This window comes from Liolophura sinensis, chromosome 6 (assembly GCF_032854445.1).
Source record: "Liolophura sinensis isolate JHLJ2023 chromosome 6, CUHK_Ljap_v2, whole genome shotgun sequence".
Lineage (NCBI taxonomy): Eukaryota > Metazoa > Mollusca > Polyplacophora > Chitonida > Chitonidae > Liolophura > Liolophura sinensis.
Genome location: NC_088300.1, coordinates 67642268 through 67714356, shown reverse-complemented (window position 1 = coordinate 67714356; position 72089 = coordinate 67642268). Strand labels below are relative to the sequence as shown.

Below are 72089 nucleotides of genomic sequence, written 5' to 3'. Positions count from 1 at the left end.
GTAGGGTTATAGTGAGGAGTATGCATCATTGTCCCAGGCCTGTAGAGGATGTATGTGCATCAATGTCGCAGGGCTATAGGAAAGTGTATGCATTAATGTCCCAGGTTTGTAGGGCCTGTATATGCATCAATGTCGCAGGGCTATAGGAAAGTGTATGCATTAATGTCCCAGGTTTGTAGGGCCTGTATATACATCAATGTCGCAGGGCTATAGGAAAGTGTATGCATTAATGTCCCAGGTTTGTAGGGCCTGTATATGCATCAATGTCGCAGGGCTATAGGAAAGTGTATGCATTAATGTCCCAGGTTTGTAGGGCCTGTATATGCATCACTGTCCCAGGGTTATAGGAGAGTGTATGCGTCATTGTCCAAGGCCTGTAGGGCCTGTATATGCGTCACTGTCCCAGGGTTATAGGAGAGTGTATACATCCTTGTTCCAGGCCTGTCGAGGATGTATGTGCATCACTGTCGCAGGGCTATAGGAAATTGTATGCATCATTGTCCCAGGCCTGTAGAGCATGTATATGCATCACTGTCCCAGGGTTATAGGAGAGTGTATGCATTAATGTCCCAGGTTTGTAGGGCCTGTATATGCATCACTGTCCCAGGGCTATAGGCGAGTGTATACATCCTTGTTCCAGGCCTGTAGGGCCTGTATATGCGTCACTGTCCCAGGGCTATAGGAAATTGTATGCATCATTGTCCCAGGCCTGTAGAGCATGTATATGCATCCCTGTCCCAGGGTTATAGGAGAGTGTATGCGTCATTGTCCAAGGCCTGTAGGGCCTCCATATGCATCACTGTCCCAGGGCTATAGGGGCGGTATATGCGTCACTGTCCCGTTGGATATTTGAAGAGTTCCAGTCCTGGAGAGACTTTTTTCTCCTCTGTGATAAATATTACATATTCCTAATGTGGGAGTCAGTGACGGATTATCGCAGCACTCTTCCATTAACCTTTGATATCAGACCGCGAATCGATGAGAGAAACGTCTGGAAAAAATCTACACCACAATCTGGCCAAATTTCACACTTCCCGTGGCAAGTTGGCTAAACTGCATGTTACTGTATGTATTATAATTATAGTATCAAAGCGTTAATATTTGTCGTCAAAGTTTTAAAAAAAGGGTTGCTACTGTAGGCCACTGACGTTAATTAAGGGGGTGCCATAATTGTGTGTCGAAGTGACGTCAGGCTCTGAAATTAGAAACCTGGCATTTGAACATTAAACACTTCCTGATTTGTACAGGGCTTAGGTGTGTCTGAAAATAGCGGAATACAAATAGCAGCGGCAAGCCTGTTTCCAACTGGGTCGTGCTGAGACCTCACCTGACCCACATAATAGCGAATGCTGTCAGCACTTGAAACAAGCGTCACATGGCATGACAACCAGCAGTATAAAAGTCTTATCATTGTGCGATTGCATTGATCACAGTGATAAATGGCTGATGTATATACACATAGCATGTGTCCCATCCATGTATATACACAGTCCTTATAGGCAGCCACAACCGTCATTTTTCATAAGATTTTGGTCCATTGCTGGCTAGGGGAAGAAGAACGTTGTTCTCAACGCAGTCCCATGTCAGTGAGGTCGTACACTCGAATCCAATTCTCGCTGGTGTGGCTCCTACTCTAGGCAATCGGACTGGACAAGTGTCTAGCGAAAGACCTGGCCTAATCAGAGAAACGGAAAGTCAAAAGGCGTCAAAAGCTTAATTCCTTTCTTTGACTGGACAGAAAAAGTGAGAAATTCTTGAACAACGTAAAAGTTATGGAGATATGTAGCGAAATAAATGACCATGCAAACAAAAAACGTTAGAGTAGCTGTCTGAACGAAGGTGGGGGTGTAAATCACATTTTAGTACATATTAATTAGTGTATATTATACCCAAACATTAGGGATATCATTAAAGACTTACATATGGATACACACATATGTATATAGTAGAGTTCACGGAAATACTGTACTATTTCCTCGTGTAACGCTGTACCTCTTCAATTTCTGATGTGTTTCCGTATGTACTTAAACGTCGATAGAATCCATTTTCAATTCATTAAAATCACGTGGTAAGTGTTTAAGTTACAAAACAAACTTTAACTCAGTGTAGTATATATACACGTATATACACGCGATAAACTATAGTACTGTGAAATGACGTACATAACGGATCATTAGAAAGTTCAAACTATATCAACTCAAGACAAAAATTTTCTGAAAACAGGCACGCCTATAACACTCCTATGATAATCTATTTCAAAAGTGCACACCCACAGGGAAGTGCACGTCAGCGTATAACTATATTATTCTATGATGAAATCAGCAATGAGCACATGTCCTGTAACGTGCACGTGTAGCGGAGACCGAAGGTAGCTACGGCATTTCCTGTTAAACGGGAACCTCAGTGAACATATACAGTGCCACCTAACACAGCCCACACACAAAACCCACCATATTGCTATAGGTCTGTGTAAGTGGGTAATGTAGGTATTTAAAATTTAAATAACGTGATACAGAGTTCATAAATTATTATTCAGAGAAGAAATGTGCAAGCAATTATATTTCCATAAACATGTAGTGTTGTATATACTAGGTAGCTTGTACCCACAAATACACTCATACCACTTACATTCCTGCATGCACGCATATGTTAGTATGAGAGAAGCATTTAAAAGGGGTCTTTAGTGGCTATAATTAATTGGAGTTTTTCAACGCCCACACAACCAAAATACCCAGGGGAGGGGGAGTAAGGTGGCCCCGAGTGACAGGCATACAATATTTCAACGTAGACATTTCACCTTTGTCCATCTCAATTTCTAACTATGTACATACCTCAGGTTTGTTAACGAAGCGTAAGAACATACTACAGTTTTTCTCGAACCCTTTTAACATTTTGACATTTGTTCGCTTTGTCTTGAATTATAACGAACGATCGGTTCGACCAATTTGTCTTCCATACATCAATTCGCTACAATTCGCTTGGACAATTCGCTACAATACACTCATACAGATGTATGTCTGTTTTCGTGTGGATATTAAATATTTATGAATATATTCACCAAATAAATCCATATATTACCTCAATCACCCATACATATATACTTATAACTCTGAAGACCTGGGCATAAGGTACACGTGATACGTGATGTCTACTTCTCATGTCTGCACGTCAGAGTTAATCCAGGTTACTGCATGTACAAATAGGATTAAGGTCATCACTGTGTTAGTCACTTTCCACCTATAGATTGCATGGGGGCGGGGAAGACTGGTAATGCTGACTTTAATGACAAATGTATGACGCACTATAATACTGAAATACCTGCATATGCAAGGTGGTGTGTGGGGTGGTGGGAGAGTTGTCAGCACTTTTCGGCACTCGACATTTCGTGGACTTGATACCCCAAATATAGTGATTATGTCTTGCATTCAACATTCACCCTATATAAATACAGGTAAGAGACAATTACCAAATCATCATGTGCTACAATGTCGTCTGCCGAAATGTCGCGTGTGCAGTTTGAGTTGAAATGTCGTTATCAGAAATGCCGCGTATAGGGGGTATCTGGGTCAAACAGATTTCTTTTCGTTCTTTTTTTCTTTTTGCGTTTCCTTTCTTGGAGTGCCATAAAGTTACATCGAGATCATATTGCTATGTACTACGTGACTACACAAGCTGTTTATGGCGGAAAGGTTGCCAAGTGGAACATCTGAAAATGACCTCTTATCGGAGTGTGCGCCGTACAACAGGGGAAAAAAACCAAGACGGACTACGTGATAATCTCCATATATATCAGCTAATGTCTCTACTTATACGTATACGTTCACGTCACCCTGACTCCATAGAACTAGGTCAGACTGCTCTGGATATCTGTCCAAGGACGGCCACCCCGGGGGTTCCCACACCTGGGCTCTAATTGACGTTATAATCCGAGCCTGACTGTACATGTGCACGTTTACGGACAGACCTGACCATAACCTGACGTCTGTGAACGTCCCTGAGGTGCGTCAGCATAACGGTGCGTATCTGCCACTTCCGCCACCAAACCACGCCAGATGTAAACTGTGAATGAGACGACACGTCATCCTGTCACACAATCAGCGCATTGTCTCAGGATGTGTCTTTCAAGATGAAAAAAAAAAAAAACTAGCATGAAAGGAGATAAAAAATAAAGTGGTATGATAATATTAGCAGATGATATACAGTGTGGTCTCGGGCCACGAAGGCTCCATCAACATGGTCACGACAATTATATAGGAGATTCGGATCACTCGAGCGGCTGACGTCTGAAAAGCTTGAAACACATCTATATAACGTGTTTTTCGCCATACTCCTTAGAGTGCATGTGCGGCTCTTTACTCACTTTAAATCACTGCCACCACTAGACAAGCTTGACCTTTTGAGGCTGTGCGACGCACGCAGACTTATAGCCTCACGACTGGTGTCCTCACGCGGAACTATTTAACCGGCAGTCATCAATAAAATTGTTTCACTTGTTGATTAGAATCATGTTCTGCTTAGGCCTATACTTCATTTAATAAGAATGTATGTGTAGCAATTATTAACAGAAACAATGGTTGAGAAGGAACTTTTGTGCTTTCTGACATCACTTCCTGCCCCATCACGGGGGCACCAGTGACTTCAAGATTTCTGTACAAAATTTAATAGTGGTGGCACTGTTGTAAAGCGAACGCAGAGAGCGGAACATGGGCTATTAAGGTGTATGGCTTTTTCGCACGAGTTTAGCCATAATCATACAATGTGACACATCGCATGAAATATTGTGTATACATAACAATGTGCAAAGTAACATTACAATGATACATGTGTATATACACCGTTCACATGTACCAACATGGACCTGTTGATTGTTCTGAGTTGTTGGCGCGCTAGCACAGCGTAATGACCCAGCAGCCTCTCACCAATGCGGTCGCTGTGAGTTCAAGTCGAGCTCGGATGGTCGTGGGATTCCACCGGGCTGTGTCGCCGTCGTCATAATGCTGGCTGCCGTCGTGTAAGTGAAATATTCTTGAGTACGGCGTAAAACACCAATCAAATAAATAAATATACTTGGAAGCGACGAGGGTAAAACTAGTGTAAAAACTGTTTAGTATAGAATACAGTGATTTGACACTCCTCACTTTATAAATTTATTCGGTATTTATCCCGGTGCTCCTTAACCTTGGACAGGTTTATGGGTGGAATAAACCACGAGCCTCTCTCAGTTACCTGACAAACCTCCTGACTTAAAGCCCCAGCCAAACCAGCTTGGGCTAAATTCGAACACGCGACCTCAGTGGCCTATGGCCTGATATGTATAGTCGCAAGGAGCTGTAGCGCTTTAACCATCTGGGTTGTATATGTCATGGCCTTCAGAAAAGGTCGAAGACGATGGTGTATGGCAGGTCATCCAGCCAGTCGGTAACCCAGATTTGTGAAGCGTTGGAAAAGTGAGAAGTAGATCAAAACAGCAGGGTGGACGAGTCAATATGTTGTGTGGTTGATCAGCTTGTACCACAGCGCAGCTGATCAGCTATATCAGACGAGGGGCAATAAATGAGGCACACATGGCGCGCATATTACATAATACACATGCTGGAAATGTAGACTGGGGCTTCTATATGTATACGTATCACACAACAAGCAAGTACAATATGTAATAGTTATTGCATGTCACATGATCAATATATATCAATATCTTTGGACCACAGACCACCGTTTTATAATCTTCGTAGAAGCTATACATGGCTCCCATGCATAATCGATGGGTTACCGTCACGGCATTACGTACAGTGATCAAGTATATTTGGAGGTTGCATTAATTTAACTAACTGTGAAATGTTTAAAAAGAGAAACAATGAAAAGGAGAAAATTAATACTGAAGTTAAGCAAATACTTGTCACAAAAAAGAAAAGTCGGCATATTATCTTTCCATCAACGGAATATATTCTTTCTTGACGGTGGGTAAGTTAAATATAATATTTTTATTTAATTATATTTGATTTATGTTTTACGCCGTGTGGAAGAATATTTTGTTTATACACGACGACGGCCAGCGTTATGGTGGTATAGGAAACTGAGCTAATCCCGGAGGAAACCCACGATCTGGGTTGCTGGTAGACCTTCCTACGTATGACCGGAGAGGATTACCAGCAGTTATACAACACGAGATCATTCTGCAAAATGGCGGAATAGAGCGGTAACGTAACACAGGATGTTCGTTTAGATCAGAAAAAATATAGATAATGAAATTCCTGACATTGAAACAATTCTTTGCTCCGGAGATGTTTTCGTATACGTCATAAAAAGACGTTTGGTGATATTATCTGAATACACCTTGTGTCAGTGAGCATGTTATCTTAGAATGAAAACCCCTGCTGTCACATTATAAATTATGGTCGGCAGATGTATGACCTGTTATGTGGAGGACAGACAGACGCTTCGTGAATATACGAGATTCGCTGTTGACATATTGCAGACAGACAGAGACGCTTAGGGAATATACGAGATTCGCTGTCGACAGCCGAGACTAAATCGAATAAATGTACGTGATACAATAAAATTTTAAAAAGAAAATGGGTACATTTCAAGATGTAATGTGAAATCTCGATTCCGAACGTGAGTATAGTATTCAAAATGATATAGGGACTAACACGTGACTCATGAGTCAATCTGATGACATGTAAATCTCGCGCTAAAGCGTGATTTCACCATTATAGTTACGTGAATTTCACTTTCACATGAATTTCTTGAAAACAATATCTTGAAGAAACACTTCTGTCTGTAGCAAGAAAAACTTGATGCTGTAGTACTGTACCAGCAGTAGTAAACTGTATATAATGAACACCATCTATAGCTTAAAAAATCCTGGAGATTGTTACATTTGTTGGTATCCGAGTGCTGCTACACGGTTTGAGCGTGCATGGTATAGTTGTCACCATCTTTGTACAAAAAGGTAAGCGCACCTCGAGGCAGCGCGTATATCGCTTCATATTCTCGGGCGCTATTTTGTCTAAGACATGATCCATGTCAGGTTTTGTATTTCTTGCCGCTGAGTAAATATTCTCTCCCCACGTGTTATATCACTGACGTGTGCCGTAACACGTGACCGTGTGTCATAAAATAGAGAGATCAAAGCTTTAATTTTTCTGCGGATAAGAATTGTAGACGTTTATATCACGTACTGCACGAGATTAATCACCGACTGCGGCTTGTTATCTCCCTTGTCATCCTCAAACTCATTAGCTAATGACGTAGCCGGAGCCGACTAATGGCCCATGCTAACCAGATGCTCGTCATACCACTTACACGATGACATAACACTGACCCGCGATCGACCTCTAACCGTGGTCAGCGGTCAATGGAATAATGTAGACATGGCTGGAGAGAGCGTTAAGTCTCCTTGAAAGGGTTATGACCTCAGTGACCGCATGCCGCGCTCGATGAGAATTGCCCAGACCTATTATGTCACACACGTACCTCCTCCCCCTCATTCCACGGCCCTGCATGTTCGGTAATCCCGTCTTGCCAATTGCTGGCGCGTGTGCGGCAAACAAATCCTACCCTAGCCGACACACGTACTGAGGCTTGATAAACTACAGCTCAATCTAACGAGCCAGAAATGTACATCTCACCATAAACTGGGCCTAGAAAATCACCACAAATCAAGGCCTAGAACAACAGACAACGCATGTTTGACGTGTTTGGTAACACATCCTTTAACCTGGACTTCTTACTAGACCATGGCATACGCCATGTTAGAGAAACCAGAAACACGGTGTCGCCTCACTCGTACCACACTCGTACGTCAGTGGAAACCGGTGCATTTTTGAGACATAGAAATAACTCGCACCTGACTGGTGCAAATTGATTACGTGGCGGAGCTTTCAATTTTGTCAGTGTGCGCGATTTTGCTCTCTTTGAACAGCAATATCTCGATTGTGCAACGCCACTGACAGGAAAAGGCTTGCCTTTTATACCATATGCGAGACAAATGATCGATGCCCGTATACATTTGATCCAGTGTTGTCTTTTGCAGTAGAGTCTATTTATAGGTGAATATAAAAAAAATCCACGTGACGTCATATAACATAACCCTGACCACCACATTCGGTCAAACTTTTGACTTCTAGGTTTATTGAAAAGAAACAAAAACATTAGAACCTGATGTAAATGTAGAAAGAATTTCAGATATGGTTGTCAAATAGATGATAAACGGCTACAGCATAGAGAGTGAAACCAGAGCAGTGACGACTGTATGATAGTTGCCAAATGATCACGGGTATTACAGGTTAAATACAACCTCTTGTCAATTTACCGTACTACGGGTTTTATTCCAACTGTTCATATGCCAGAAATTTAAAACGATGTATGCAACTGGATGTGTCAAAATTGATATCTATAGGCATGCATTGCTTAATGGCTGGTCACAGACTGTACATATTTTATACTGTTCTTAGGTAAGAAGTCAAAATATCTCGTGATTTTAATAATCTTAAAAATAACTAGAAGCTTTTGTCTCAGGTTTTCTACTCCACCTCTGACAGTTATGATGTACAAGCCTGACAAGAAGGCATGATCTGGTTTTCTAGGAGCTATATGTGCGTGTATGGTTTAAGAAAATAAGATGGTCATGTTATATGCTGAATGTTTATATTGTTGAGGAAAGTATCCCAGCCATAAGTGATGGACTGGCACAAATTCAGGTGAAAGTTTGGGCGTATGGTATTCGAAGTTTACATTTTTTTGTAATTCCACCTAATTGAGGGCTTGGGTGGTATATGCATCGTGTTGAATAAAATCGCCGCGGTGGATATTGAAATAGTTGCAGTCAAAGCAAAACTAAGACACATATACATTTTGTATGACTAACGACAACTTATTACTATTATATAGCACGTTATACGATCTGGATACTGGTTACTCTTTCCGACTTCGATGAAAACTGTTGACTGTTTCTATTTGCACAGAAGAGTCGCACCGCCGACTTGGCACATACTTGTATAACTTGCCCAGAAGGTCCATTGCATGGCTGACTATGTGTTGGCAAACCAATGTCTGATATGGTGCTTAGATTGTGTACGCTAATTATATAGTGCCCATTACCACCTTATGGTTGCGTGTGCACAATGTTGAGTACGATTATTGAAACGAGCAGCTGAAATGAATGTATACATAAGGGTACAGGAATCGTTACGACGTGAGAAGTAAATGGGAGATGACGTGGCTTTGCAGATGTCATAAAGAATGAACAGCCAAATAAGAGATGAACGAACTGTTACCTGTACATCGGGATTTCGCCAAGCTCCTTACATGCACGCTCCCGGTATCAGGTTTCTGATGAGGGGGCTAGGGGGTTGAGGATAAATCTGTAGAACTAATTAGAGAAGGTGTGTGTGCGATTTCTGATGGTATCTGACCAGGTGTATCAGGTGTGATTGTACCTTGCACGTGAACTCGTATACAGGAGATAGCTGGGCGTTCTCTCGGAAACGAGTAACAGTCACCGATTGGCGTATTTTATCTGTCATTTGACAAGCTGGCAAATGATTGGTGAAACTTCGGTCATTTCGGCGCATCATTAGGAATTAAAGTCAGCTGGTGATTATACCGAATTTAAAGATAAACTTGATTTGCCATCCGAACATCCCATTTGCGTCGGTTTACAAAATTAACCGGCTATCTAAATGATGTAATGACATGAAGAAATTCCATCTGCGAAGAAATCAAAAAGGCACCTTCGATGGGTGTCGATCTATGTATGACTTCTGTGTGGAGGATTGTCTACTTATCGACAGTCGGCTTTCAAGACGCATGTGCAATATAGTCTGCTGATAGGAAACTATATATTCTTGGTTTGAAGCCAAATCGAAAACTATAAAGAAAAAGAACAAAACGAGCTCTTTACACTGACCGAAGGAAAGACAACTCGTCAGTTCGTTTTAACCAAAGGCTGATGTGTTGCTCACGGTTGTTACTGTTCAGAGTACATGTACCAGTGCGTATAGTATGTATACTGATTCCCTCTAATGTCAGCCTTGCATATACTGACCCGATTTCAGGAGTAGATCGCTTAGATCAATGACCCGATTAGGCGAAACTGGGGGAGGATTGCGACGACCAGAAATAAGCCAAACGCAAGTCCTGTTTAACTCGAGTGTTCGAAATGTCCCTTGCTCTATGCTTTGATAAGCACTAATGAACGGCGTGCCTTCATTATTCATACTGGGCAGGTACATTTATTAAATTTCAGGATATATACCAGTTGGTCCTTGTTTATCGTGACGAAGGTTACTCCGTCCAGTTACAGCCATGTTTATCGGTACCGCGTACATACAACATACAGCGACGTATATGCATCGTGCTAGAAGAGGACATGGAGACTTGGCTGTATATCGATCGACCGTGTGTTTATATGTGGCCTGACCATTGGCCAAGGCTCCGACAACAGATCTCATCTGACAACAACAAAATTGCCAAACACTGAGGTTTTAATATGCAATAAACATGGTGGTGTGGGTCGGGCAGATGTGTGTGGGTGGAGAAGTTTATGTAAGCTTGTGTACATCGTAAAATGTTCTGATTTATTCTGGCAATGTAATATACTGAAGAATTTTCTTGAAGTGGTCATCAACATAAAACATCTGTGCCTGCTTTTACGATTATAAAAAAGAGGCCGAAAAACGACGTCTATACCAAATAACTTTTTCTTAACAATAAAAAAGCGAGGTTTACCCATCTGTTTATTGGCAACATTGCTTTTATTGCTTCTGTCCTTGTTTACATTGTCTCCTTGTACGGCAGCTTTGCATTTCAAAGTTGGCAGAGCTTTGTGCTTAATAAACCTGACTTACAAGACATGACAATCTTGATAGGACGTTTAAACTAATTAACATTCTGGAGAGCATTATCTCTAAAATATGGCTGAGAATCCGAATAAACCAGCTGACGTTTGGCAATCTCGCTAAAGCCAGAGTTATCCATGTCTCCATCTGCCTCAGCGGGGCCCTGGGCGAGCGCCTCTTCGCATAAGAAGCCATCAAGACGCATTATAAGAGCTATGATGAAAACCGACAGGCTATATACAATATACCCGTCCGTTTTTATACCCTGCTCATCGGCAGGGCCCATCAAGCCTGCACAATCTTCTCTGGAGGAATTTTCCCACGGTAGCGAAGGTGAGCCGGAATAAACTACCAGGTCGTTCATTCAATGGATGTGTTTAACATGTGTAGCCGAGAGATATAGGTAGCCCCATCATCAAGCTTGCAATGTTGAGAAGGGAGAGGTAGACGGTTGGGTGAGGGAGGGGGATACACCACTTTAACCGGGTATTTACAGATCTGCCAGCATGATGCATCTTTGGCTATGGGTAGTTGGACCTCAACGTGGAGATGGGCGATAAATACTACCGCAAAGGAAAAACTTTACTTGAAGATGAACTGAGAGCTCGGAGCTGTCCCCCACCTAGCTCCCTCACCCAGAAACTTTGGTTTTCGTGAAATATCTTCATCTGCTAACTCTTAACCTCGACCATGTGGGCACCAGACTGAAAATTTCAGTTTTGCCATTTTGCAAATACGAAGGAAGATGATCGTACAGGCGGCGTATTGTCTAGATATGCTTTTCACATTTTTGTACATGATCATATTGATACTCATCTCAAAAGGCGGTCTAACGTTCTGCAGCATATTTTTTCAGAAATCAACATGTTCAAATTAATTGGAAATATTAACTGGGAAAAAATAATAATTGGAAATTGATAACTAAGGCTTAACCGTTATATAAGATTGTCAAAAACATGTGAATTTTTTAAAAACTACAATCTCGTTTTATAATCACGCACTTTTTTCAGACTATAACCTGCGTAGTTTAGCAAATCAACTTTGATGATGCACTTCGATGTAAGCCTGCACACTTCTGGAGATTACATGTCTACTTTAACCGTAGTGTTTAATTATAAGAAAGAAAAAACTTTGTTGAACATTTAGTTATGTCTGCTCCTCGTTTCGCATAATCTGCAAAACGTGCCTTGCGGGGAAATGTGCATGATACAGATTTCCGCGTTGCTCCAGTGCAGTAGCACTTAAACGTGTTTAAAATACAGTTTAATCGAAACGTTCTTAAATGCTCAAATGGATGTGAAATGTAAAGGTTAAAATCTCTAACATGTTTTGATAATCTGACTTATCATGATATAAGGTGTACTGAGAGCACGCCCTACTTGTATGTATAAAGGCAAAAGAATGATGACTTGAAGAGATTTTAAGCCCATATACGTTTATATGAAAAATAAAGTGAAACACCGTTTTCGGTTAAACATGTACAAACGATACAAGTGATATTCACAAAAGATAAGTAATACGCCCAGTCCTTTACTCTATAGCTCTATTCATGCCTTGATGTCAGCCGAAAGATTGCAAGAGGTGTTGATCATCAAGGTTATTTAAAGCCTTTGTGTTTAATGACGTCTTTCAGTGCACAGTTCCCTAACACTCACAAGTATATTCTTCAAACGACGTGGCCATTAGCAGGATCCCAGAATGGACAGAAGGTTCAAAGGGCTTGCATCTTGACGATCCTTCCACTAGGCCTCTGTAAATAAGCTAAAATCATTAGTGCCATATACACGTTTATTTTGCTTGGTTAGATTCGACTGTATAAACCTTGCAGCCATCAAATAAATTTCGCTTTACTTAGGCAATACATACATATAAGAAATTGTAGCATTTCATGCACAAAAAATGTTCTTTTAAGAATTTCAAAATAAACATCAGTTGCAGTTTTATATTTTCTGTCACGATACATGCAGGCATTTTAGATTCAGAGCTTTTATAAGACGACTATACATTCAAGCGAGTGTGATCTATATTGTGGTCTATGTAACTCTGTATATGCATGTCTGCAAATATGTCCTGATGATATACTGCTGTTCACTAGCTAGAAGCGTGCAATGCACATGCAAAAAAGCAACATTAATCAGGCGGCTGGACTTCAGATTATACAAGTATGTTGTGTTATGTAGTTCAAGACCATGCATTCTTTACCTCATTTTTTTCTTATAATTTCCGATTAATTCTTGCATCCGTTTCTATTCTGTTGCAAAACTCTATTAACCTGAAACATGCATTTGAAACATTTAGAAATTCAAAATACGAACATGTTCAAGATTGTATGCATTTCCAGTCCATTCTTTTGTATTATAATGTCTCGATTTATAAGGTTCACAAACTTTCCCACAGAAAGTTTCCTTTGCCCTATGGATGGAGTGCTCAAAAGTCGTTCATGCACCAACGAACAAATAACTGCCTAAACAGGTGAAAAAACTTTCGAAAAAAGAATAAGACTTAGTTAATTAAATAGGTAAAACCATCGATCAATCACCGGTCCAAATTTTCACATCCCATTGCTCGGGAAATCAATTCATCATTGCAGTTTTGATTAAATTTCAAAGCGATTCAGACGAAATTGATTTCTTCAAGTTATCAACTGGAATGAGTTTATCGATCAGTCATCTGCTATAGTCCAATGAGCAGAAATATCGACCCAAATGTAATGTGGTGCTAAGATCTTTATTACATATTTTTAGAATCGCTCTGCAGAATGTTCTTTTACGCTTTCATTATGACTCCTTTTGAATACGCGGTCGCCTTGCCCTGTGTTCTTCAAGGCACAGAAAACACTTTATAATGTGTATATATATATGTCACAAAGTATATGTCACATGACGAAAGACCATTAAACGCTATCCATAAAACTAGTTTGACTTTTTATTATTATTTTTTTTTTAGAATATTTTCAACCTAGTAAAATGCATTTGAAAGTTTGGAATCTATGGTGGCCTTTTCTGACAATTTTGGGCCAGTGACGTCCCATCAGGTGTTTGCCATTTAGCACGCATAAACTGCCACATTTCATTATTCAGAATGCATGTTTATAAATGCAGTCGCCAAATGGACCTTGAAACGAGTTATTTCAAGCAAAGTATACTCTTTCATCTGACATGTATGTACCTCATTTTTCCTTTCATTTCTTTATGGGGACCCTGCTTTAATTTTGCCCTGTGTTACGCTGTCAGTCTTCAAATATGATGAAACGTTGACAACAGCCTTGCCCTGTGTTATCGAAATTAAAGCGTGCGATCGTATTTGCTGTGTGCTGTATACACCTATGCAATCGTCTTTATCCTACTATGGACACGCATGCAATAGTCTTTGTCTTGTGATATATATACACGCATACAATCGTCTTTGCCTTGAGTTATGGACACGCACGCAACCGTCTTGTCTTAGGTTATGAAAACGCATGCAATCGTCTTTGTCTTGTGGCATATATACACGCATGCAATCATCTTGTCTTGGGTTATGGACACGCATGCATTCGCCTTTGCCTTGTGTTATGAACACGCATGCAATCGTCTTGTCTTGAGTTATATACACTCATGTAATTATCTTTGCCGTGTGTTAAGGGCACACACGCAATCGTCTTGTCTTGTGTTACGGACACGCATGCAATCGTCTTGTCTTGAGCGATATACACGCAGATAATTTTCTGTGCCATGTGCTATAGACACGCATGCAATCGTCTTGTCCTGCTTTAACGGGAAGTATCTAATTATCTTTTAGAGCGTAAATTGAACTCCAAGTGAATACGGTTACTGTTTATATACTGTGGGTTTTTTTTACAGTGGAAGCGGGATATAGCCACGTATTCAGCCTTGTGTAATATTTACCTGCTCCTCTTTGACGAACCCATGGCAAACAGTACACATGTACTTGTGAAGCCGTCACGTAGTCAGACCCAGAAAACTTCCAATACAAATGTTTATTGCGCAAATCAGGATCTTTTTATAGACTGCTGTTCGATCGCTAAATGTCATTTGTGTAATCTGAAAGTATATCATTGCCACAGTGTATGTCCGTCGATTAATTTTCCATGGGGCATAAAAACGCAAACCCTATGTATATATAATGTCACACACACACACGACAAGTAAGATATTATGGCCCCGTGGTTGTTGGGTGGGCGGGGGGATTCGATCCCCCCATGCAGAGGACCCAGACACAGGCACGTACACACGAATGCGTATATCGGTTATTGTACTTACTTAGCCAGTTAATGGACAAGACAGCGCCTGGCTAAAACATATTTCAATCGAAAGTAGGATTCTCAAGCTTTCTAAAAAGTATGAGATTTTTTTATTTATTGAGATTTCACTGAATAACAGATATGCTATCAGATCGCGCGGCCTAAGCTGTGACATAGCCTTTACCCATTCACTCCATGAAGTGACATATGATAATACAGAACTACTGCATAAGACATTATTTTGAGACCGTTTACAACGATTTAGTTACACATAGCCGAGGGGCCATTTCACACACTGTTGTGGGTCAGGTCTGTGTCATTTACGGACCACCACAGATGTAAAATTAGTTGATTTACAAGTCGTGTAATATTCAACAACGGTTTCACAAATTATGTCAGACAGTAGCATACCGTCTCAGCCCAAACCCCACTCATCTCCCCAGTAGAGTGAGTGAGTGAGGGCTTGGGGTTTAACATCGTACTTAACAATCTTTCAGTCATATGACGACGAAGGAGTCCTTATAGTACACGTACGACTTATGTGCCTCTTTGTTGGAGGACGGATTTCCACCGATCTTTTATCTAGTGCTGCTTCACTGAGACGACTTACCGAAGGCAAGTAAGTTGCCCTGCGCGAGCCATTACACTGATACGGGTGAACCGGTCTTTGCACTATCCCCTTAATGCTGAACGCCAAGCGTTTATCGTTCATTTTACCGCTTTATAACAAATATCAGTCAGTGAAAAATTCATTAGGGATATCGAAGGCTTATGGGAATGAGAAGACGGCATCTCACCGGAAAATGCTTAAAATTAATAAAATCTTATGATAGAATTTTTTTCTCTAAGTTTATGAGAATTGAAGAATTTAAATTTGTTCCTTTGTCTTTCTTGCATACAAGTGATGTTTTTTTTCTGTTTTCTTTTATAAAATACAGTAAAATTATTGAAACGCCATGTTCAAGTCGAGGTGCTTTCTCTGACGTCCGCAATAACTAGGTCAGCATATAATTCAGCGACAGTCGAATGTCTAGATCAGCCTCGGGCGTGTCTAGATTTATTTCCATTTGTTTCAGAGTTGAGCATGAATCTAGTTGTACAACAATTCTATTGTCATTATGTAAATATTTAACAGGGGGTCAAAATCACCAGCACAGCCCCTCCGGGGACTACGACCTGGACCAACAATTCCCCGGCCATGCATCTGCAGGCTACTTAAACTGTAAATGACATGTAGCAGGCTTACTGTGTAAATAGTTCAAGCAGTGGAAGAAATAACCATCCGGTATGTGAAAATCCTGAGAAAGGTATTTATCACTTGGACCTTTATTGGCGAAGCTTACAACTTTTATCTGCTTTGGCTATAATACGAAAAATAACTTCGACATTAGAGAGCTAAAGTAAACGTGACGTCACCTTGCTGTCGATAATGGAAACGCACTGAAGCTATGTCAAGACGAAGTTTCGCTTAACTTTTACTGGGTTGAAAAAAATCTTTAAAAAAGTATTTAATGCCGGTTTATGATACTTTGAATGGTAGTCTTTCAGTGGACATAAACATTACTCAGCTGCTGTCTTTCACTTTAACGTTGACTTGTGTTTTTTTGCAACAAGCGGTATTTATTTATTTGACTCAAGAACATTTCTCTCATGCGACGGCGGCCAGTATTATGGTGGGAGCACTGTACAATATATGTATATAATCTGGTTGTTTTGGTGTTGAGAGATCTCCCGGGGGGCTATGACAGAAAATGTGGGATCGTGCTTCGCTGGCTCTTCCACCCGAATCTCCTTGGGGCTCTTGGACGCGCAGAGATGGACGGTTTGGGACAGAAGCTTGACCCCAGCAGACAAATTCGGTCAGCGGTCAACAGGAAAACGTGATGTTTTGTGTGGACTTGTACCGATCGCAGACATGCTCGGGGTGTTTGATTAGAGCAAAAGTAACCTTTTCGGCAAAAAAAAAAAAAAAAAAAAAAAAAAAAATGGAGATCTTGGCTTTACTCAAGGGCCTCTGTTAAAAAGAAAACAGTTTCTACAACAATGTTCTAAGCCGCGTAAACACGCGTCTAAGTTCAGCAGTCGTAAGGGCACACTTCCCCGTAACAATGAACACCGTCCTTGAAGAGGTGTTCTTTGCCTAATGTGTTGCGATCAAGAAAAAAAAAAACATGCGTATATGTATACTGTACATTAAATAATATCGTAAACTCCGGCATAATTTACTCTGCACGGATAATAAAAAGAAATTAAAACTCTCAAAACAATGTCGACTGACAAAAATATCGGAATGGTAAAGGTTTCTTCATTTTAAAAATTGTCCCCCAGCTTTTCTCCTAAAAGTGGGGAGCAAAATGGAAACTGCGGTTCTTGATTTAATTAATACCCGTATTTTGAATACAAATATAGAGTCTATGAACGTAGTTCAATTTTATACGTTTGTTGGAAGTTCAAAAAATATTATTATAGTCGTTCATGGCAATTAACACAACGATGATTGGGGAGAGAAGTTCTATGATATTGCTCCATAGACTAAATTTTTTTTATCATTATCACGATGCAATCCGAATGGGCAGAACTCGTTCGTCTATATCAATATGATTTGTTCTATTGCCGTCATCAGAAGTCTATGAACTTATGTCGCCGTTTAATGGTTTATGTATCTGTGTATATCTGTGTAATATTAAATGGCTTGCACTTGTTACATCGACTGTAATTGTTTACCTAATTGGCTCTCCTATTTTTTTTTTCTTTTCGATGAACGCAGCTGCTTTCTGACAGAACGCTTAATAGAGGGATTTACTATAGAGAATATCGCTGACAATAAGGCCAGACATCATTACTGCGTGACAACAAACTTATGTTTGTCTTCGTAAATTGCCACAGACCGGAAGTTGCGCTGATGGCCCTCCAAATGTACAGACTGGGAGGAACTGACGAAACTTCCTGAAATAAGACACGTGCTTGCCGTTACATGTGACCCCAAAGTGCAAACATTTTTGTGGTTTTGGAGGGAGATGCAGGAGGGTAATATATAGATTACCGTCATAAATTATACTCTCGATGGTTCGTCTGTATCCCTGAAGACCATTCACGAGCCTAACTCCGATGAGGTCGTGTGTTCGAATCCAGCTCCCGCTGTCTCGGCTGTGGCTTACTTCAGTGGGTTTGTCAGGTACCGGCCGAGGTACGGTGGTTTCCAGAATTCTGCGTGTTTTCTCTCATTCAAAAAGCTGACCAGCCGCACGCCATTTAACGGCATGATAAGATTATTTTGTATGGCGAAAAATGAAATCAATAAATAACTTTTAATCGGTCTTTAGATTTCTTCTCATTTTGCCATGCATTATGGCGTTATCTATGTATTAATATCAACATGAAAAACTTTCACTTTAGGTGTGTGAATATTAAAAAGGCATCTTTCGATATATCTGGAGATTCCTTGCTGATCCTAAAAGAACCATCGAAGTTGAAAAGCCACATTTGTTACTGTCATGACCATCACCTGCATACTCCATGCATTAACAGGTGATGTCCCACTTCTCGTAGTTTCACGCCTCAAAAACAGATCTCGTGTTATGTGATAGTGTAACAAGGGGGGTAATTCAGAACAGGCCAATTTATTTGTGTATATGAGAGCGCGCATTGCTGGGGGACAATTCTTCAATGAATCGCGGCATGAAACGAAAAAGTAAAGAAGATTTACGGCTTTTAAGTGACTATTATATAAATTTTAAATCGTAAATTGAACACACAACAAATTTGGCATTATTTTCCTTCCGCCTTATGATCATCGATTTTTCGGGTTTGAGACAACCGTTGACAAAAGACGATTTTTGATGTTCTGAAGATGTACTGGACAGATATTTAAACAACCCTAATAGACTACAAATTGTGTTAATGAAGGCAGGATAATGTTAGTGTCCATATTATACATATATCGTTTCTATATCAGCAATTTTTCGTTTAATAATTGTGTACAAACACGGATCAAGTGTATAGTACAAACACAGGCCTGTAAAACATTAATGGCCTTCCCCAGCTAAACCATGTAAAATACACGTCTCACGGCGACGGATATGTCACTCACCAATTAATGACGAATAACAGGATCGAATATAGCTCTCGGTAGGTCGGTTGCAACTTTAAAATTTGGAGAAAAAATTAATAACTGAATAAATAAAAAGATATTATTATCTTAAGCTTTTGGAGCCTATGCCATCCCTGTTGACGCTTTGATTGAATTTTAACCTTGTGAAGATTCCACAAAGCCATTTTGAGCTTCAGTCAAAATTTAAAACCTCGTCACATTTTTCAGTTTTTTGGTATACTGGAAGTTAAATTTTGATGCATTTTTCTTAAGGTAACACTCGAAGATGTGGTCAAAATTTTAATCTATAAAGCATAAATATAAGCCGTAAAATCGTATTTCAAATTTTGACTTATACAGTAAGTTAGAAATTGCTTTGTTGAATCGGTTCGGCCTAAGTCCTAAGTGCAAAGGTGGTTTTCTGGGCTCAGGGAAAGAAGAGTTTCTTCAACTATAAGAAAAATCGAGAACCATCATATACAGAGATCTTCTGATTACAACAGAAAAGACGTACACGTAATGAACAAATCAAGATAGGCCTGAAATGTCAGCTACATGAATGTAGTTAAAGGCAGGGAATTTGTAGGCTTCTCACTGCTCAGAGGTGCGAACAAGCGATCGACAAGGCCCGTGTGGCCGTTTGCACGTGACAGACCCCTTGTGATCCACCAATATCCCAGCAACATGCAGCAAGCAGAATTCAAAATTTCATAGCACAATAACGGTCTAGGTATACACTCCACGATTCCCATTCTACATACATATTTGATATTCAGCCAACCAGTACATTTGAATCTCGAAAAGGGTTACTTTAATGGCTTCTCGTACACACGAAGATTTAACCACCAGGGAACTTCTTTGATACGATGCTTAGCTTGAGGAATCCAATTTGAGGATATATAGGCTTAAGGTCAGGCAGTACGTTTCAATTTCGAGAAAGGCTGTTGAGTTTAATGGGCTCATTACGGTCGCCAAGTTTTTGGCCCTATGACGATGTTGTCTGCAGTATCTTGCTGATTTAGTGTCTTGATGGACATATACGCCGTGGGCCACACTCTCTACAGCAGCGAAATTTCTCTCTGACTGCTGTTGGCAAGGTTTCCGGCATTTTATTATATTTCGCGCAAGTGTATGTATGAATCGGAGTATAACAGGGTCTCCCTACATGCAGCACCTCTACATAATACACCCCCGGGCAGAGCGCCCTGGCAACGTGTCTCTGGCTTCCAAGAAAGCATTGATTTATGGTAAGTGAAATGATTGCTTTCATACAGTGCCAGTTTCTTTCAGTGAAGAACCCAGTTAGGGGACGAATAACTTTACCCTCTTCATAAAATGAGCGCCAATGAATGCCGAGCGGACATGACATCACTGCTAAGACGTTCATAGTGTGGGGCAAATGGCATTAGAGAGAAGTGTCCAGAGCGTGTACATAATGGAAGGTTACACCTTAGGCGCAGGACCCAGGTCTCTGGACGCTGATCGAACAAGTTCATCTCCGATGGAAAAAAAAGGGGAAGGGGAAAGAAAAAACTCTCACGAGAATAGGGATGAGCTCTAATTGGCAAGATGGCTGGAGTTGTCATGTGGCAGGGCGGATGTATAGTTCATACTGCATAATGGTCAGGCGTGTAGGCCATGGCAGCCAAATACAATAATTATGCTTCCTCTATAGCAACAATGGGCAATAAAGGAAGCCCTCGGAATTGGCCGCACTTCATCAAGGACGTCGATGGGACGTGATAAACTGCGAGTTATGGCGAAAACACATTTCCGGGTAGTGAAAAACTTGACTTCATGCAGAGGCAAATGTTTCTTCTACCATGTGATAATTGATATCCCCAGCGACAAAGAAATACACCAATGTCTCCCTACCACTGCATAGAAGCATTCCAAACTTTTCTTCAGTTATTGCGAAATATTTGCTTCTTTTCATTTCCTTACTTATCAAGTAGTATCCTCAGTATTTATTTTTGCACACTCTCATCTCTGTCTCTCTCCGGGTCATTAACACATGCTGCTTAATGAGTGGATGCGTCATGCGCATGACTATCATTGATCAGTTATATAGTCAACCAATCAATGACCTGTCCTCAGACGGCTTTCAAATTCTGAAAGATACATGGCTTCACAGAATCTTCTATAACGAGAGGGGTATAAGTCTCCAGTACATGCCAGTGAACAATGTAGTTTATACTGCAAAGTGGCACAGCTACCGGCCGACATTTTCCAACAATCGTGTGACCTTTAAAAGATCTATTGTTAGGACCCATCACTATACTTATGGCAAAGTACGGTTTCATGACTTCGACTAAGTACGGCGGTTAAAAAGGTATAAATGCGTCGGCATTGACTATACGTGGAATTCTGAGTGTACCAAGGTTCTAATACACCATTGTATTCAGAGATTATTTACATTCATGTTTATCCAGTGCCAACGTACTTGGGAACTTGGAAGACGAAGCGCCACATCGCCGTGAGCTGGCTTTGTTGCCCTCACGATGTACTTGAGCACCAATAGCTCCGCAGGTAACAGCAGACGGCATGGGTATATGGCTTAGCTCGTCATTACGACTGACAAGCATTCACCTTTGTTATTTGGTGTTGACTCGTTCTGATTGCCCTGGAAAAAACCATTTCGTTATATAACACTCTAGGCACGCCCGATGTATAACAAAATGTGCATTACCATTGAATCTATTACAAAGAGATCAACAAACTACCACTATATCGCTCTCTGGTAAAACCAGCGACACTGTCCAATTAGCTTTGGATTGGAATTTATACTTTCCATGCTAAGCGAAACTACCTACCCTAATTCTTCAACCTTTTCAACCATCACTATGAATATTATTTTGTAGAGATGTAGAGAAATAATCTACACAGTTTGATGAAGCATGTATCTTTATTGACACAAACAAATCATTCTTGATGTCATTTTCATAATAATTGTATGCATAAATTCCACTGAAAAAGTGCTGTGGCGCGTTGTTCCGATGCCCACAATATACTCCCTAGAGACATCGCTATTATGCGGAACTACACTGTGCTGGCATTACAGACCCCAGCCCAGACAATGTTTTAAGGCCTGGCAAGATGTCTGGTAGAGTCGTCGAAGCTACAGTAGGGTTCCTGCTTCCATGTGCTAGGAGAAAATTAGTTAAATGAGTTACTTCTCTTCAAAAAAGTGAGAAGCAATGTAAGAATAATTTTATACTGAAAACTCTGTAGTATGTGAACGTATCATAGTCATACATGTATATATGTTAGTTAATGCAATAGGAGAGTTTCGAGTTCGAACTCTTCCATCGATGAAGGTAGAAAAAGTTCAAGTACATCATGTGACCTGTCAGCAATGTAAGGCAACTATTTTTGGTCACATTCACTATAACATGAGCGTCTGAAAAAAGAGTAACATAGAGCAGACAACTGATAGAGAAAATTGAAAATCTGAACGTTTGTGAACTTGAGGAGTTCCTAAGAGAAATAGTCAGGTGATCAGCAAATCAATTTCAACAAAGGTTGCCTAACATTTTTCATCATTCACATGACACAGTAGGACTGTTTGTACCTTTGACGACAAAAGAGTTTCATCTCGAAACTCCCCTGTTGCCGTGCAAATATTAGCTTGACCGTTTTATTTTTATCTCAAGTGGTACGTCACTTTCAACACGTTGTCTCTGGTCGTTGACCTCATTGGTGTTCAATCAAGCCCTCTACATGTAGCCATGGCATTTCAATCGCCAATTACACCATCAGTATTAAACTTGTATGATCTCCAATGCTTGCTATTTTAAAGTGTCGTTTGCATGGTACCGAGTTAACATATAAGAAATGTTGGAGCATTATGAATAAGCTGCTCTGCCTTCAAAATATTGCTTTCTCAGATCAGAAATGTTTCATTGAGCATCAGAACATGCCCTATGCACACTAGACCAGTATGTATATATATATATACATATACATTGAAACGTGTATTTGGTGTATATATATATATATATATATATATATATATATATATATATATATATATATATATATATATATATATACACGTTTCAATGTATACTGTATGGCGCAAGCCGAAATAGCAATGCGATTTGAATGTAACAATTTGAATGTAACTTTCGAAGAATACACTCAAACACACATGACCTCTTCTATAAATATGAACGATCGATTAGGATGGCATTTAAGTTGATAATGAACACGATAATGTACCGAATGGTTCCGGAGATTAGGCAGACCTTTTTGATGAAAAGCAGCCGCTCCTGGGGTCTTTCCAGTCACTTTTCGTCCATCGGTTGGTTAGATTCCTTTCTGCTTTCTTTGAAGCCATAATGCGATGCGCCATAGCCTCTTTTTTCATATGAACTTAAGTCTGCAATAGGAATTAATGCTAGCTGACAAGGCCATTCTGTAGAGTGGAATGCACACCAGTGATCACTGGCAAGTCCGTCCCCAAGGGGAACTGGGGCAAAGACCCAGCATCTTCATCCCATTACCCACATTTCGTTATTTTTTTTTTTTTTTTGGCAGATCAAACGAGGTGCTTCCGATGTAGTTACATTGCTTAATGGCTGGCCCCGGTAGAAACAAGGCCACGGGAAGAATGGGTCCACCAAACTGAAAGTTAACGCTACTGACATGTTGGCATTAGAAAATCTATATATTGAACCAGTATCTTGCACATGTACACCCCATAAGTAGCCTATATGTCTTCAATACTCAATATCAGAATATTTCTCCATATCAATAAGTAGCAATTAATTTCACATCGGAAAAGAAATCACTAAACCTAAAATATTTCTGGATTATATACAGTTATTCGGACTCTCGGAGATCAATGATAACTGGATCGAGCTTGTGAATGTCATTTTATATATTTTAGCATCGGATCAGGTGGTTATAATTAAAGTTCTTGCTTTATACTGAACAGAACGGCCCTTCTGTCCCATTGTTTGGCATGGTTTTGTATGTTTAATGGATTTTGAGTACAGTTAATCTAATAAATTGCAGTTGTAACATCACTACATCTTTTTATCTAATTCAGCACGGTTCATTAAACACGGTGCTAGGGTGGGTGTGAATTGCTGCTATATTTAAGCATCTAACCTGCATGGACAGTAGGAAAAAAAATAACTGAGGTAAACTGATATTAGGTTGTACTATGACATATTCGCCGCTGCTTTAGTTTTACTCTCTGTGAAGTGGTCTTTTATATAGAGTATGTGGTACAGACAAAATGAAATTTAATTTAAATTGGAATCGACTCCACCTCCGCAGTGTTCTGCTGTACGCCATACCCAATATAGGCCTACAGTAAATCATATGGGCAACCCATACATGCTTTCCTTTTTCTTATTATTTATATATAATTATGTATTGATAGTCATATTAGTCACTGATCATTATCACACAAATATAGTCTTTATACAGATATAGATATGGAAATATAATCACCAATTCTGAAATTACGATGTCATTGCCAGTTGCAGCTATTTACATCAGATGATGTATATATATACTTCTCCTTTCCCGGCACATGTCAGTTAGTTTCACACTGCGGTTAGCCAGGCTACACGCCGCAGATATCGAGAACCCGACAAGTGGACACAGATGTATGCGCTATGTGGTCAGTCACTTGCAGAGTGACACATACTCATGCATGCAGGCTTGACACGTGCTAATCGTCGCTGAGGTCATTGAAGTGCACCGTGCAGCTAACGAGAGAAATGCATAAAGACTTGGGTATCAGATTTTATCCGGTAATGTGAACAAGGTGTGTGATGGACAGATTTGAATTGAGAAACGAATCAGCAATATATAGCTCTTCTGAAATGAAGGTGGGAAAGGTCGCGTTAGTTGCTTGTCTTTCCAATGGCGTGCCATTAGATTATATTGGTTACACAAAAGACGAATGAATGAATGCTTGGGGTTTAACATCATACTTAAAAATGTTTCGGTCGACGACGACAGAAAAGATGAAGTCGCATACTTTGACATATGACACCCGTTTGCTTCATGCGTATACCTAGTGAACTTCTTTATTCGTATTCAAATGAGATAGCTTATATAATCAGGTTGAGAAAGATATGTAAAAAGATAGGCCAAAACAGTTTCGGATGGGCATACCATTAAAATAAATAGGCCTATGTAGGAATTAACAACCCCCATGGCGGGTGGAATTCTTTTGGATCGCTTTCACGCGCCAAGAACCCAGAGACATTTCTTAGATCGCAATACAAGATTAACTGAGCAATTCTACAGATAGGCCTAATGATAATGTTATCAGATAATGTTCACTTCATGTAACATCTACAATTTATTTATGTATTTATTTTTATTTATTTGGTGTTTTACGTCGTATTAAAGAATATTCTTTCATACGTTGGCGGCCAGCATTATGGTGGGATCAGCTAGTATGCTTCCTACATCAGCTTATTATAAGGTCTACATGCGTAGTCTTATGCTTGGAATACAGATAATTTTGAAAATGCAGGTCCTATAACAGCTAACATTCTGACGGCTAATTGGCCTTCATTATGAGCTGTGACTTTTGCTGAGGAACGAATATCATGTTATTCATTAAGTTATATTTCTGTATATGGAATTATATTAAGTTTCATTCAGAATGTGTAGGTGATATTGAATTACATTCAGTTTTAATCTAAAGGTGTAAGTCATATAGAATAACAATAAGTTTTAATCTAAAGATGTAAGTCATATAGAATAACAATAAGTTTTAATAAAAAGGTGTAGATGATATAAAATTAAATTAAGTTTTAAGCAAAATGTGGAGATCACATAGCATTACATTAAGTTTTAATCTACAGGTGTAGGTCATAGAGAATTTCATTAATGTTTAATCAAAAGGTGCAGGTCTAATGAGAGGCCTGTATATGGGAAGCAAGTAGCACTGCAGCAAATGCATAAATGGATCGGCGTCCTCTGTTAGAAGAGAAAATGTAGTATTTATATTACGAATATGTAAAAGCAAAAGAAATATGTAGACAAAAAGAAATTACACACGCAATTTCGAGTGAAGCAATCGCCCTGTAAACAGCGTCAAGCAGTTTTCAGAGGTAGTCGAATCTGACCAAAGGGCCATAACCCTGTGACACCATTCCGTTGAGGGTATGCTATACAAAGCTGTTTGTTCAGACCACAGAAACCATATTCACTGCTGGCTGTATTCATCAAAGTGATGTTTGTATGTTTATCAGAAGGTGAATAGTTTCTCACGCTCCTTGGCCCGGTGGGCTAATCCTGGAGTGCCTACAACACATGTGCAGTGCTATTCTTGGAGGAGTACAAGCCTCCCCATCTCTGCGTGCGGGATCCATCCACGGCCGCATTAATGATGTGCATTTCTTACGGTTCACATTGCCCGTAAACGAAGCAATTAGCACCAGAAATATACCTGGAAAATATCTCTATAAAAATATATATCTACAATATATTTTCATGTTTGGTGTCAATGACGATGGCGTTAAAGCGATTTGTTTTAACGTAAGCACGCCACAAAATGTACGAATTTCAATAGCTCCTTTGATGCATACCTGACTACACAAACATGAGTGTGGACCACAAGAATTTTGTTCGCAGATGAACTTATTGACAGGAACATCAACATGTCGACATGTCAATGCCCTAAGCATTGCTAATGAGATCGTTGAACCCGACCGTTTAATGTAATTTTTAAATTCATTGTGTTGTAACTGTAGAGTCTAATGAACTTTCAGTGTGCTTCCATATACATGTGCGTTAATTGCTTTAAATTTGTACGCTCTTTTCCTGCAGTAAATATATATCTTGTAAAGCGTGTACAACATACGTCTTGTGAGATGCAACTAGGCCTATACCAGTGTTATTGGTTTCGTATATAGTAAGATGTAGGTCGGTCCTGAGCTAGCCAAACTACACTATACCGGTATGTCTTAATTTCTCTCGCAGGCCACTAGCCCTTAAATGATGAGCTTACGTGCCGGAATTAATCTACACCAATTAAGTTGTGTACATGTCCACAGGTCCGCCCGGTATACTTACAGTAACGGATATTTTCTGGCTTTCTTTCATGAACAAACCTCTAACTGTCGTACTTTTTTTTGTTTGTCGTCGAGTGAAATATTCATCAGTACATGCATGGCGTAGAGTACAAGTTAAATTAGATACTATACAACGAGAAGGTTCGGCCCAAAATTTGGATAATTTTTTGTTATTATTTTAGAATAGCCTAAATAATTACCTTTCACAAAATATTGGCTGCGTCTGTGTATACAAGTTACCGTTCAAAATAACATAAAATTCCTAAAATTTGCAATGCGGATCGTATTACAATTTTTTCAAACTGTATAGTTTAACAGTATAAATATTTCGTATCTGATACTTATAGAAAGGCAATAAACTGAGCTATTCTTGGTACATACATAAAATGCAACTGATTTGATTTTGCCAAAGATCTCTGATATGCATACAATTAACAAACATTACAACATTTCAAGTAAAATATTAATATTATCTTTACGAAGATAAAGGCGATATTTCACACTTTTGAAGGTGACCTGTATCAGTTTACAATAAGAACAATTTCACTAATAATAACAGTTCGAATCAGTCCTTATATTTTGAATAAGATGCACCGATCCCTTAAGTCATCCGAAGTATAGATATGTCATAGCCAGCATCGGTATATACCATCTTTTAACAGTAATCCAGGTACCCTCTGTAGATCAGACACCTAAGTTGCCACCATCAGACTCCAGCGGGCGCTGCAATCGAATCGCCTTATGGCTCACACAGGCAATAGTAAATGGTCTGGAGCAACCAAACTTATCCAAGACACATATCTACTCATCCTTTGATGCCAGGTGAAAGAAAATCAGGAGGGGTGTATACTGTGTAACTTTGGTTGCTCGAGACCTTCTACTATTGCCTGTGTCAGCCAGTAGGCGATTCGAAGGCGATTCGATTGTAGCGTGAAAGAGGATCAGTAGTGATATACATGTTGTGTAAGTTTGGTAGCTCTAAACCATTTAAGAATTATTGCCTGTGTGAGCCAGAAGGCGATTGGACGGCGATTGGACGGCAATTCGTTTGGTGTCAACTTTGGTGTCGTGTAAAAATTTGGTTGCTCAAGGTGTTGTGGCATTCCCTGTGTGAGCCAGTAGGCGATTCGACGGCGGTTCGATTGCAGCGCCCCCTGGAGTTCGATGTTGTCAACTTTGGTGCCATGTGAAAGAGGATCAGAAGTAATGTATATTGTTTGAATTTGGTTGCTCGATCATCTAGACCATTCAGTATTGTGTGTGGGGGTGATTCGACGGCGATTCGATTGTAGCGCTCCCTGGAGTTGGCTGGTGTCAACTTTGATATATTCGAATGTTCAAGTTTGAAAAAGTAATGACTGGTCCCTTGGAATCGCCTACCGCTTACCGCGCACCGCAACTTTTCTGATCTAAGCTCTGTGAGTAATCCCCGGACCGGCTGTATAAAGAATGACCCTACGCGAAATTGAACCCGGGTCTATTCACGCTTACAACGCCGGCGCGATGACCACTTGGCAATCGAAATGCCCGGATTTCATGAACTCATGCATGCCCTTGATTAGAACATGCATGGTATTGCAAGTATTAAGCATTATACCAGCAGGGTAATTCAAGGATGTGACTTTGCCTATTTATTCGCGAGGAATGCTGAATTTAAACTGTTGCTTAATGTGAATTCCAAAGGGGGTTTGTGAGACCTACATTACAAACCAACATCCTCAATCTCAAATCCTTAGGTATTTCAGAAATGGACCGTCCAAACGCACCGCGTCTGAGCATGCCTATACCAAAATACCGTTTTGGGGAGGCATTCTTATAGATCGATGCCATTTATAAGGTCATGGACTCGATTACCGTTGGTGTCCCAGAGGCTATCGATTCAAAGTATAATTGATTAACGGTGATGCCAAGGAGCAATTTGCCAATTGTCTTGCCCGCGATAAAGTACCTTCGCCGATTCTTCTATTAAACATAAATATCGTCAGGTAGGGTAAAGAGAGCTGAGAGTTGAATGCAAATAAGGCAATAGATTCCTATAACGGCTCCATTTGGGTAAGGAATCCTGGCAGAGTGCATATCGACAACGCAATAAAAGAATTCCTTGGAGATTCCCAGATACAAGGGACACTGATTAGCTCTGTGTACACGGTGACTCGAAGGCCAACCGCAGGGGGAATAAAACCGCGCAAGGTCGACGGTAAAGGATATCCGCGAATTTTCATATGTTTACGGCTTGGTTACTATAATGCTCTTTAGTGCTGAGCCGACTTTTCTATTCAACGTTGATAGAGATTTTAGCAGAGTTATCTCAACATGTCAAATATTTATCGAACATAAACTTGGTTTATTATCAAAACAGATAATTAGTTAAGACAACCCATGCATTACGTTCAAAACCCGGTTTCCTCTCAATAAAATGGTGGCCGCGGTCGTAGAAGTGAAATATGCGGCGTAAAACACCAATGACATAAATAAATGATGTTGAAAAGCTTCAATTTAGGCCTACAGGATGCGCTCTTTGCAATTTGATCACACACACAAACACAAAAACACTTGTGTTGCATGAACACAAGCTTGTTTTCTTTCCAACAATAATCTTGTGTCATATTTGAGCGACTGTGTCTTGCGTTTAGAGTGGGAAGGTCTGTCGGCAACCTGTGGATGGTCGTGGGTTTACCTCGGGCTCTGCCGGTTTCCTCTCACCATAATGCTGGCCGCCGTCGTATAAGTGAAATTTTCTTGAGTACGGCGCAAACCGCCAATCAAATAAATAAATAAATCTTGTGTTTAGTTAACTCAAGGTCTTGCGTCGAAAGAATTGAACAGAAGATGTGTTGGATGTTATACACAATACTTGTTGCAAATACACTAAGTTTTTGCTATATTGCATAAATTACCTCGTTTTGGTTCAACACATGTTTGTGTTTTATTCTTTTGTAACACAAACATGTGTACTTCACATTTATTTAAATCGTGTTTGTGTTGAGGTAACACATTTCTGTGTTGAAAATAACACAAGTTATTGTTATTATATTGTTGCCCCTATTGTTAGTAAAAATAAATAAATAAATAAATAAATAAATAAAATCTTGTGTATTTATTCCGATTTCAGTTATAATAGGGTCGGCCATCGTGCTGTTATCTTATCATATAGCATTTCGTTATAGGCCGGCACTGACACTCACAAGCTAAAATAAGAAAAGTTATAAACAAACAAATACTGTACAAATGCACAAATACTATAACGCAAGAAAACTAATCCTATTTGCTTCGGACACAAACACACACTTCTGTTGAAATCTGAAACAATTTTGTTATTTTGGTTTGATTGGTGTTTTACGCCTTTCTCAAGAATATTTCACGTAAACAACGGGTAGAAACCGGGGGAAAATCCACGACCATCCGAATGTTGCTGTAGGACCTTGCTACATCCGACTGGAGAGGAAGCCAGCATGACCCGGACTTGAACTTACAGACACACACACAAGATTTGAAGTTTTAAAGCTAGTGTTGAACTGTTGTATTGAACGATCCGGATGTCCCTCCACACGACAGCAGACACACTAAATAGTCACGCGTCTATCGCACTATGATATTTTATAATTTTTTGATTTCTAAAAATGCACTTGGCGAAATGGATAGAGTGTGCGCCATTTAATCGCTTGGTCACAAGAGATCTGTATTTATGCCCAGCCTGGGAGTCGGCCGGGTTCTAAAGGTTAAAGATGCTCAGCCGTAAGCTGGTTGAATAGAAAAAAAAAGAGAAGAAAATGCCGTGTAGAGAAGGATACTGACCGGGACCTATACATAGATCGAGGGTTTGATTTGTTTGTTTCTTGTTTGCTTCATTCATTAATTTACTGATTGATTGCATTATTGCACGAAGGGTTTACAGGTAGCAGGTGTATGTTATAGTATGGTGGAGAGAGCACACGTGTCTGAAACACAGCACGGAAAAGAAGATGAGGCCGTGAGAACATATGTATATAGGGAAACATTTTACTTGGTGCGTGAGACTTGTATAGGGCCGGACCTATAATCACATGGTAGGCCCTGTATGCCCTCTCCTTGGTTTAAGCGACTAAGAGAGTTGTCATTGTAGTATGATAAGAGCCTCGTTGAGTTGGCGTGGTCCTGATATAACGACAGAGAAGGAAAAAAAGAACACAAGGTAGGGCTCCAATGCAAGCTGCACGTTAAAGGTACAGGGAGACTACTCTGTTTCGACGCTAATCTTCAATGAAGATTGACCTCTCTTGTTCAGACTTTTACAACTTTGAGTGTTTAATTAGCATTTCGTCTTATTTTATTATCATCCCAGGTCAAAGTTTGACACGTTATTGAATGCTTGAAATTCACACATTAAGTCCTTAATTATATTATATTATTTGCTTAATTATGAAAATATAATTATTTCTCGTATTCCTTGAAGCTACCTGTCACAGATTTAAAGGTTTACCACAGGCCACAGCAGGACAAACGGGTTCTGTCTAACCGTTAACCATTTGGTGCCAAATTCATGAACGTGGCGTATATCAACCAATCAATAATCAATTACTTAATATATTATTGATCCAAGTAATTAAATCAGACCGAATACATTATTACAATACAAATGATGTGATGCTTCCAATGCTGAATTAGGCCTAAATCAAAACCAACGAAAGTGGCAAAAATTTGCAACTGAGTTCGTCTAATACAGATATGCAATTTCAGCCCGGTTCCTTGAATGGTTACCGGCACAAGTAAGCGTGACCCTTTTCAAACATGCTAGAGCGTAATTCCACAAATGCAAACAATTGACAACCACTTACTTTGTTTTAAAATTCGGTGTTTACGGTGTTTTTTTTCCCTGTAATACCGTCATCGTTTCTGCGTAGCCATTACTGTACTCGCAAACAGAAAGTTCATAAGCACCACATCGTAACAGCAGATAATGATATGTTTTACACCGACTCGAACAACTTGTTTTGGCGGAAAATAATATTCCAAATTATGCTACTGTACATATATGGTCTTTGTGATTCAGAAGCTAGCTGTTACGCTCAACAGCGTATATACTGTCAACTGAAAATGACCACAAGAAAGACACCAAATATCACAACTTGTTTATAATTGTGGTAAAAACCAGTACAAGTATATTTTTAAAAAACACAACATATATAAAACAAAATCTACATGTATACGAGAAACAATCTGGGCACATTGCGAGGTGAGGCTTTGTTAGAAAGGAAAACACTGATGTATATATATATATATATATATATATAATATATGATGTATACATATGCTTATAAACATACATATTCATAACAATATGCAATGTTAGTATCAACATAGTATCACATCCAAAACACAACTGTGCCTGCATGGCAAACAGCTACACGAATAATAGACATTTTTTACTGATCTCTGGTCTCATGGTACAATTCGTAAGTTAAGTTGACTGTAATGACCATCAAGGATTATGTGTTTAACATACGTCACCATGGTAGTTACGTCACCTGGTAGTCACAACCAACTTAAAGTCTACAATGGCTATGCAGAACAATCACCAGGGGTTGATTCCAGGAAGCCATGTCTGAATGAAGTCAAAATATAAAATACGACCTGACAGTTTACTTTAAGCCTTACAAATTAAAATTTTCACCAAATGATCAATGTTCACATTGAAAATAACTATAAAGCATTGTGGCAAGGTTTTAAATCTTGACTTTAGCCACAAATGGATTTGTGGAATCGGCCCGATTAGACTAGAACAAAGTTTTATGCGGCTTCCACTAATTGTGCTAGGCAAGACAATAAAAAATAGCATGTTCTAAAATAAAATGTGAAGAATTTTGCTCTGTTAAGTGTGAATACCATGAACATTTCACATCAGACGTGAAGTCAGGTAACTCTTCATATTCATCTTTCACAAGAACAATATATATGGTATTAAAGTTAATATTCCATGAATTATATCAACAGTTTTGTTCACAAATGATATGGAATAAGGTGTGAATCAAAGGTGAAATGTAACCAGCTGTGTCATACCAGAAGTGTAATAACAAAAGTGTAATGTATTCAAAGTGTAATAACAGTTATGTAATATGTGTAACAGATGTGTAAATAACAGATGTGATAGCACACAGTCAGAGAGATCAACTTGATATAAATAAGAACAAATCTAAAGTATATAAATAATCTATAAGGACTTGCTCACAAAATGTCAGCTGTGTCCGAATGATATCAGTAAAAAGTATCACTTATATGCACATGTACACGGGATTCAGTATGTGACCACACACATATAAAATTCACCACGGAACGAAATGAACAATAAATTTGCATTGTTGGTTGCTTCATTCATTAGTGAAAATTATTGTTGTCAGTTATTCAGTAAGATTGCCAAATGCTCTACCATTTTGGTACCAATTCATATCTTGGGTGAACTGTCTATGAGGTGAATAGTCGTTACACTAAATATGGAACAGTTTTACCAAGAAAACAGCAGTTTATAGCCGTAAAGAAATAAGAATTAATTATCTTTAATATAATTATTCGTTCATTTCATTTCCACCAGCTTCCATCAATTCTAATTTGGGTTCACTAATTCTCACATGTTTTCAATACTAATTCCACATGTGCTTTTCTTAATTAGCACCAGCTTCCACTAATTCCAATATCCATTCATTGATTCCCGAGTTCTTTCAATCATTCCCATGTGCTTTCATTAATTCCCATGCCCTTTCATTACTTCCCACTATGTACACAGCAGTTTAACCAGCACATGTCGAAGAGGACAATTGCCATAAATCACAGTTCTCGTAAATACATTAAGATATCTAGACACATGCCTGGTATTAATAATAATGAATAATTGGTACCTATATTTGGTGGCATGAAAACTAGACACATGCCGGGTAACAAATAATAATGAATAATTGGTACATGTATTTGGTGGCATGAAACTAGACACATGCCTGGTAACAATAATAATGAATAACTGTCCATGAATTTGGTGGCATGAAACTAGACACATGCCTGGTGACAATAATAATGAATAATTGGTACCTGTATTTGGTGGCATGAAAATAGATACATGCCTGGTATCAATAATAATGAATAATTGGTACATGTATTTGGTGGCATGAAACTAGACACATGCCTGGTATCAACAATAATGAATAATTGGTACATGTATTTGGGTGCATGAAACTAGATACATGCCTAGTAACAATAATAAAGAATAATTGGTATCTGTATTTGTGGCATGAAACTAGATACGTGCCTGGTATCAATAATAATGAATAATTGGTACCTGTATTTTTGTAGCAATGAAACTAGACACATGCCTGGTGACAATAATAATGAATAATTGGTACCTGTATTTGGTGGCATGAAAATGAGATACATGCCTGGTATCAACAATAATGAAAAATTGGTACCTGTATTTGGTGGCATGAAACTAGACACATGTGTGGTATCAACAATAATGAATAATTGGTACCTGTATTTGTTGCATGAAACTAGATACATGCCTGGTAACAATAATAATGAATAATTGGTACATGTATTTGGTGGCATGAAAATATATACATGCATGGTAACAATAATAATGAATAACTGGTCCATGTATTTGGTGGCATGAAACTAGATACATGCGTGGTATCAATAATAATGAATAACTGGTACATGTATTTGGTGCCATGAAAACTAGACACATGCGTGGTATCAATAATAATGAATAATTGGTACATGTATTTGGTGGCATGAAATTAAAACACACTCTAATTACATGTACATGTGTCTCCTAATATGACTACATGTAAATCTGCTTATATATACGTGATATAAGTACACATTGTAGAGTTAAAAATACACATCACACATATAGAGTTAAAAGTATACATTTTATACATCGCACACTTGTATGACAGCTCTGAAAACGGGGGGGGGGGGGGTTCATCATTTTTTTTTCTGTCTGTAAGAATATTTTCATGAACCTCTTTCACAGGTGGAGATATTACAAATACATCTGTAGATGATGATCACACCTGGGATTAACATAGACGGAATATATCCATCTATCTTAACCTCAAGGCCCAGTTGTTCGAAAGTGTATTAGTTAATACTGGTATTAAGTCATATTTCATATTTAAATTTTTAGCCAAACTCCGCAGCTAATACGCAGCTCTCCAAACTCAAAGTATAAGAGCAGCAGTTTTAGTTCATATTTTACATAATGTTATACAATTCTTTTAGGTTAAGTACAAAACTGAAGGCCTAAAGTTACATGTTGTATCAAGCCTTAAACCAGTTTTGAACAACTGGGCCAGATCACATCTAAAGGTCATGCTACTGACAAGAGACATTAGACTTGTACAAGTAGTACTACACATAACTCTGCATGATTACATTGTAAGCAATTTAAATATTTAACCTACATACATAGATGTATGTAAAACTTTATTTATGAAAACTTTGTTCCTGTTTTTTAACAAAACCTGAAAACTTCACTGAGTTAGGGAAATATGACAATAGGTGATTTCAAATTTACAATATGGAAAATAAATTTTTACTCATAAGGTGATGCAGTAAGTATCACTAAGACGTGACCTAAGACGTGACCTAAGACATGACCTAAGACATGACCTAAGACGTGACCTAAGACGTGACCTAAGGCGTGACCTAAGACGTGACCTAAGACATGACCTAAGACGTGACCTAAGACGTGACCTAAGACGTGACCTAAGACGTGACAGATATGAGGGTGACATATTATGACCAGAGTTCAAGCAACAAGCAAAGTCCACAAAGTAATGGGACATAACTCTGTCCATAGACTGTGAGAGGTCACCAGCACAGTAACTGTGATTGTCACCATAAAAGCAGGCAGAAATTTGCAATTTCTGTAATTCTTCAAACTTTTCTCATGTTTACAAGGTGTGTATTTAAGCATATTCTCCAGGCATTATTTTGTGTAGACTGATAAAATTATACTTTTTGTGAAGCCCTGAAATTGGCCAATCCATCCAACATAGTTTTGTCTCCAAAATTAAATGAAAAAAATTGCACTGAAAGTCGCTCTTTCAAATGTGAAAATGTTTAGGGTAGCTGGATGTGACCGTTTGTAAAAACTCAATGCCTTATCACGTTCAGGTTCCTGTTTGAAGAACAGTCCAAAAGACTGGATGTAAAAGAACAGGCCAAGCCACTGATCAATTAACCAATCAAAAGACGGAGCAGTTGACTTTTGCAGCTGCTTGTAACAGCTAAAAAGTCTCAAGTTACTGGTATCTAGACCTATATATGAAAGTGGACACTCCAAGTTATTTTGTCCTTAATATGCGGTGCTGTATTTCACCTGTAATGTTTAGCACTTTTCAAGCGAAGCTTTTTGCTTGATTCTGACTGATTTATCCTCTAGAGCTTTTTCCAAAGTTGTATAAATTTCTTAACAGAAAAACTTGAGTGTTGGCATCAAAAGTATTAAGTATCATTTCAAGGCTTTTGCATGCTTCTAAGAGTGCATTTGTACACAAGACATTTTACGTAAAATACAGTATCCATCCAATTTTAAATAGGTTGCTCTCCTATAAACTATGTATTTATAATTTATCCACAGAGTTTGATCAATCTGATTAGGCTGTAAGATTTTGTGGCGAGACCACCATAATTACTATCTGAGGCAACATGCGAATGGCTACCGTAGAACAACAAATGCTAGCAGCTAAACTGAAAAGAGAGAAGTATAACAAAAACAAAGCATGATCAGCTACATGTATGTCTGGGTTGGAACTGTTACCCACAGACATGATACAAACAGAAAGCTGTATATATGTGTTCTGTAAACTGGACTAGCAGAATAAAGCTTAGGTAGTGTGTACATGCTCAAAGCCATAATATACAAATGTATGTCCCAAGGCACAACCTAATCAACTCAAATATCAGGTAATTTGTTAACAGATGGCATGGAACATCACAGAATTAAAGTTATGGTTTTCCTCAAATGTATGTTAGACATGCGAGGCACATACCCAAACTGAGGTGAATTGTGATAGCTAAACTGTTACAAGGCACCAAAACAACGGGGCCCTGACTAATGTCACATCTGGCATTTTTCTGCTTAGTTTATAGACAGAAAATATGTAACAAGTTATATGTAACAAGAACAGTGCGAACATCATACTGAAAATTAAAACAACTGTCAAGCGTTTAAATGAACTTACTACAATGTTTAAACATTTAACATTTATAATAAGGTCAAATGTCAGAATTTATAACACATTTCCTGCACAAAAATTGGAAAGGTCTGTTCTTTAAAAATGCAAAACAGCTAACAAAATAAACTTTGGTGTGTTTAATGTTTTGATAACATTTCAGCAAAAACTAAGACACTTGAGATGATAGATTAAAAAAACTATACAATGACTAATTGGGGTTTTATTTCATGCTCAAGAGTATGTCCTCATAGTGACACAGGAAGGCCTGCCTCATGGGTGCCAGGAAGTGGAGTACCTCAAGTAAATCACGAACCTTTGGCAACAATAAAGTAACAGTTAAACTTTCCCTAGGTGTGACATACAAGTTGTGCATGTATCTGTGGAGTAAGGTCAGTGTAAATGTCATACTGCTGGAATACAAGTAACCTTGAATGAATTTCATGTAAGACTACATGAACAGCCCAACTTGTATGAGGATTGTTGATTGGCTACTGTCACTAACCCCCGGTCAAGGTCAATACTGTAGCTACCCTATTTGTTCTCAGTCTTGGGACAACTGGTCTGCTTTTTTTAGCCAGTACCCACGTAATTGTAGCAGGAATATTTAGTTCATTTTTTTTCGCATGGTTAGTCCATCTAATGAACAACATACTCATATCTTTACTTTTCGAAAAAGCTGGTAAGGAAATGTAATATTCTGCTTTCAGCACTACTAACATCTGTGCCATAAATTAGAAGAGTCAGGGTATGCCACGAGTGTCAATGAATCTACCACTAACACACAACCCAATTCTTCAACCAATTCAACCACTGCGACCAATATTTTTAAACATTCTAAAAGAATTATGGGGTGTAGAGAAATAATTTGCGCTGTTCAATGAAGCCTGCATCTTAAGTGACACAAACAAATCACCATTAAAGCAAAGGCTCTCCTCCCATAATAAACCATGGTTAAAATCACAAAACTTTAAAACCAATTAATGTAAAAAAGTGCAGTTTGTATGTATATTTGTATGTATATTAATCAGATCTTTGAGCAAAGCAGCTGTATTATGACAACAAAATAAATATTACACATAAAACATGCAAAATACAGAAAAACTAAAACATTTGTAAATAAAAATATTCCATGAACAATCAAAAAGATCATTCAAGGTTCCTCCATCACATGTGGGGTGGGGGTGGGGGGTGTTCTTCCTTCACACATCACAGGTTCTCCAAATTCATAATACAGGAGTTCCCCCTTTCCATAACAGGGGTTCTCCACCAAACATCAAGGGCTGGGCTGGGGTACTACAGGAACCATAAGGGGGCCTCCATCACACACTGGACATCCTCCATGACAGGGTAAGGGATCTTCCTTCACAAAACATGTGGTACTCCATAACCATCAGAGTTTCCTTTCTCACATAAAAAACGTCAGTCATCACATTTTAGAGTTCCAGTCTAACATTCAGCAGGGAACCACCTACAGAGGTTCAGGAGGTGTTCACAGCCCCGTACTTGTGGACTGAGTTGATTCCCACACACGATGTGTTCTCATTGGAAGAGGCACACGCTGTCTCATTTGACAAAGAGTTCTCCGGGTCACTGGTGAAATCAAACAAAGAAACACTCAAATCGTTTACATCACTGAAAACTACATGTACCTTATCTCACAAAATCTATGTCTTGAATAACAGAAAAAGTTGAATATGCATGTGCTTTGAGAAATGTGTGGGAACTTTCATTTAGATTTAGTTGGATATAATGATTTTGGGCCAAAGTTACTCCCCTTTTTAAAGTGCTTTAATAAGTCTTCTGAAATGGAGGGAGAAAGGTCTACCTTCTTCTACAGTAAAAATAATAAACTTAATTGATTTAACAATTTGCTCAATAAAATGAAAGCACAAGGCCATTGTACAGGCATGAGCAACGTCAGCCTTGTCAGAGATTGTCTACTTACTAGACAAACATTACTCCATATTTTCATAATGCATAGATTACTTCCCTTGACAGGAGGTATCAGGGCAATTATCTAATGCCATTAGCATTTGGAATTACCAGTGTGAAAAATTTAATCAACCACTGAATTTTATTTTTTCATAAGACATAGGTTAGTTCCCTTTTCAAGGATTTATCTTACTTGACGGCAAGTATCTAAGCATATGGACTATGGAAAATGTTGCCGACTGTCAGTTTCTCAATGCACAGAAGCAACCTGCAATGATTCAAAAGTAGTTAACCTTACAGCATACACAGGCAGATTAGACAATGTTAATTACTGTGGTTGATTAAATTCTATCACACCGCCACGTCCAAATGCTAACAGCATTAGATGCCTTCTGTGATACCTTTTATCAAGGGAAGCACTACGAAAATATGGAATAACTGAAGGTATATACCTAGTAGGATGATACACATTAACCTTGTACTGCAGAGGTATATAGCTGGTAGGATGAGGCGGACTTACTCTGTACTGTAGAGGTATATAGTTGGTAGGATGAGGCAGACTTACCCAGTACTGTAGAGGTGTACAGCTGGTACGATGAGGCAGATTACCCTGTACTGTAAAGGTACATAGCTGGTAGGATGAGGCTGACTTACTCTGTACTGTAAAGGTATATAGTTGGTAGGATGAGGCAGACTTACCCAGTACTGTAGAGGTACATAGCAGGTACGATGAGGCAGACTTACCCAGTACTGTAGAGGTGTGCAGCTGGTACGATGAGGCAGATTACCCTGTACTGTAAAGGTACATAGCTGGTAGGATGAGGCTGACTTACTCTGTACTGTAGAGGTGTACAGCTGGTACGATGAGGCAGATTACCCTGTACTGTAAAGGTATATAGCTGGTAGGATGAGGCTGACTTACTCTGTACTGTAGAGGTATATTGCTGGTAGGATGAGGTAGACTTACCCTGTACTGCAGAGGTGTATACCTGGTAGGATGAGGCAGATTTACCCTATACTGTAGAGGTATATAGCTGGTACGATGAGGCAGACTTACCCAGTACTGTAGAGGTACATAGCAGGTACGATGAGGCAGACTTACCCAGTACTGTAGAGGTATATAGCTGGTACTATGAGGCAGACTTACCCAGTACTGTAGAGGTGTACAGCTGGTACGATGAGGCAGATTACCCTGTACTGTAAAGGTATATAGCTGGTAGGATGAGGCTGACTTACCCGTAATGTACAGGTATATAGCTGGTAGATGACGCAGACTTACCCAGTAATGTACAGGTATATAGCTGGAAGGATGAGGCAGACTGCAGACAGACTGAGCCATGTGCTAAGATGGAGATGTGGATGCCAAAGAAATGGGCTCTCTGTGAAAAGGGTCCAAAACAGTAGAACAAGTGGTGTCTGCAGGGACTGAAAAACAACAACATCTCATATACATCTGATATAAAGACAAATATCTGTCATTCTTAAGACTATTTTACATACACTACAGCCATCAGGTATTGGTCAGGAGACGGAGAATCAACTGTATCGTGTCATAAAAATGACAGACATCCTGGCAGAGCAGACCCAATAAGCAAGACCAACATTTAAATCCTGTACTAACCAACAGTTAGTGGTCTTAGACATGAATGTGTGCTACGAATACCGTTACAAGAACTACTTGTAACGTAAAAGAAAGCTAAAATGTAAAGTAAGGTTCATCATACACTATGCGTGTATGAAAACTATGCGTAAAAATACTTTCTTTTATTTTCTCAGGTTTTTCTTTTTTTTAAGAGTGTTGAAAGGCATTCAAATATTTGAATACTATGGTAGTACCTAGGAACTCTGACATCACATCACCTGATGTTCACCAGAAGGAAGGAATTTGGGGGAATATCTTATCAGTAATCTTTTACTCAAGTTATTCTAGCAATCAGTGTCGTGACTAGAACTGGAAATACTTCCGCTAATGTCAGAGTTCCTAAAATCTGATAGTATGGTCCCTGTAGCCCTCATGAGAATTCAAATGTCTGAAGGCCTTTAACTTTTCTTCAAAAAAATCTAAAAAAAAAACACATGAAAGTATATTTATGCATAGTTTTAAGTGGTGTATTTAATGATGCCTTTAGAGGCCATTTTCTTTAATTTTTGAAGGATCACAAAATTGGCCATACATACGCTGACTAAGGCGAAGTAGTTGGTCCCTTCAGCATACTTGAGGAAAAGTGGGATGGTCAGGTTCTGAAGGAGGAGAAATGTCAGGCAAAGAAAGACGATAATGCTGATATCAAAGGTGCATCCATCTCCCGCAAATATACACACTGTGTTAAACACCAGACTGAAACAGAGAAACACACACATTATGGGTACACTCCTCTGCTGGAAATACACACACTGTGTTAAACACCAGACTGAAACAGAGAAACACACACATTATGGGTACACTCCTCTGCTGGAAATACACACACTGTGTAAAACACTAGCCTGAAATAGACAAACACACACATTATAGGTACACTCCTCTGCTGGAAATACACACACTGTGTAAAACACTAGCCTGAAACAGACAAACACACACATTATAGGTACACTCTTCTGCTGGAAATACACACACTGTAGTAAACACTAGCCTGAAATAGAAAAACACACACATTATAGGTACACTTATTTTCCTGGAAATACACACGCTGTGTAAAACACCAGATTGAAACAGAGAAACACACACATTATAGGTACACTCTTCTGCTGGAAATACACACACTGTATTAAAACTTTCAACCTCTAAAGCCCTATTTTCTGTGAAATTTATGCATACATTTACTTTGAAAATGATGCTAAATATGGTTTCTTTGTGTCACTTAAAACACAAGCTTCATAAAACTGAGCAAAGTATTTCTCTACACCCCACAGTTAACTCAGAATGTTTCAAAAAACTGGTTGCAGATGTGAAAATGCTGAAGGATTAGGGTAAACAAAAGTCTGAAACAGAGAAAAACATATACATTACAAGCAAGCCAACAAGTAGGAAAAATACACAATGTGTTGAAAACAAGTCTGAAACAGACAAATACACATGTAAAACATTTTTCACATAAAAACAAAAAAAAAAACACACCATTCTGAAACAGAGAAACACCCATTCCAGCCAGTACACAGCCAGATACTTCTCCTCAGCACCTATGTCATTCTTTCAGGAACAGTACGCATATGCGAAACTGGTCAACGGGAATTTAAGAAAAGGAAAACATAACCAACCATTTACTCACGTTTTCCCAAACTCTATGATATTGTTGGAGGTGCCAAACCCGGGTATAATGTCCACCCAGAAGACACACCCCAGAAAGATGGTGGCAGTCAAGTATTGCCAGAAGAGGAAGTAGATAGGATTGATCTGGACTCGGGTGGGATACACCTTCGTCTCTCCCTTTAGATTACTCTCCACCAGGCATCTCGAAACAGCCGTGGGAACCTGTTTATACAAACACGAGTGAGTGAGTGAGTGCCTTTAACGTCTTGCTCAACAATTTTTCAGTCATTTGACGACGAAGGAATCCTTAGGGTGTATGTAATGTACCTCCTTGTTGCAGGAAGGATTTCCCCCGCTCTTTTATCTAGTGGTGCTTCACTGAGACAACGTACCGAAGGCAAGTAAGCTGCCCCACCCAAGCCATTATGCTGATATGGATGAACTAGTCGTTGCACTATCCCCCTAATGCTGAACACCAAACAAGGAAATTACAACGTCCTCTTTTAAAGTGTTAGGTGTGACTTGACCCAGGATTGATCCTGGATCTACCGCTCCCGAAGCAGATGCTGTACCAACTGTGCTTTTCAGGCCAGTATATACAAACACGACAATCATTCCCTAACAATATTGGTAACTGACAACTTTTACTGTGTATGACATGCCATTCAGCTCCAGGAGCTAACATTGGTGTCACTTTCCTTGTTTTTTTCACCATGTGAACCACATTAAAGGAACTATTTGCCAAAGAACTGACCTCAACTAATACCTTTTTTTGAGTCAAAAAAGTGATTCTCCCTGATTTATTTATTTATCTGATTGGTGTTTTATGCCGCACTCAAGTATATTTCACTGACGCGAAGGCAGTCAGCATCTTGGTGGGAGTTAACCAAGCAGAGCCCGGGGGAAACCCACGACCATCCACAGGTTGCGGACACACCTTATCATGTAAGACTAGAGAGGAAGCTGGCATGAGTTGAACTTCACTCACAGCGACAGTATTGGTGAGAGGCTCCTGGGTCATTGTGCCGCACTGGCGTGCTAACCCCACTTGGCCATGGAGATAATTCCTTGAGTTCGCCTCTCATCTACAGAAGCGTTTGCCCAACACTAAATCTTGATGTTATGTAGATGATATGTCTAACTACATAATTGGTAAGCCCACATATCACCTTCTCAGTGCACTGGGTCACTTAATATGATGTGTAAATTACAGTGAAATGACCCTTATCTGGAGCACTGAAAGTTATTTTTGGATATAATTATGAATTTTCTTTCCACTGACTTTTACTTTCTAAATGTTTGTTTTCTTTCACTTTAAAAACTTACAAAAGAGGCCATGAAGCACAAAGGCCAAAGAACTCTGCCTGCTCCTTTCTGATCCCCACCATCATCTACAGCTGCCTTGTGGGGCTCTAACTGAGGGAATATTGTGGGTAACAGTGACAACACCTCCGCCAACAGAATCACAATTCCACAGATCAACTTCCTGAGTGTTGGCTTTTTCTTCAACAAAAAAAATCTGAAAACAAAAATTTAGAAGAATTAGCCACCGTAATGATAACAGAGTGTGTTTTATGATATATGGCTTCAGATACCATGATCATTAATCTTTTTTCTGTTTAAAGAAAATATGAACAACATGGATTTTCATGAGGCTACATGTATATACATGCAATACAGGCATATACACTCTTCTCACATGGTATTTGTTTTACTTAATACCTAGTACTGACACTAAATAAACTTGTATCTTATCACTTGTCTCTATTTACCAATTACACAGTGATGTCATAAATACAAATTGTATATACATGTACATGTAAGCTACTGTTAAATGTCTTAAATTAGAAGAAAACCGAAGATGAAATAAGCACCAGAGTGGCTACAGTAACTGCACTAGAAGCAGTTTAAAGTTGGGACAACTTTGTACAACATTTGTTTTGGGGGGTATTTTAAGACTTTTTGCAGTTAATCATTTGAACACTGTGGTGGACTTGGTAGATGAGTAGATACACACTATCAATCATAAAAAGAATTTCTTCCATAAAGCGAAATTAAATAAAACCAGAAAATTCTGAGTCACATCACTGACATCCACTGTTATCACTATAGGTCTTACAAATCCCAACATAATGACATTATTGTTTTTTTTTTTTGCTTCCTTTTATCATTTTAAATAATATTTATTTATCTGATTGGTCATACTCAAGAATATTTCACTTATACGATGACGGCCAGCATTATGGTGAGAGGAAACCGAAGGCAACACATGACCATCTGCAGGTTGCTGACAGACCTTCAAACATACGGCCGGAGAGGAAGCCAGCATGGACTGGACTTGAACTCATAGCTACTGCATTGGTGAGAGGCTCCTGGGTCACTGCGGAATGCAGGGATGCTAACTCACGTGGTACTGGTACACTAACCCACATGGTCGTTATAAAACCCACCACAATGACATAATTCAAGCATAATTCAGCAAAAAATTAAATAAAATAAAATAAGTTGGCCTAAACTGAGGCTCTCTTATATTGTTTTATGTTCTTTCATCACTTTAAGTAATAAATAAAGTGTCTACACACCTAGTTGTGAAAGTGATGGGAATTGAGAAGTTAGCAATAATAGCTTGTAAGTAAGGCGCTGTTCTGGCACCACTGCTGGAGTAGACCAACAACAGGGAAGCCAGCCCAGAGCACAACCCCACAATAACAAACTCCGATTTAGGGTAGAACAGCTCTCTTTCAGTGATATACTTCCCAGGATACAACTTTAGAAACGCCAGCAGGGTCAGTCCGAAACAAATCACATGCACAGAGCTGACAAAAATCAGTATGAAAAAACCAGCAACGTGGTGAGACAGTTTGTACGCTGTTGTAACATTGTAGATTACAGAACTTGTGTTTTCGTCCAACACCACAGTTTCGAATAGTAATCCATGTCTTTGTAATTTATTGTTGTAAATTTCTCCGCCTACGCTATCGCTTCTGATCCAACTTCTGGATTTGTTAGCCCTCCGAATGAGGCTTGCCTGTCGGACTGAATCAATCCATAGCGGAGTCAAGACGGTGGAGCCAACTTGAGAAACAACAACCACAAGAGCTAACAGTTCCACCAAACGAGGTTTGTGTGGTCTGTTATTCTGTATATGAAGCGATGCCGTGTACGATAACAAGCTGGAATCTTCCATAACCTCTCGTAGGATGCAATCCGTGAGAGAATCCCCTACACTTCTACAGTCTACACTTTACATATCCACAACAAACGCCTGGGTCACACTGACCTTTTCCAGGCACTTAGCGGAAGTAAACAACTAACACGTGGCTTCAAGCAAACTCCCTCCCAAGTTATCTCCCTTACAAAAAAGAGCTCTTTAAACCTTATTGCTTTGTTTAATGTGACCTTTGGCGTTGATAATTTCGTTTCAATGCAACCCTGGTACAACGAAATATACTGTCTTAATTGAGACACCGAAGGCAACATGTGACCTGACCATTTCTTTTCCCCAAATAGCACCCGGTGAAAGGTCGCACATAAATTATTACGCCACATTATAGTCTATTTCATTCGTTACTGGAATCATGGTTGTAGAAGTACTGACACGTTATCCTATAAAATTGACGCTCTAAATTATTTCTGTAACTTTTTTTTAACTCTGTTTACAGCGTTCTAAAACAAATCTTTTATATACATGCCTTTTTACAAATGTGTGGGCTACAAATTAAATAAAATCTAGACTCTTTCGAAGTAAAGCTCACGACACGATTTATTTATTTATTTATTTGATTGGAGCCGTAACTCAAGGAGTTCTAGGTAATTGAGTGAAATCAGTATTCAAACCGTGTACCATACTAGAATATCAGTTCTAGATAACAAAACATGCACCTCAGTTGCGCTTTGATTGCAACTGTTCATGTATGCATCCAACGTGGCGATCTAATTCAACACCATGAATGTACGGCCTCTAGCTTCAGGTTAAGCGGAATTAGACACAATCATGAAGCAGAGCGCCAGAGATTCTGGGTACGGAGTAAAACATCAATCAAATACATAAAGAAATCCACATATATGTACTTATAGGCTTAATTCTAACCATACGTTTAGGTCCTATACGCTTTGATAAATTTCCCTTGTATGGAAAGAGAAACAATTCCTACATAAACACGTGGCATACGCGACTTATTGCTTAAATTACAACTGAATTTAGCAAATATAATTGTATACCATTGTGCCGCCATTACGGAGATGTCAGACTTCTCCTTAAGTCTATACAGCATACATGCATATACAAACCCATCATATTTATCACAACGGTAGCATTAAATGTTGACTCGTTGTACATCAAGTGCGCTGTAGACTGCATAAATATCTGCTTAACATAAGCAATTTAATTTAATGATAAAATCAAGTAAAAGACGGTCTATCTCACCAAGCTATATATAGTGGCCAAACACCGGGTATCGTGGCACAGGCCAGTTTTATTTTAATACCAATTACTTTCTCTCAAAAGAACCTTCCATTGATCCTATGACTGTTACTACATGCAGAAAATTTGAAATAGCAGTATCTAATAGCTAGGCCTATAGTGTTATCCAGGTGACCCACCCTATTCTTCATCCGTAATTCTCTTCGCCTATACTCAGTTTATATTTTAAAAAAAAATAGTACCTCTGGATGTATAAGCTTCGAGGTTAATATATATACATTTAGCAAAAGATAAACGATTATATAAACACATAGGGCAATCTTTATATTTTATATACTCCTTAACATTAAAAACACATCAAAAATGCTCTTGGGATAATCTTCAAACAAAAAATTCTATCAGTAAAAGCGTATTGAAAATCTCAATTAGACGGTCTGCAGTATACTTACAGCACAGTTAACACTATAGCGATATACCTCGACCTCCTGTTGAGAAGCTAAACACGCTGATCGCAGAACAGTGATATATAAATAGCATTGGGTTTATCTGGTTTTGCCACTGGAGACATCGTATCCCACTTGCGGGATGGCCCTACGGGCCAGATGGCTAAACGGTAAGACAGTTGTAAGCTTAAGGTACAAAGTGGTTGACATGTGATGTAAGTTTTATAATGTGTATACAAAAGTCCCAAGCAAAACGTGCCTTAACAAGAAAACGTGTCATTCATTAATAAATGGTTCACCACAACAGAATCGTGTTTTTGGTTAGCGCGCTAGCGCAGCGTAATGACCCAGGAGTCTCTCACCAATGCGGTCGCTGTGAGTTGAAATCCAGCTCATGCTGGCTTCCTCTCCGGCCGTACGTGGGAAGGCCTGCAGCAACCTGCGGATGGTCGAGGGTTTCCCCCGGGCTGTCCCCGGTTTCCTCCCACCATAATGCTAGCCGTCGTCGTATAAGTGAAATTTTCTTGAGTACGGCGTAAAACACCAATCAAATAAATAAATAAACAAGAATCGTGTGTTCAAGAATTCAGGTTGAAGTAGTTCTGTACATAGATGTGCATCGTCATCTCCAATTCTAGCTTAGGGATACTGATGGTGAAAAATCTGATTGATCGATCGATTAACTGAGTATTGGTCAATGCCATACCCAAGAATGTTTCACCTGAATGATATAGCGGTCGATTTTAGAGATGGTTGAAACCGGAACACTAAAGCCACAAACCTTTAACAAAGTTACTCACAAACTCCATTGCATTATTGATGATTTTACATTTATTAGAATATTTCACCTATATGATTGTTATGGTAGGAAACTGGGCCGAGCCCCCTGGAGAACCCACGACCATCCGCAGGTTGCTGGAAGACTTTCCCACGTGCGGCAGGAGAGGAAGCCAGCATGAACTGGACTTGAACTCACAGCGACCACATTGGTGAGAGGTTCCTGGGTCATTGCTCTGCGCTGGCACGCTAACCACCTTTGCCACGGACACCTCCAGTATTGATGAATGTTCCTTGTTATTTGAATAATAATTTATGTCATTCTTAAAGTAATAATATTTCACGCAGTCATGCAGTTTAATGTTTGGACGGAAACTGGACGGAAACAGGGAAAGCACTGCACCGCCAGGTAACTGTCAAACGTCCTGACGTAAAGCCGCGGTCCAATAAGCTGCAGATATCTGAAGCATCTCACTATTTCTTTTTAGTTTGCTTTTGTGTGATATTACTCGTGTGAATAATTATTCTCTTATGAATAAGTGTATTAAAAAGGGTGAATTCGTATAATATAATGCTGCATGTATTCACTTTTCCAGAAGTATATATATATATATATATTTGCATATATTTGTTATTATAACGCAAACGTGAATCCTGACTAAGCATGATACCAATGATATATTTATATGTGTATAGTTCATATGGTATTCCAATCACTTAAGTAGGATTACACCACACAACATATCTATCCAGTACCCGGATGTACACAAACCAGCCCCAATGACCTCACCTCACCCCAATCCCCATACAGGTTACTCAGACAAATGGAACGACATTGTGACGTACCCAGGTAAAACTGGGTCATTGCCGAGTCACGTGACACAGCAGCCTTTGAACCATGTCAAGCCAACGGTTGTGATCATGGGCAGGGACAGAGAAGCTGTTTAATGACATTGAATAAGCCATAGTCTTATTTTTATGGGGGTAGGATTTTTTACCTGTGACTGTCGTGCTACAGAAAAACAAGTGTGATGGTGTAGATCCAGGTAAATCAGTCAGTTCAGGTTAGGCGTACCTGAGCGGAGTCTTAACACAGGCAGGTGAGGTAACCGAACAGTCAAAATGGCGTCAGGTCCCAGACACATATTTACCTGTATTCGCTTGGTGGTGATGACAGTGTTGGCAGTGGGGTGGGTGGACGGTCAGGTCCACAAGTTTACCCCACCCCCCGGGGAGGGCTACCCCAGACCCACCGTCATTAACGGCATCATTTATAACCTGTTCCACATCCCGCCGCGGTGTCGGGACCCCAGAGTGTATACGTACCCCACAGGGGGAATCATCAAGGACCCCCGGGCCCTGATCAAAGCGGACAATCCTCACAAGATCAACGGGAACATCGAAATAGCCCCGTCAGGATGTCTGTACATAGAGCCCGGCTCAGTTCTCCACTTCTCACCCGGCTATGGCATTAGGGTGAATGGAACTCTAATAGCGTGGGTAAGATAACATTTCGTTTACAGACAAATACCTGTATATTTCTTGTTTGGCTGGTCATATACATGTACATAGCTTAGTGTCAGAATTGGGGGGCATAGAGTTTCAATGTTACAACAGACCGTTATAACTCTGCAGAATTTATTGTAATGACTGTAATGCAGAATGAGACGTCACATTGTAGTGGGTAAATTCTATCTACATAACATAAACTTACACAATGGATTGAACGTAAGAAATTATTTTTCCTTGGCAATGCCTATACCGTTTGGTGGTAACATACAGTGTATTCATGATCAAGATCAAAGTCTCATGATCAGACGTCAAAGCATAAAGAAAAGGTTAAAAAGGGTGTTAATTTTCTTGACTTTCAATGTTGACAATTTGCAAAATGTCGTGTTATGTGTTTGGAGTGATTATTCCATTCATCATATTGAAAAGTCTAGGATTATATCTAAACAACTTTGATATTTTAAAATATCTTATTAATATTACTGGAGAACGGGAGCAGTATATAAGGTCTTGTCATATATACACCAGTGACATGCAGACAAAGCTAAATATAAGATAATACATGCACGCACAAGTGATGTGCCGTACAAGTAATATAAAAATGAATATACTGCCTCAAGTGGTATACGTAGATATTATATTTCACCTGAAAATAACTTAGAGGTAGTTGAACTTGTGTTGCATTTATCATGGGTTGCATTCTGGTTTGAAATGTCTTTGCACAATACATAACCAGGCCGTGAAACAAATGGGGTTTTGTAGCCTATATTAGATGTACATGGACCGATGAATCTCTCAGTGCCTCTCTATCTTTATACGGGCACGTTGTCCACGCTCTAAATCCATCGAAACACATGTGGTATAAGTTATAATACAGCCAGATGCATTTTACATATTATGGTAAAATATCTGATATCAGTGGGAGAGGGGATGAGAGAACATTTTTATACATTGAACCAAATAGAAAAATATTATGTGTATTCTGCAGTATATACGAAGTTAACATCTTTGCATACACTGCGCTACATAATGATAAAACCAGCGTGCTAAAAGCAGAAATAAATGATGGAAGTCATGTCGTTCTTTTTGGAGGTTAGGCAGCAAGAAAATATAGTTGAAACTGAGTCAGAGTGTGAAATAGAGTGATGTTTGTACTTCGTTAAGGGCACGGACTTACAGACATAGTTGTCCTATGGGGAAACAGATTCTAGTGTATGAATCGCATCGCCTACGCAATGAGCCTTCTTACTACAGGACTCGCAAAACTTCCGCTTTGTTGGCCAAAGTCACTTTTTTTTTCTAAGTGATTTCTCACAAAGCGTTATATGTCCTGCTGTTGTCTCTAATTCATCGTGCATAAGGTACATAAATTTACCTGATGTATGCCTAGATATAGTGTGTCTATAAAGCTGTTTTCTAAGAAAATATAACAAAAAGTCCTCATTTCAATGTTTTACATACCAGCTTCTACTGCAGAGATATCTTGTGTATTCTGTCTTCTATGCTGTTACTATTATATTCAGTTATTGTATGTTACAGCCAAGAAGGTTAGTATAAAAGTTTAACATTTAAGCTAATAGCATTTAGATAAAAATGTCGCATTTCTTTGGGGGTTTTTTCAGTTTGAAAATTTTACTTACTTGTAATTCTAACAGGGAAGCCCGGATGAGAGGATTACATTTACCAAAGACCCGGACAAATCCTCCAAATTTTCCAGTCTGTGGCCGGATGGTGCACGACTGGTTGACGGCAACACGACACTGGACGGTAGACTGGAATTACTTTACCACGGCAAATGGCGCGGCGTCTGCACTAACTATGTCAAGTAAGGCCTAAATATAGTTGCAAGATAAACAGCGCGTGCATTTAGACATATTAAGCGATTCAAAAATTTCTTATCTATTTATTAGGCCTGCAATCTGAAAGTTTAAACGCTTAATTGTTCCTGCTTGGAGTGCTCAAATTATTCTTTTCGGACATTGTTTTTCACGTTTTTCTAAAAACTGCAATTTGCAGCTGTTCGAAATTTGGTAGCAAAATTGTGGCAGATATATATTGTGATATTATATTTAATGGTTTTGAAGTTTGTTCTTCTATATCACTATGTCACGGACATGTTGGATATGGAACGAAACTTCTAGGAAGCTTCTCAAGAATCCATGGACGAATCCTTCTGAAATCTGATATGCATTTAGAACAATGCTGTAGTTACATTAAGTTTGAAAAAAGACTTTAGAAGTGTAACATGTGTGTTATATTGTGAATAGTATGATTACATATGAAGTTTTAGTCGTTCAAAGTCTCGCGTATATTAGCACTTATAGACCTACGAAATCATCAACATACCTCGCCCCAGGGTCATGAAGCGATCTTAGACTTAAGTTAAAACTTGAGTCATTAACCTTGATATGTTCTTTTCTGTTTTTTTTGCTGAAATTTGTTTCACAATAACTTAACCTTGTTATACGCGAAATAAAACCTTTAACGCGATTTGAAATTCTGACTTATGTCTAAGATTGCTTCGTGGTCCCGGCGGCTTGTAGTCTTGGACCGTTTTACAGAGAGGAGATCAGTAAATTACTTACATTGAAGTATGAATCTGCTGTAAAACAGTCATACAGCCCATTTATGGCCAGCCACTGCTTGGTACAAGAACAGCAAACGTATTGTAATAAAACTCGTCGGCAGTCATACAGTGTCAAGCACAGTCATAAATAAGAAAGACCATAACGCTGGCAGCCGTTGTATAAGTGAAATATCCTTGAGTACGGCGTAAAACACCAATCAAATAAATAAATAAATAAATAAAGCATTAAAGCATTAAAGCATTCATATACACGGTAACATGCAGTTTTATAATATATGTAAAAATCAGTATAGATATGTTATTGAGTTATGTTATTATATATATTTGTGGAATATTTCTGTCACGTACAAAAGTGAGGTCTTCCCTCTTTGGTGTGTGAACGTATGGCTCATTTACTTTCTTTCAGTTGTCAGTCTATATATATATATATATGATTCATGGACAAATTATGTGACTGAATAGTTTAAACTTTATATCTTTTTGTAAAGATTTGTTCATTTATAACACTGACAGAATGTACAAATCAAAATTCATTTGACCACTAAACACGTTCGAAAGATTTGATTCTCATATGGTTCGGGAATTCTGCTTTTGGTGCATTTTAATTTGCCTGATAAGTTTGTGTGTTATTCTTATTGTTGATGATTCCGACATACAGTAAGGTATTGTCCCATGGTATATACACGGTTCCTACTACTGTCCTTGAAACATGTGAAAGTACTTGGATTTAGTTCAAGGATTTTCAAGATAATGAAAGTCCTTGAAAAAAAAGTATTTTGAGACAAGCCCTTGAAAGCATTTTATGTTACAATTTTTGAAAATGCTTTAACATATGTAGAATATTAGGTCGTGGGAAATCCTGGAAAACATAGCACATTAGGTCGTGGGAAATCCAGGAAAACATTTTAGGTCATGGAAAATCCTGAAAAACGTACCATATTAGGCCATTGAAAGTTTTTAAAAATATAAGATATTTGGTCATTATAAGCCCTCTATCTAAATCCTTTTTGCTCAAGAATCGGATCCGTTTATGTAACATTCAGTGTATTCTGTAAGATGGGTCGGATGTTGGAGGTCACGAGATGACTCTTTCGTGTCTAAAACAAAATGGCCACTGAATGTTAAAGCATTGGGGAAAAGTTCACTTTTTGCCACTTGGATAGCGACCAGTAAGGCCTAGTTGTACAAAATAACGTCAAGAAAGCTCTGCAGAAATACTCAAACTATCTGGAAAGCTGACAATTATACAAATCCAACACGTACAAGATCGCTGATAGCGATTCAGAAATAGGCATGTTCGTATGCTGTAACGTTGGGAGAAACGTTTTCTTCACCCACGCCGTTTGTTACTAAGGAGACCACGTGGTCTCTAGCTTCAGATCCGTCTTACAGAATTTGTACCGGTAGCGGTATGATGAGATTGCAGGACTGTGGAGTTTTGGATGTATGGTCTTTCTATTCTTCTCCAGCTTTACGAAAATCGACGCTAATGTGACTTGCCGAAGTCTGGGATTCCTTCATGGAAATTTCACTTACCATTCCTTTGCAAAGAATGTCTCTGATTACATCCTGTACGAGAGGCCGGGGTGTAGAGGTTCGGAGAACGACATTAGGAATTGTCCCGGTAAATTTGAGATACGCATGGGCAGTCACGTCTGTGGTAAGTCCATTATTGTGAGGTTTCTTAACGCAGTTGTTATTGTGTCTATAAAAGATCGTAATATACAATTGTACTTAATGTTTGTGTATCCCTCTCCCCAAGGGACTTTCCCTAAAGGCAAGTAGCCCAACCAATCAAATACCCGAAGAAACAAACAAATAAACGACAAAAATAAGTCTGTAAATGGTATTTAATGAGTCATCAGTTATTTTTATTTCAAAGTTGTATCCTTTACTTCACGTCTTCGGATTATCAAACTGTCATAAGCTTAATACGAGATTAGTATTAACTTCTTATTGATTTCTGCTAATGTTTTTTTTTTCATTTTTGTCATGCCAGTTTACACGTCTTCATTGTCCTAAAATATAAAATTCAGTGGTTAGTCACAACTTCAGCATAACCAACTGTTCTGAAGTTTAGAATTAAGTTTTGTGCTAGACCTGAGTCAGCCTTTTGGTCCTGAGTCGGTTTCACAACGTGATTTTTGACTGAAGTCATAGTTTATGAATCTTAACACATCGTTTACTACATGTGGAGGTCTAAGAAATTCGAATTGTAAGAGATTTATCTTGGCATATAAAACACTCCTTAGGTGTTTCCTATTTTAATACTGCGGATTCGAAAATAAACCTTTAAATCAACTTTTAACTTGACATGTCAAAAACCCGGCTTTGTGAAATCGACCTTCATTTTCTGGATGGATCAGCTGTTGTTTTCACAAGAGGGCGCTTGACCCGCCAGGCCAAACCGCGTTTTGATCAGTTCAAGAAGTCTTACAGTAATTCTAATGTTTCAGACGGCCAACAGGTTATCGGGTTTGAATGCGAGGGTTTCCGGCCCGACCTGGCGTTGGATCATTGGCGTGGAATCGAGTTTCTCAATTCTACCGCAGAGGTGATTCGGGTGGAAAACAACGCTATAATCGTGAACGAGTCCCTGTCGCGTATTGAGTACGCAGATATCTCTTACGCTGGCGTGGACATCATACGAGATGCCTCCAAGAACATCCGCCATCCCATGGCAACCATCAGTGCCAACCCACATGCCCCCAACATCAATGAGATAACCCTGATGTATGGAGCCCATGATGGGCTCAACTTTACCGACCTGAAGGGGTCTGTTCGACTGGCAAACAGCACAATTTCACACAATAGAGGTACACTTCAAGAGAAAGAAGCTAATAAGTAAAGTAAAGTTGATTAGACTTTTAAAGTTAAAAACTTTTAAATGAGTTTACTCTTCAATAATCTCGTGATTAAAAGATTAGTTAAGTAGTTTCTTCTTTCAGTGGTATTTAGAGTTAGATAACATAACTAATATATGGATCACAACTTCTGTTTATTCAGTGAGAAGTAATGATTACAAGAATTTTTCATATAGGTGCATGTAACTGAAAATAGTACAACGTCCATATCCTGTCATTGGCAGTATTTTCCGTAAAACTGACCTTAGAATTCAAGCGTTTAAATCCAATTAATTCCTTATCAAAAAGTCTTTTAAAAAATGACTTAAAACATTCTTTTAGTTTTCATCTGTCCTTCGACGAATACTTCACTTTTGATTTGTCTCTTCCATTACTTTTGTATTTAGTGGATTTTTCTAGCTTTCATGCAGATGTTATATACCAGTGTAGTCCAGTCAGTATAATTTGCTGGCCTACATCATCAGCATAGACTTACTGGTCTACTTCATCAATATAGACTTGCTGGCCAACTTTATCAATATAGACATGCTAGCCTACTTTATCAATACAGACATGCTGGCCTACTTCATCGGTATAGACATGCTGACCTACTTTATCAGTATAGACATGCTGGCCTACTTCCTCAATATAGTTGTGCTGGACTACTTCATCAGTATAGACATGCTGGCCTACTTCGTCAATATAGTCTTGCCGGCCTACTTCATCAGTATAGTCTTTGCTGGTCAACTTCATCAATATAGACATGCTAGCCTACTATCAATACAGACATGCTGGCCTACTTCATCAGTATAGACATGCTGGCCTACTTTATTAGTAGGGGGCCTCGGTGGCTTAGTTGGTTAGCGGGTTAGTGCAGCGTAATGACCAAGGAGCCTCTCACCAACACGGTCGCTGTGAGTTCAAGTCCACCTCATGCTGGCTTCCTCTCCGGCCGTACGTGGGAAGGTCTTCTAGCAACCAGCAGATGGTCGTTTGTTTCCCCCGGGCTGTGCCCGGTTTCCTCCCACCATAATGCTGGCCGCCGTCGCATAAGTGAAATATTCTTGAGTGCGGCGTAAAACACCAATCAAATAAATAAATAAATACTTCATCAGTAAAGACATGGTGGCCTATTTCATCAATATAGCCGTAATGGACTACTTCATCAGTAGAGACGTGCTGGCCTACTTCATCAATATAGCCATAATGGACTACTTCATCAGTAGAGACGTGCTGGCCTATTTCATCAATATAGCCATAATGGACTACTTCATCAGTAGAGACGTGCTGGCCTATTTCATCAATATAGCCATAATGGACTACTTCATCAGTAGAGACGTGCTGGCCTACTTCATCACTATGGACATGTTAGCCTACTCAGCATGCGCTTGCAGGCATACTTTTATCGTCTTCTTACAAACTACTTTCTACTGAAGGATATGCATGTGTAATTCAGATAAATATTTTAATTAAAATAGGTCATGGGGCGCTTATTAAAACGACTGTTGGACGAATGCTGGTCAATACCACCAATATAACCAATAACTGGGGAGACGGGATCAAATTCCATATGGTCAATTACACCATCTCGCGCTATGAGGATAAATTCACGAAAGTGGGCTCATTCTGTCAACCATACAACGCCCACTTTGCTTTACCACGGTTTGCTTACCAGGACCTGAGGGACTTCAATGGAGAAATCCCACTCACTAATCCTTGTATCCAGGTACAGTAGACACATTATTTACGCCTATAACTCATGCAGTAAATGCCACACCCAAATTATATGGAGGTATAAAAAATGTTGAATATATGATTTGTTATAAAAAGCTTCCCCACTCTTAATTATTTGTGGTGCTCAGCACTGACAGGTTAGAGTAATGAAACAGGATTAGTTGATCCGGTGTCAATGTAATGTGAATGGACGAAGTGTCATGTCGGCATTTTCGGCATGATACTTCAGTGGCGGAAAGTCGGAGGGGAGGGGGCAGTGGACCCGCCGTTAGTCTTATGCACAACCTATACTTCAGACCGTACATCTGCCATCAGTATATCGCGTTCATTTTTGTACCTCACTATTGAAAAAGTGTCAGTAAATTGCTAGAGGTCAGTGGTTTTCTCCCCTCGTACTACTGTCAGCCAATGTAAAAGTAAAAAAAACTCTTGAATATGTTAAACAGCAACACCATGAAAGAAATATTTTTCACATGTGCTGTTCATCCACTGAAACCTTTCGTTTTCTTTTTGGACAGAGGGTAAAGACCTCGCAAAACAGAAGTATAACAGTACATTTCCTGCTATTTGAACGAGACCCACTGGTGTCAGGGACACTTAAGCTCTACGAAGGTCCACTAAGCGGGAAATTGATACAAACTGTTGAAATCCAGAACGGCAGTTACCCACAATCCGTCAGCACATCCGGAAATGAACTGTCGATGGAATTCCACTGGAGTCTTCCCATAAACCGACGTTGTCCGACCTACAAGTTTTGCCTGCGGTTTCTTTTGGAGATACACGCTGAGTATGGTAAGTTATAGGTCAATCAAACCGTAACAGATATTACTCTCAGGAATGGAAGATTTTGCGGCAGCGCGTAACATTTTTCTGTAGATAGTGTTTTCGATTTTGATAGAGAATGAATAATTACATGAAAACTAAATTCTGACAAATTATTTTGCTTTAATAAAAGTAACGTTTCCGTCAGTTGTGTTTTTAAAATTAATCCATGAAGGCTTTTCAATTCAGGTAACGAACAAATTTTTATTTTATTTATTTGATTGGTGTTTTACGCCATACTCAAGAATATTTCACTTATACGACGGCAGCCAGCATTATGGTGGGAGGAAACCGGACAGGGCCGGGGGGAAACCCAAGACCATCCACAGGCTGCTGCTAGACCTTCCCACGTACAATAAAATTTTACATGACTAAATGTATGTCATTTAATATTCAGAATGTTCTAATTTAGCATAAAATCTTTCAATATTCCATCCACAGGACCCGATCCAGAGTTTCGTCTCATTAATTCCAGTGTTTCCAACAACAGTATGCATGGCGTGAACATTCATGACATGCGGAGTAAAGTATTCTTCAACACAACCGAAATCAGCTACAACAGATACGAGGCTGGACTTCGCATCTTTCAAGGTGCTGGCGAAATCACCCTTAATAATACCTTGATTGAACAGAACTCATTGGCAGGAGTGAACATTACCTATAGTGGTGGTTATATCTTGATGAACAATACTCGCATCCAGGAGAATAGGGGTTACGGCGTTATAACGGAGTATGATATAGTGAACAAGACGCGCTACGAATTGCGCCAAAAAATGGAAGTTGTCCGCTCGGAATTTACACTGAATGAATGGACGGCCTTCCGCATTGGGAACTACTGCAAGAGTGGCTCCATTCTGGTGAACGAAAGCATGTTCATGTTCAACTTTGAAGAGGCCATAGAGTTTTTATCTTGTAATAGGTCAAACTCACAAAGTATGAATTTTAGTCTTGCTTTTAATACGTTTTCTGACAATCAGAGACACAGTATACTGATCTCGCCTATGTTGTACGTGACTGGAATAATCACTAACAATACCTTCAGAAATCACGAAATGGGAGCTGTACGATTTGACAACGGTGACGACTTGTTGGTGAATCGATGGTACACTGACTTCCCAGTGAATTACAACATTTTTGAAAACGACTTCAAGAATAACTCTGGTCGATATGTGGTCAGCATGAGACTGACTCAGGCTAGTCCTTTGCAGAAAATCTATTTTAAGTTTAACAGACTACTAGACAACTTCATCAACGAGACTTTTCCAGGACTTAACTCCCGAAGCCGCGCCAACGCTGTGGTGATCTTATCCTCAGGTGGCATAGTGTTCGAAAAGAACTGGATAGAAAATCCCGACTCTGTGCGAGAAGTCTGCACTCATCTCACGGATCCCTCCGTTACCATCAAGGCTACTCTGAACTGGTGGGGAAGCCCCATTCCGAAATTTATCTACAACAGAATTTTTGATCGAAATGATCGGTATAACTTAGCTCAGGTCGAGTATTACCCAGCTCTTGAGTACAACAGGCTGTACGAGAACCACACCTCTATACAACCTCGTTATGTATGGGAATTCAAGAGGGGATATAATACAATTGGAGGAGTTCTGGAACATCCTGGATTTCAAACCGACCGGAACATTAAGACGTATTACGTGGACAAGGACATCTTCGTGATGCCTGGTGTCCCGTTTACCGTCTATCCCGGCACTTCTTTAGTCTTTGCGAATTCTTTGGGTATCGTGGTCTATGGGCGCCTTGTCGCCGACGGCACCAGGATAGACCCAGTTGTGTTCACTCTGGAGGAGATGGACATATTCGTGGAGAATGTCACTGCCAGTGTCCGTTTGGAAGACGGCTTGGACCAGTTTGAGGGACGTCTGGAAGTGGAAATAGATGGTGTCTGGGGCACTGTGTGTGATGAGGTAAGCAACTGTTCCCACAACTTATTACCAGGATGACTCTCCTTCAGTATAACTTTCTCTCACTTTGTACCTATTAAACGATATGGCGTTAAGCCACCAATCATTCATTCAAGCTATGTAACAAAAACACATACGAATTTATATAAGGTAAAGCTTACCTGAGATTTGAAATCAAATTTTGACATTACTGTGTGAAATTTAGTCCATTCTCGTAGAATAATGTGACATTTTTTTGTGAACACAGTTGTAGTTGTAGTTATTGTTTTAACTTTGATGCTTCAGGGTTGGATGGATTCAAACGCTGCGCTAGCATGTCAGCAACTCGGCCTGACGTATAACACTAAGTACGCAACACCGAGACGTAAGATTGTGGGTAGTCCTTGGCAACCAGTGCACCTGGCCGACGTCAGATGCCGCGAGATGGATTTAGACCTGACTAAATGTAAAGCAGACCGGCTAATAGACAAGTCGCCAAATTACTGTAATCACAGCCAGGATGTCATTATTCGCTGCCACCCTCCAACGTGGTCAGGTGAGTCTCCCTCCCGACCCATCGAGATGTATCCTGGATTGAGGTCAAACTTGTCGAGTTTCCATACATGAATAGCTTTAAATGATGATGTTATCGACCAAATGTTACTTCTGATCATGGAACCTCGTGCTAGTGTATTGTACCGGGTTATCTGTTCACGGAAGTAACGGATTCTGTCAACATTTCCCACAATTATGTTACACAGGAAATGTTCTTCAATTAAGAGGTTTCACACAATCGATATAAGTACGCTTATCATTTACAAACTCGTTAAAACAAACAGACCTTGTCTTTCAGCAGACTAAAACCGTTCAAACAAGTTAAGCCAAAGAGGTTCGAAACATAAGAAAATTACACCATATATTTCATAATTTCATACAATAGGTTACGAATTGTATATTCTATGTATTAGTTCGTCATTTATAAAGGCTTTTGTCATATTTTCTGTCTTATGTCAACATTTGCAGGCGTGACTATCCCGGCAGTGCCAAAAGGGGGACAGCAACATGAGACTCAAATCCGCCACGTAATCATTGAAAAAGCAGGTCTTTTGGACTCTTCAACCATGGAATATTCCCCTGCCCTGAGGATTGACTACAATTACCACGTCATCACTAACCTCACCGTTAAGGACGGGGTGTCTGATGGAATAGATATCAAATTTACGCACCCGCTATCCGAAAACAGATTAGAAAGCTGCAAGATTCTGAATAACCTTGGATCAGGAATAGTCACGAGGGACACATCTCTAGAAATCTCTTACACCAGCGTGACCGGAAATGGAGAGGCGGGGCTTCGGTTTGATCCCTCATTCACTGAACTAGAAGCTCTACGTATCCGAAATTCTATCCATCCCGATCACCGTAAAGACATGCTAAAAGTGGCCACCTATACCGTTGGTAGAGACTCCATGGTGTTTTTGGTAACGAATCCAACTGAAGTACCGCTCAGAAACGGATATCATGACTTAGAGCTGGACGCTGGGCCGGGATCCCGACTTACGCTTCAGATTCTCGACTATAATCCTCTAACGCAACGAGAAAATGTCACCATATTTGATAATCAGAAAAACTCAATTACCTCGCAGACGCCAAGATGGATGATAGAGAAGGATTTAGTGGACTTCCCACTGTCCTCGTCCACACGATATCTCACCATCCGTATTCAGGCTTCAGGCATCATCTCAGGGCGTCTCACATTTGTTGCCCATTCACGTAAGTTACTTCAGTTCATTCTGCGCAGGTTCCTGGGTAGCTAAGTTATATATATACCGCTTACAGTTAAGATGTCAGATCCTTCAACATTGAGGTAAATGATTTTAGATTATGTCTTATTGTATCTCTTTACGTTAGGAGGTTTTTCAAGTGATAACACGAACGTTATACTCATATACCTAGCCACTACAACATAAGTTAAACATTCTCAAGTACAGCATAAAACACTGAAGAAAGAAAAAATTTCAAAATGAGACTAATAGACGAAAATTAAGAAGATTTGTTCAGTTTTTGGTCAAAAGAAAAATGGGCGAAGTTTTACCTTTAATTGTATTTTAAATAATATTTTATATTTTCAGCTTGTTACATTTGCAGTATTTGTTAATACAAACAAACATTCGTATCTATTTGACCAATGGACGAAGTTTATTTTCAATAGATTTCCTAACGTGGCCTCGTTCTTGCCAATATTTGTGATATATTTCTATGTGTGGTTCTCTCGCAGACGGTTACTCTCAGCTGTCAAAAACCAGGCTGTATGTTCGGAACTGCACCTTTGCTTACAACACCAAAGGTATTGTGACGAACCACTACAACAACCCTTCAAATTACAAGCAGGACGTGTTCTTTAGACACAGGAACGAAATATTCGAGTTTGAAATAGTGGTTGTGACAGGAAACATAGAGGAGGCGATGTTCATCCCAAGTGTTACGAAATTTGGAGAAAACGACCTTCCATCTTACGAGGAAATGACTCGACCCGAGAAAGTTGCAGTGATCCAATATATCATGACTTACTGTACTATCACACGTAATGGCATAGGTATAGTCGCTGAGCACAATCACGTTGACTTTGCCAACAACGTGTGGCACTGGGACATAGAACATTGCCACGTCTTAGAAAACAACCAAGGAGGCTTTGAAATGGAACTTCCACGAGTGAATGACCGCAAAGAGCGTCAGATACACAGCTTCACCTTAGACAACACTGTCTTCAGAAATAACCGAAATTTTGCTTTCATCATCAATGGGTATTATGCAAATGTGTCGATTATGCAGAATACGTTTAGTGACAACAAGTGCAGGCTTGGACTGATCGCAATCTCGGGCATGGAAAAGGACCTAAGATTTGAACGAAACGCCATATCCTCCAACCAGGGTAGGTTCATGGTGGAGTTTGACATGGCCAGTCATTCGGAGTACGCTGCTGTTGTAGGCGGAACATTTCATTACAATGACATTAGGAATAACCGGCCAGATTCAAATCAACCAATAGGAAATCAACCCCATACATATTCAGTGGCATTCAGGGGCGTCTTGAACGTGACGGCCAATAGAAATCTCTTCGAAAACATCAACATGCAATACGAGTTGATTGCAGGCGTCATGGCTCTGTCTTTACGAAATACCATGAATGTTATTGAAAACTGGTGGGGGTCGGTCATACAATTTCAAATAAAACAGCGAATATTTGACTTTGATGACTGGAACAATTTTGCCATTGCTGAGTACGCCCCCTTCTTGGATACGGCGGACTTTAACGCTGAGACCATACCAGGAAGCGCCATTGACGAAGAGATTGACCTGGACAGACTGGGTGGAAGAATTGTTAGGGATTTTACCATCCCATCCCGAAGAGAGCCATATATTGTCTATTCAGATTTAACCGTAATGGAAGGAGCTATCCTGAAAATACCAGCAGGCACTGAGTTTCAGTTTCAACCAAATGTGGGGATTTTGGTGCTGGGAATTCTTGAAGCACGAGGTCTCCCGTACAGTCGAATAAAAATGGGGCCTGTGCGCAAACCATCTTCGAGGAACTTATCCCGCAATCGTCGCGCTACTTCAAACAGGCTACGACTTGTTGGTGGCATGAACGAGGATGAAGGCTTCTTGGAACTGTATAACACTACTTCAAAGAGCTATAACCTGATGTGTGATAAACAGTTTAATGAAAAGACAGCTGAAGTGGTTTGCAGAGAGCTGGGCAAGGAAACTATCAACGTGGAAGTGAGGTTTAGTCATTTGTATGATCACTACGTCTACGGCAGACCCATGTTCTTCCGAAAAGAGTTTTGGGCAAATTCATTTTACTGCAAAGGAAATGAAGATAATCTTGAGCAGTGTATGAAACGAATCAACTACAATCTACTGCCGTGCGTCTACGCTGCAAATTACACCTTCGTTAGGTGCGGCAAACGTAATTTAGACCCGCAGTTCGACTTCTGGGGCAACATTCGCTTTGCCCCAGCCTCTTACGAAGAGCAGTCGACGATCATTGACGACCCCAATAGAAAGCGGTCTGCTTTAGAGTACATCGACATTACGGGAGCTGGGATTTTGCATGGGGAGAAAGTTGGGGCAATCCAAGCCACTTACCTGGCGCCTAAATTACAGCATCTAAACATCTCTACGTGTGCGTCAAACGCCGTAGACTACATCGCACCTAGAGAAAGTCTTATCGCTTCCACTTTAAATGTAACGGACAATCTGGGTTACGGGCTGAACGTATTAGTGCTGAACGGAGAGTCCAGTCACGAAGGGAGGTCGTCCTTCAAACCACTGGTAACCAGTTCAATTCCCTACAATATCTTTGGAATGGTTGAGATGTGTAGAATGGAAAAACAGATAGTTATCAAGGAGAGATCTATTATCTTCTTCAAATACAGCCACATGAATCACGATTGCGTAAAAATCATCACCAGTGAGTCTCCTCTCAATAGAGTGTCGCTGAGGTTTTTGCAGATAAACCTGTATCAAGACACCTTCTCTCGGAACACGATTGAGATATTTGATGGCAGGACGATATCGGACGAAAGTATGCTGGCTGAGATCTCGGCCCAAAGTCCGGAGAGCGCTGTATTACGGAGCTACACCTCCACAACCTCGGAGAGAACACTGGTCCTGCATGTACACGCTTCCCCTGGACAGTGGACATACGGCTTTATCGCTGAGGTTGTCACCCTACCACAGTCCGGTCTCTCTTACCCAGGTAAGACAAATGCCAAAATTAAAAACTTTCTCTTTTGTTTTGGATTGGGCGAGGAGCGTTAACATTTACATCACTGAAGCAGATTGCAACGGAGTTATAAATGAAAAATTACGAATGGATACATCATAATTAACCTACGCTAAGCCAAACGCTGAAACAATGTCTAAACAATGTCTAAAGAATGAAATTGTTAACAGAAGTATTGTCTATTATTTTGTTATTTATTGCCTAAGACTTTCATCGATGAGAATATTTGGTAAAGCTTTTATTTGTTTAATTATCTATTTATTTTATTGGTGTTTTAAGCTTATATTTCACCTATACCGCTGTGAGTTCAAGTCCAGCTCATGCTGACTTCCTCACCGGCGGTACGTGGAAAGGTCCTCCAGCAACCAGCGGATGGCCGTGGGTATCCCCCGGTTCCGCCCGGTTTCCTCCTACCATAATGCTGGCCGCCGTCGTGTACGTAAAATATTCTTGAAACACCAATCAAATAAATAAATTTCACTTATACGACGGCGTCCAGCATTATGGTGGGAGGAAACCGTACTGCTTATATACAGAGTTAATACTCTGCCCGCCTTCCTCCGCTTTTAAACCCTTATAAGTGTAATACTTCTCAAGGAAATAAATAATATAACCTGAGAGCTATTAACATAACGCTGCCCATTTTGTGTATGCTTTGATCTACAGACAGCACCTATCACCATCGAGTGGAAAATACTGTGTTTAAACACAACCAAGATGGCGCTATTTTATACCTGAACGTCGGCGAGGTGACGCCTTCCATTTTCATCGAGCGCTGTTGGATTGAAAACAACGGAGTGGCCATTTTGAACCTGACGTCATGGCCGGCCATTGATATTGGTATCCAGGACACACGGACGCTCAAGTTCAGCAATAATTTCATCAACAGAAACAGGGGCGGAATGCAACTGGTGGCCAAGACAAGTTCTGTGGCCACTAGAGCGATTATCAACATCACGAACAACGTCTTCGCCTTCACCACAAACGGCGAGGCCCTTAATATCACCGGTCACCATTACCAACGGGTTTACGTGTACGAAAACGACTTTTTCAACAACACAGCTGGTGATTGGCGAAACGTAATCAACATAGAAGAGGTCCTGGTGAACTTTACCGACAATGTCGTCACAAATAACTACGGTCACCACGTTCTGGGAGCCTACAACGCGGAGGCTGTGCCCACCCAGCAGCTGTACGCTAAGAACATATTTGCCGACAACAACGCTTCAGCGGAGCTCAGTGCCACGGTGTTGGCCGGACGAGGCAAGCCAAAGATCACCGACAATTACCTTGTAAACCCACTGTGCGACTTTGAACTGGTCTCTGGATCGAAAGTCATGTAAATATAAAAACAGACATGCTTTTTACCTTTCTGACTGTTTGTATTTTTTTGAAAATGTGGGACACTCACTCCATTCCCCCTTCATTAAAAATTATGAATCTTTTCTGACCACCTCCAAGAAATCATCTAAATGAAAACTCTTCCAGACACCATACAACTACCGAAATTTAATTGAATATGAAATGTACGAACAGCCCAAAAAAATCAGTCTTTGTCCCCATGTTTACACTGCAGAATCTTACTTCCTGAGCTGTGATCTCAACTCGACAAGTGTTGATTGACGATTTCATTGTCAATTTACTGAAATTAATTCTCATAATGCCTTCAGTATTTCCACGTTTGTACCAATTTACTTTTCCCTCCTAGTACAGCCTATAATCACTCTCTCCTTCTGTAAATTAACGGCAAATATGATGTTTACAGTTTACAAGACGGTCGCACCATGGAAGACACACCTATTAACGCCTCTCGAAATTGGTGGGGCTCCTGGGTAGGCTCTTACATCAACGGTAAAATCTGGGACAGTAATGACGACGACCGACTCATATCCGTCATCTTCTTCCCGGCCAAAGCGAATAACGAGTCCTTCCTAGAAGGTAAGGAGCTTTGCCATTATACTTTACAGATTCTCACACAGGTGCTTAGAGCAATTATAAAATTCCAACTGAAATTTAAATATTCTAATTCTTGAAAGTTATTAACACCCAAAAAATTTTCATCTCAAAGTTACGTTGCAAGATAGTTTGTCCACTTTTGTGACGTTTTTCCCTGTATGGCTTTCAATAACGGCACACTTACTCATTTTCAGACGTGCACACTTACTCATCTCTCTGGTGGTGTAAACCTGTTCTAGCCGCCCACAAAGCTGCAAGATACTAGTGCTAAAGTCATGTTAGGCCATTATCATTTGTTCGTTCATTTATTTCATAACCCTAAGAAACCTGACAGTCGCCGAATATCTCGAGCAATCTTGTAATCATGCCACCAACTATAAAACCATACTATCTGGTGTAAATATCTCCAGATGATTTCGCTTCAGTACAACTGGTCTTTTGAGGAATAAATATCATTGTCACAATGGCATGTGTCAGACTAATCTGTTTACAGTTGGGAAGCAACAGGTCATTTCGTATATATTCTGAAGTAATACGATCGAACTTCCACTAGAGTTAATTCATAATTTCTTACTTCCCTGTGTTGTCCATTCGCCCGAATTCATCTGATCAGATTTGCCGCCAATCCGTGGAAAACGCATAAAACGTAGTTCATTGAAATGTGAAAATTTGGATGTTTCTCCAGGTAAATGTCCAGCGGGATGGCGTCTGCAGAATGACCGCTGTTACAGGTATATGGGTGGAGCATTGAGCTACGAAGGAGCAAAGGCTTTCTGTAAAGTAAGCAGCCATTTGTCACCCGCATGTTTTATCATTTCCCCCATTAAGTAATATATTACTTGTCAAAGAATCTCTCATGTACATCATCAGGGATTTTCCAAACAGCATTTACGAACTGACAAATTTTGCGGATGACCCTGGCATTCTAATGTACTGTATCTGATGTCTAGAATATGTACATAAGCGTTTACCAGTGACCAGTTAAATAACAAGTATCACACTGTCGCCTAATTTGGGTACCCGTTTACGTTTGACTTAATAGATCGAGTATTACAATCTGGGCGTTGCCTAGGTAACCGTTAATGTGTGACCAAATGTATCAAGTATCACAATGTCGTCGTTACCTTCGTTCAACTCAAAAATTCCACATGCGTTTCCCTCTCTGTACTCGTAGCTTGGATAAACGGAGTTTTGGAAAATGGGTGACCCCTCACATCGCACAATACTGCATTTATAGGTGAGATTAAGTTAAACGCGATATGATTATCGCATATCTAATTGTTTTCTGTTTGACTTTATCAAGGATGCGGGTGGATACCTGGCTGAAAGTACAGACCGTGAACGTTTTCTGCACACAATCGTGCGCAGCTCTCAAAGCGAGTATACGGAGGACCTAAAGGTATGGGTGTACGGGTTGGTCCGTCCCAACCGCTGCAGCTCCTTCAGGGTCATCTATGTGGTGGAAGAAGAAGACTGTGAGCGGCTGATGTTACCCTATATATGTGAGAGAGGTGCGTATAGTTCGTGTACGGGACCTCAATATGTCTTCAGGAATCCTCCAAACGATCAAATGAGCAAAAATGAGATGGACTCAATGGAAAGTCAAGTTTCCATCAACTTGTCTTTATTTTGCATCTTGAAATTGATTTGATTTATTTGATTGTTATTTTACGCCGTACTCAAGAATATTTCACCTATACGACGGCGACCAGCATTATGGTGGGAGGAAACCGGGCAGATCCCGGGGGAAACCCACAACCATCCGCAGGCTGCTGACAAACCTTCCCACGTACGGCCGGAAAGGAAGCCAGCATGAGCTGGGCTTGAACTCACAGCGACCGCATTGGTGAGAGACTCCTCGGTCATTACGCTGCCTTAGCGCGCTAACCAACTGAGCCACGGAGGCCCCTCTTGAAATTGAGAAGGAAATTACGGTTTCTGAATAGTGACGTCACAACAAGCGTTTTAAACAATTACTTTTACCTTCCGCTAGTGTTTTGTCTGTGGAATTTTACTCACAATGGGCGGAATATTTTATAGTAAAACAGTAACACCAGGTGTTGGCGTTCTTGTTAGTAGTCACTAACTTTGGTATTTGAGAAGACTAATTTTAGAAAAGACTAGGTCACATATACAACAATAATAGCAATATGAACCAAGAGTGGATTACTTAACCACGGATTCTAAGATTGTTTTTGCTGCGATTTTGTTTTTGTCTTTCGGCATGGAGAGCAAACTGAAATAGACACAATATACAAATACGGAATATATCTCCTTAATAATGTAGATAAAAACTAGTCCATGCGGATAGAGGCAGAAATGCAATCATGCATGTATTGATACAACCATTTCAGAAACCACCCAATTCCTGCCAGTCATACAATAGACTCATCTTGTTTTGCTTTGTCTTCTCAGATCCTTACATCTCACCACCCGGAGACCGCCCTCTTATCCTGGCCTTCAGCATTGCCGGAGGGGTCATTGGTGCAGTGTTGGTCATCGTCCTCATTTTAGGGATTTTGTGGTGCATCAAGTCCAAGCGCCGAAAGACGGAGCGGTTCGAGCGACGGGAATCCATACGATCCTCAGTGAGGTCCGCGCGCTCAAAAACTACCCTTGCCGGATTGTCCGAGCGTGGAACCCCGAACCAGAGCCGGGCCCGAAGTCTGGATAACATTTCTGAGGGTCCTCGTGGTATGCATCTCTCTGGTGTGACAACGGCTGAGACCAGCACGGAAACCCTCGACAAGCCCCGCTTGAATGGCTACTATTTTGACCGAAGTCTGTCCACATCGGTGGAGTCAAAAGGTGGGCCTGAATCCTACCCGCATCGCACTGACCACTATGTGAACACGGGCTATTACAACGGTGGCGATACTGACGATGACAAATACGATGATGAATATGACAAGGAAGTCGACGACGATGAATTTGACGAGGATGAGGATGATGGTGATGCTGAATCCCAGAAGACAACCGAGACGTCCACGACCAACCAAGAGTATGAGGATTATAAAGGCCAGGCTCCTCCGCCTTACCAGTACACGGCCCCTGGGCTGGAGAACGAAATTTCTTCCCTCAGACAAACGCCGGTGGAAGACAGACTGTACTCTAACACTTCACTGAACGACAGGAGCGTGGATCTGAGCAGTGACAGGAGCAAATCGGGCGGTAGTTTGAGTACCTTCGGTTCTAATGACAATGTGGTGAGACCCCCTCCCTACCAGCTCTCGGCGGGACCTACTCAGCATTCCGCATCACAGGGGGATTTACAGTACCAGTACAACGCACGAGGAGAGCCCGTCGTCAGGTTCGCTCCCACTCCCATCAGTGCCGAGCAGAGACAAACTTCTTTGCCCAGCGTCAGGCCTATGTATCGCAGGAGGGAACAGCAAGAGGCACACAAATTCCAGCGCCTCCAAGACCCTCCCAGCAGGCAGTCCCCTGCCCCGTATGATACCTCTGCCCGACAGTCACCAGCTCCATTTCAACAGACAGCCCGACAGTCACCCGCTCCATACCAACAGACAGCTCGAGAGTCACCCGCTCCATATCAACAGATAGCTCGAGAGTCACCCGCTCCACCAGCTCCATACCAACAGAGAGCTCGAGAGTCACCCACTCCATACCAACAGATAGCTCGAGAGTCACCCGCCCCACCCGCTCAATACCAACAGAGAGCTGGAGAGTCACCTGCTCCTTACCGACAGACAGCTCGAGAGTCACCCAATCCATATGAACAGGTAGCAAGGGAGTCACCCGCACCATTTCCAGATTCTATTCGACCAAACACGTCAGAGATGAGGAATCCTTATAGAGTTCGAGAATCACCGTTACCTTATCAGCCGTCGACACGGGAATCACCGATACCATATCAGCCGTCGACACGAGAGTCGCCTATGCCATATCAGCCTTCGACACGAGAATCTGCTATACCTTATCAGCCGTCCGCGAGGGAGTCGCCTACGCCATATCAGCCGACGCCACGAGAATCTCCGGTCCCGCGGTCTTCCCCACGTGGTTCACCTAAGCCACGTCAGCCGCTAGAGACAGCCATGTAACTCTATACGATGCATACATATAGCATGTGCGTTTTCTTTCCCTGTTGTGTGGCTTTTGTGAAACATTCATAACATATAACGCAACAGCCTATTTAATATATATATATATATATATATATATATATATATATATATATATATATATATATATATATATATATATATATATATATATATATATATATATATATATTATTACGTTTTACTGCGATCTATGCCAAAGTGGAACATGTCATTATAAATATGTACCGTAGGTGACCTTTTAGTTCTTCATATTTCATCAGAATCATAGGTCATGTCCGTAGCAAGATTGAGTGCCGCCATAAAAGTAAAACTGGCAAGAGTGACTGCAATTTTGTGCTAGCATTTTGAAAAGTTTTAGACGTAATATATTTTGCTTGTTCAGAGTGCCTGGTACGTTTTAGATCTGATTTTCTTTTAAATATCAATGAAACAGCTCAAGTATTGTTAATAGAGGAATGACATTAATCAGTGTACATACGTGTTGTACAAACATATCCAGTTAAACAACACTTGTAAATTAAAATTAAAATATTACACTTGTAATATATATACCTGGATATGAACAGTTAAAGATTTTGTTTGCTTTAGGAGAAAATGTGATGAGACCTATACTCTAGAAGAAGCTTTGGATTACACGTATGGACGTAAACGCGCATTCACCTTTCATTCATTTCATAGTGAGACCATTAATACGTGTATCATCTCCTTTACTTTATATTTAACGCCACTTCCTTGTACATTCATGTCCCGCGACATGAAATATCATTTTATTCTATATACTTAAATGATTACCATATGTCCAATTTGTACATAAGCATATAAGACTCGTTTTAAAATTCACCTTTTTTATCTGTGATTTTTATATGATCTCTGTGTGACAGATTGTTTAATTACTAGCCCTCTTTCTTCGTTTAATGACCTTTTCATGTACAAATTACGGCTGTAACTATCAATCGTTACCGGTGATGCGTGTATTTCTGTCAGCAAAAAAGTCAAAGTGTTTCCTCCATAGATTTTACCAATCTAAAACTGTCCAGTTACAAATAAAAAAGGTACGCGAAGAGTTCAAGAGAGACCCTTAACCGGTCTGTAGATAATACCTCATCAAACATTTCATAATAGATTGTCTTAAATCTTGCTGGTTTGACATTTGTTGTCAATTCTGTTCTAAACCCTCTCATCACTGGCAACACCGATCACGTGGTGACTTTAAATACATATTTAAGTATTTATCAAGTATGTCAAGTCTTTATTAGCTCACCTATCTAGAATGTGATTTTTAATAACGTTATACATTTTATTTTGTAAAATTGCTCTCAAGAATTCATAATTTTATGCTCGAGTTTAGCCATATAAGAGGCCTCTACTTCACCATTTCGATGGTTGTATACCAGGAACACTAAAAAAAATAATCTGTTAATTTTAACAGTCTTTTGTTATTATAACAATTAATATTCTGTCATATCCAACATAATATCCTGTTGGTCTAATAGAATCTTTGTTAGATTTATACATTTTTATTTAACAGAACAATTTGCTGCAATAACACAATACATTCTAGCATCACTCAAACAACAGGCTTTCTGTTAACATTAACAGATTATTTTTAGTGTA

At 39.8% G+C, this 72089-nt stretch overlaps 2 protein-coding genes across 2 annotated transcripts; one reads left to right on the top strand and one right to left on the bottom strand.

Moving 5' to 3' along the window:
* Positions 1-38593: 38593 nt before the first annotated feature.
* LOC135467456 (uncharacterized) lies at positions 38594-45796 on the bottom strand. Its single transcript, XM_064745229.1, has 6 exons — positions 45192-45796; positions 43936-44128; positions 42629-42831; positions 41541-41700; positions 40642-40787; positions 38594-39020 (listed from the first exon to the last, which is right to left on the bottom strand). The coding sequence occupies exons 1-6, from the start codon at positions 45794-45796 to the stop codon at positions 38909-38911; spliced, it is 1419 nt and encodes a 472-aa protein (XP_064601299.1). The 3' UTR covers positions 38594-38908.
* A 3378-nt stretch (positions 45797-49174) lies between these two features.
* Positions 49175-70556, top strand: LOC135468180 (protein bark beetle-like). The gene is made up of 15 exons (XM_064746270.1): positions 49175-49752; positions 51417-51586; positions 53818-54008; positions 54805-55164; positions 56670-56917; positions 57444-57717; positions 58189-59669; positions 59952-60201; positions 60669-61415; positions 61921-64407; positions 65101-65773; positions 66200-66372; positions 67076-67170; positions 67694-67901; positions 68806-70556. Exons 1-15 carry the CDS (start codon positions 49375-49377, stop codon positions 70449-70451), a joined length of 9381 nt encoding a protein of 3126 aa, XP_064602340.1. The 5' UTR covers positions 49175-49374; the 3' UTR covers positions 70452-70556.
* The last annotated feature ends 1533 nt before the right edge of the window (positions 70557-72089 follow it).

What these genes read in the sequence shown, in the direction of transcription:
- LOC135467456 (XM_064745229.1), bottom strand. Translation starts at nt 45,796, where the DNA reads ATGGAAGATTCCAGCTTGTTATCGTACACGGCATCGCTTCATATACAG. An exon ending in CCCATCACTTTCACAACTAG is followed by an intron (nt 44,129 to 45,191) that starts GTGTGTAGACAC and finishes TTTTGTTTTCAG; the next exon opens with ATTTTTTTTGTTGAAGAAAA. An exon ending in ATATACCTGTACATTACTGG is followed by an intron (nt 39,021 to 40,641) that starts GTAAGTCTGCGT and finishes TGATTTCACCAG; the next exon opens with TGACCCGGAGAACTCTTTGT.
- LOC135468180 (XM_064746270.1), top strand. Translation starts at nt 49,375, where the DNA reads ATGGCGTCAGGTCCCAGACACATATTTACCTGTATTCGCTTGGTGGTG. An exon ending in CATGGGCAGTCACGTCTGTG is followed by an intron (nt 54,009 to 54,804) that starts GTAAGTCCATTA and finishes CTAATGTTTCAG; the next exon opens with ACGGCCAACAGGTTATCGGG. An exon ending in GAGCAAAGGCTTTCTGTAAA is followed by an intron (nt 67,171 to 67,693) that starts GTAAGCAGCCAT and finishes GACTTTATCAAG; the next exon opens with GATGCGGGTGGATACCTGGC.